At 36.4% G+C, this 69,035-nt stretch overlaps 1 protein-coding gene and 1 long non-coding RNA gene across 2 annotated transcripts; both read right to left on the bottom strand.

Annotated features, from left to right (window-relative positions):
• Positions 1-29,986: 29,986 nt before the first annotated feature.
• On the bottom strand, positions 29,987-32,447 carry LOC145640840 (uncharacterized). Its single transcript, XR_014114982.1, has 2 exons — positions 32,172-32,447; positions 29,987-30,231 (listed from the first exon to the last, which is right to left on the bottom strand). It is a non-coding gene; the product is annotated as an uncharacterized LOC145640840 (long non-coding RNA).
• A 3,559-nt stretch (positions 32,448-36,006) lies between these two features.
• Positions 36,007-38,346, bottom strand: LOC145639927 (uncharacterized). Its single transcript, XM_081691246.1, has 4 exons — positions 37,211-38,346; positions 36,754-37,053; positions 36,567-36,678; positions 36,007-36,483 (listed from the first exon to the last, which is right to left on the bottom strand). The coding sequence occupies exons 1-4, from the start codon at positions 38,344-38,346 to the stop codon at positions 36,007-36,009; spliced, it is 2,025 nt and encodes a 674-aa protein (XP_081547372.1).
• Between the last annotated feature and the right edge of the window lie 30,689 nt (positions 38,347-69,035).

A 69,035-nucleotide genomic window follows, 5' to 3' on the forward strand; every position in this document is an offset into this window, starting at 1 on the left:
ATCTTGATTAAAACTCTGAAGAGTCCTAATTGAATCAGGAATGATAAGAACCTTCTAGAATGTTCTAGAAGGCTAAAACCATTCCTAATTGCATTAGGAGTGATAAATCATATTAAGCCCTCCCCTAGATCATTGGGCCGTACATAAAGCTCAAACCGGGCCCAGTTTAGTAAATTGGCCATAACTTCCTCAATATTCATCGGAATTGGGCTTATAATATATCGTTGGAAAGGTCTTTGCAAGCCCCATCCAACTACACCACTATTGGACCCATATCATGGACCAACCAAACTGGATTGGCTGTTTTCTTAAAATAAAGTTTTCAAAAACATGGAGAAGAGAAAAGAAATAAAACTTTCCGCAACGCTAGACCTTTCCACACTTTCGTTTCATTCGATTATGATTCGACGTGAAAGGCACTCATCACCGGGTTTGGTTTTTGGGAGACACAAATGGGTGTCTACAGAAGCCCCCACTTTGACTGAGTTTGGAGAAACGCAAGTTTCGAAAACGAAAGTCAAAGTATCGATAGGAACGGAGAATGATTCAGAACGTTCTGCGTTCCTAAATCAATCTTGTAACGGCGATACCTGCAAAACTAGCATTAGTTAAATAGATAAAAGAATTAAGAAACGCGTATCTTGCACCGTCGAGCACACGTCTCTGAAAGTAACCGATTTGCCGCTTTACTGTTTTGATGACCCCCTGCAAGCTAGAGAATGCCATCCCGCTGTTTCGATGTTCACTCGTCCCTGAACAAAGAGTTTCTTTTTTATATGTTCACGCGTCTCTGAACAAAAGGGCTTTGAAAGGAAATGTCCACGCGTCTCTGAACAAAAGAGCTTTAAAGAAATGTCCACGCGTCTCTGAACAAAAGAGCTTGTAGGAAATGTCCACGCGTCTCTGAACAAAAGAGCTTGAAAGAAATGTCCACGCGTCTCTGAACAAAAAAGCTTTGAAAAGAAATGTCCACGCGTCTCTGGAGCAAAGAGCTTTGATGGAAATGTTCACGCGTCTCTGAACAAAAGAGCTTGAAAGAAATGTCCACGCGTCTCTGAACAAAAGAGCTTTTGAATGATATGCCCACGCGTCTCTGAGAAAAAGAGCTTCAATGAAATGTCCATGCGTCTTTGAACAATAGAGCTTCGGTGCTTGAATGTTTGTTGCGATAATGTTCTGAAGAAAAATTTCCGAAGACCAACGTTTGTCGATCTCTAAAGCTCGCCTGAACTTTGCTTTCGCTAAAACCAGTATGTCGGTGTCTCCGTGATTAGGCGCTTTAAGCTAAGTGAAACGATCTTTCATCAGGTCGATCACTTATTGTAATTGTAATCAAACTAACTACTTAATCATGTCAAATTTCTTATACGGGCTAACTGGCGTACCAAGGAACCAAAAATTGTTGTATGAAGTCGAAGTCACCTTTCTGAGAGGCTTCGAGCTCTGTTGTTGTTGAGATATTTTTAGCGCCAAGAATTGATTTTGTCGCTGAACACTATGATAGAGTCTTCCCTGTTCTGCTACACCTGTATTTATTTTTGACTATAGAACTTTGGCAATTTCTTTAATTATCTTAGGGTTGACCTAAGGCTTAGCATTGCTTGACTCATTTACTTGACACAACTCAAGGTATAAACTTGACTCGATGTGATTGACTGACTCAAGGTTGACTCGACTTAAAGTGAAATGACATGTGTGACTCATGACCCGTGTGTGCATTGTAATGTGATCGTGCGACTCGAAAATTCAAAAAGCAAAAATTTCCGTCATTTTTGTGGAGGGTACCGACTTTCTCCCGAAAAGGAAAGACGCGAAAAAGAATCGAAAGTTTGAAGATGCATGTTGAATGAGCTTAGTCAAATGTCATTCGATACTATCTCTCAAGGTGCAAGGATTAATCCATCCTATGCTATCTCAATGGTTGACTCCATGATGAAAGTATTTGGGTAACTTAGGCACGGGGGCTAAGCACTTCATACTTCGTGATGCAATGACAATTATGAGTGATTTTTATATGATAAGGTATGCTTCAGCGTTGTATTAAGATTTCATGACAAAGGGTTCCTAAGGGAAGTATATTTGGTCCTGTATCTGTGCAGTGTGTGATATTGACACTAAAGCTAGGCCGCAAAGGCTAAGTGTGTGAAAAAAATATATTATTGAAAAGAGTCAAATGGTGGTGACTCTTAGGCTAGGTAAGCTAAGGATGTAGGGATCAAGCCCCCAAGTCTAGCTCTAAATGAATAGGGATGAGCACAGGGGATCCCTTGATATGATCTTGGTGTAAGTGTGTGAATGTGAATATGAATGCATGTTTATTACGGCCGCACCTCGATGTGAGGTTGCCTACGTATCCGTTAGGAATCAGGCCGAACGTAGCTCTAGCCAAACATCGCACAAGTGTGTATACCTCAAAAAGGTCTTTTTAAGGGTTGTAACGTGGTTAGGCTAAAGGCTAAAGAAGAAGGTGATAAAGGCTCAAGACCCTAGATAAGCCCCCAAGGTGTGCAACCTCGCTTTTGAATATTTGTATTTTTATGCTTGAGGTTTTCTACTCTTTTTTTTTAGCTCTTTTTGCTTTAGCATTTATTTTATTTTTATAAGTGTGGGCAATCCCGATCATGCGGTCTATCACTCACTTGGCATTCATGTTTCTCAGGCACATTACCGAGCACTCGATAAGAGACGCAATCTGAGACGTGTTCTTATCGAAGATATTTTCATATCAAAGACATTGGAACACTTGCCCTTTTGTACACTTGTTTTCGTTTTTTTTATTATTGCTTATTTTTTGCTATTGCTTTCTTTTGAATTTGCTCAAGCTTTCTTTAGAATTGCATAAGTTGCACGCCATCCCATCCCAAGGTTAGGTAGATGTAGGTTGAAAAAAGAAGGGTCTATCGTTAGATGAGGCTCAAAGTGGTTTATGAAGAAAGGATTGCATAATTGAAGGGCGAAAGGAGATATGATGTGGCTACAAGGGGGTGCCTTAAATCATTGGTATACCTTGTGCTTAATTCGACATGGTTTTTTTTTTTTTTTTTTTTTTTTTTTTTTTTTTTTTTTTTTTTTTGCAATATAGTGAAATGATCGTATGCGAGGAAATAAATGCTCATTTTATTAAAAAGGGAAAAAGGAAAAATCTACAAGATTAATCTAAATGAAAAGAAAAGGTGCCTATGCTAGACTTATTGGGGAAAGAAAAAAATGAAAAAGAAATAGAAAAAGAGGTCATGAAATCCTGTCGTTGAAGCTCGCCTCTTGTCTTGTGTTGTTTCCTTTATCATCACTCGTTCTTCTTGTTAACTGGAGGTATGGGAAGCTTTTTATTATCAATCAAATGTTGGATAGCCTCCTTTACCTTCCAACAGCTCTCAGTAGTATGACCCCTACCTTGGTGGTACTTGCAGCGTTCGTCTGGATTCCAACTAGGCGATCTTTTCTTAAGTGGGGGATCTTTAGTAGGTCCTATGGGGGTAATGATTCCCTTGGCATGGAGTCGATTGAAAGCATCATCGTAGCTAGTTCCAATAGGGGTAAATTCCCTTTTCGGTTGCTTTCGATTACTCATGGCTAGGATCTCGCTAAGGTCGAAAGTACCAACACTATTACTGGAGTAGGTGTTTTCGGAAGAAGAAGGATAGTCGTTCTTCTTCCCTTTACAGCCACTGTTACCATTATTACTGATCTTGGCCTTCTTGTCGCGCGGAGGAACATGAAGGAGATTTGAATCAATGAGATCTTGAACTCGATCCTTTGAGGGCGAGGCACTTCTCAGTAGTGTGACCACGACCTCTATGGTATTGACAATAGGAATTTGGATCCCAATTAGGAGAACGTTTTTCAGATGGAGGGTCTTGACTGGGACCAATGGAATGAATGAGACCTTGATCGTGAAGACAGTCAAAAGCTTCATTGTAAGTCATTCCTATTGGTGTGTATTCTACAATGGTCCGTTTTTCCTGTGGCTTAGGAGCATTGAGTTCTTCATTAAACCCTTGGCGAGAATTTTGTTCAATGGCCATCACCCGATTTGCTAATCCTTCTACCACATTCAAGAGCATGGCAATGACATCTTGTAGTTTCCGAATGTCCTTTTTTAGACTTGACGAGTCTTCCTTGGTATTATCTAAGAAAAGACTTTCATTCTCCTCAATTATGGCCACTTCATCGAGAGAGGTCATATAAGCTGTCTCGATCATAGGTTCTCCTACAGGTGTGATAAGAAGTGACGGATCAAAGGATGCTTGGTCATCTTCGATGGCTAGAATCTCGGAAGTTTCATTGTTATCGATTAGATCTTGAATAGCTTCTTTGAGTTTCCAACATTCTTCAGTGTCGTGACCCTTTCCTTGATGATATTTGCAGTGCTTATTAGGGTCCCACTTAGGTGGCCTAGCTTCTGGAACCGGATATTTGATGGGCCCTATGGGCATGACTAGTCCTTTGTGATGTAGCTTCTCGAAAGCCGTTTCAAAATTTATATTAAGTGGAGTGAACACCCTTTTTGATCTTTGGATTCGTGGTTTAGAGGTGTTTGTAGCATGTACCTCATTAGAGGAAGAAGAAGGATGGTCGCTCTTCTTTCCTCTCACACTATTATCTTTCAGAAGGTTATCTTCAATGTCAATGCCTATATTATAACCAGCTTTGAAAGTATTCAAGTTGTGTTGGTACTTTAAATGTTTTGAATACTTCCCTTGGAGATTCTTGATAAACATCCTCACAGATTCTTTTTCGGTAGGAGCCTTGACCATATTAGCAGAAGTTTCTCTCCATTTATTGAAGAAAGAAGTGAACCCTTCGTTTTCCTTTTGTTTTAACATCTCAAGTTTTCTGTGGTCTGTCTCGTCTTGGATGTTGCACTTATATCTATCTATGAAAGCGTTTGTTATCGACTCCCAAGAAGAGGTTTTTTCTTTGTCAAGGGAGAAAAACCATTGTTGGCAAACGGTTTCAAGAGATAGTGGGAACAGAGAGGAAAAAACCTTCTTATCGATACCCTTAATGTTCATTATTGTTTCAAAAGCTCTTAGATGGAAGTAAGGGTTATCTGTTGCCTTGAATTTAGGGATGTCAGTGGCGTTGAACTTATGCGGAACAAGTTCTTTATCCAGCGAGACCCCTTGCGAGCTCATGCCCTGAAATTTATAGTCACTAGATAACTTGCTCAGACTCTCTTGCATGAGATTCACTTGTTGTTGCTTCACGGGGTCATCAACCTTGAGGGTGAGTAGCTTCAATGTTTCGGTCATGGTAACCAATTGGTTCCTAAGCTCATTGACTTCTTCTTGAGTTGCCATTATCTTCTTAGCCTTCCTTTTTTGACGAATCGGTTTATCAAAAAGCGAGACTTGAATAAAGAGGTTGTCCTTGATTAATCGCCCTTCTCTCCTCGACCAAGTACTGTGGGAAAGGAATTTAGGGATATTCATTATTAATTATTTAACTCAAACTCTATTCGACATGCAATGGAAGGAGGAAGTGAAGAAAGATGGAAGAATGTGGAGAAGAATGATGGAGGGATATGAGGAATTAGGAATAGAATGTACCCCCCAACTCAAATGACAGAAAAAAACCGACTCATGCATGAACCTAAGACATGGCCACGGCGATGTGTACTCAAATTGTGTGCTAAGACTAGTGAGTGTAGGTGACATGTTAAGACTCGTGTCATGACCATGTGGCTAAACTATGTGACCAAAACTTGATTAATGACTTGATAAGGTGTTATTGACAGCGAAAATTAACCGATTTAATTAGTAAACTGGCTAATTAGACATTAGGTGATGACTCGACAAATAATCCGAACTGTCGGCCAAGCGACAGGACTGGCGTCACAACATAGTGATTGGCGCCAGACTTTTTAGTAAATGTCTGGCGCTACACACCATACAGTGGCGCTACAGCTCAGACTTTGGCGCCAACATTGGAGCTTTGGTCTGGGACTGTTTTCGGTATTATTAGTCAACTAGGGTATGCCTAAAGTCGTACTAGGTCAATTCCGATTAAAATGAAACTTTATTGACTCAAATTAATTAATTAATTAATTAATTAATTAGGCAAAGTTCTTTAAGTCATTAATTTTAATCTCAACACAAATCAACAAACGATTAAGAGAAACATAGAATATATATGCACAACAAATAATGCACAATTAGTCAAGTAGGCACAATATGATACAATGAGTTCACAACCTAACCATGGCTCTAGTTCTCTAAAGTTCGGGATATGGTTTAGTCAAATAGGGTCCATGGTTAATTGTCCAGATGCACCGCGTAGAAGCCTAACCGTGAAGGGTTAACGCGTGTGGATAGGACACCGCGAGTTTTTAGAAAAAACTCACTTCCATGGTTTGGTGAATTCAACCTCTCAGATGTACCCTTTGTTGCCAGGAGCGTTCAATCGGGTATATAGAGCATGAATTCCCAGAGGGTTATGTCCATATGTAGAACACATATGGGTTTCAGAAATATGAGAAAAAATTCAATCAGGAAGTAGGATTGAGCAAACAATACGAAAAACCGGTCGAAATTAGAACGCATATTTCTGGCTCGGTATTGGGGGAAATTGGCGCCAGCAAATAGAGACTGGCGCCAATACTGGCGTCTGGTGCTACGGCTAAAAGTTTGGCGCCAAGCTCTGGCCCCTGACGTTACTTCCCACATGCCTCAGCAGCTTTCTGTGCTCAATAAAATCATCCAGTTTCGCGCGGTGTTATTTCAGTCCTAGTTGTGAAAGACATTTCTCAAATTTCCTACGTGTAAAATCCTATATTTTTTACTCATTACGGATGGTCTTTCCAATGAGAACCTTTTTATGCATATGACAATAATGTTAATCAAAATTACGCACATGAAATACTTAGAACTTTTCGAGTCTCATCCACTCATTCTAAATCATTGCCGAAACAAATTCAGGAATTAAAATATAAATCCTCCCTAGCGGAGTCGCCAAAAACTGTAGGGAATAATTTCAAGCCTTTAAAATCCCACTAGCTTGAACCCCACTGTGATCATACACTAAAGTACGGTGGCGTCCAAAAGGGAAGAAGATAGAGCAAAAGAGTCGCAAACAAGTTTTTAAGGAACTTGTAAATCGCTCACGAGGTGAAGGTTACACCCCTTAACGATCAAAGAGATCGTCAACTCCATAAGGTCATGAACCAAAATAGGGTTCGGGGATGATGGTACAAATCCAACCTAAAAGAGATTGAACCTGCCCTAATAATAGGCCTCTACTTTATTCTGCTCGTATCCATGTGCGCTTTCTGACTAACATGCAATCAATAGGATTAACCCTAAACCTGTTTAATCTATGTTGGTTGAATATTAATGCACAAACAAACTATTATTGGCGATCACTTGAATTATAATCAAAATTAACCCTAACAAGATTATTAATTATCTTATTAAGCGTGATTACAAATACAAATTCCCTTTAAACATGCAATAAAAGGTGATCAAGCAATAACAAATAAAATAATGTATCAAGCAACATAATAAATAATCAACATCATGAATAAAATAATCATCATGTTAAAGCATAATAAACATAGCGAGATCCTAGGCATGATACTAACAAGATTAATAACAAACCCTAGCATGTCACTAAGCAATAAAAATCAAATCTTTAGCCCTAACATGATACTAACAATCATAAATATTAGGAAGAACATAGGAAGCATCATAGCAATCATATTTAATATTAAAAATATCCTAGACATGATACTAGAAATCAAAATAACAATCTAAGCATGATTTCTACATCATAAAATCAATTTAAACCATTAAAGTACTCACTTGGATGCCTCGTACCTCTTTCTAATAAAAAAATACACACGTTAGTAACTTCAAGGAAAATAATAATCGAAGCAATTAAATTAAATAATTGAAAAAGAGATTTGGGACCAAACCCTCAGAAATTAAAACCTTTCACGTCTAGGGCGAAGGCAACTTCGAATATGGCTAGGTGTATCAAGATCTTGCGAATGCGGAATTTTGTATGAAAAAGTAAAAGTTTAGAAAAGAAAAGAATAATCAAGAAAATCTTGATGAGAGTTGGTGATTGATTAAGAGAGAATTAGAGAATTAATGATTGCGAAAGAAAACTGATTATTGATGAATGAAAACGGAGTTTTTGATACGATATTTATAGAGAAAATCATCCAAAAAAGATAATTTAACAAAACAGAGCCTGAAGATCGTAAAAACACATTGGCGCCAGCCCTGCCTAGTTGGCGCCAAGCACCAGTGGCTAGCGCCAGGCGCCAATGGCTAGCGCCTGGCGCCAATCCTGGTTCCAGGCGCCAAGGCCTGGGGTTGGACGCCAAACTGTTTTTCAACGCGTTTTCGAAAATCTGATAAATTTACCGTAATGGAAGATAAAATAATATAATTTCAGTCGAAAATGCTATTTGATCTTGATTAAAACTCTGAAGAGTCCTAATTGAATCAGGAATGATAAGAACCTTCTAGAATGTTCTAGAAGACTAAAACCATTCCTAATTGCATTAGGAGTGATAAATCATATTAAGCCCTCCCCTAGATCATTGGGCCGTACATAAAGCTCAAACCGGGCCTAGTTTAGTAAATTGGCCATAACTTCCTCAATATTCATCGGAATTGGGCTTATAATATATCGTTGGAAAGGTCTTTGCAAGCCCCATCCAACTACACCACTATTGGACCCAGATCATGGACCAACCAAACTGGATTGGCTGTTTTGTTAAAATATAGTTTTCAAAAACAGGGAGAAGAGAAAAGAAATAAAACTTTCCGCAACGCTAGACCTTTCCACACTTTCGTTTCATTCGATTATGATTCGACGTGAAAGGCACTCATCACCGGGTTTGGTTTTGGGGAGACACAAATGGGTGTCTACACGCGCGAAACTAGAAAATTTTATCGAGCACAGAAAGCTGCTGAGGCATGTGGGAAGTAGCGTCAGGGGCCAGAGCTTGGCGCCAGACGCCAGTATTTGCGCCAGGCGCTACAGTTAAAAACTGGCGCAGTCTCTGATTGTTGGCGCCAATTTCCCCCAATACCGAGCCAGAAATACGCGTTCTAATTTCGACCGGTTTTTCGTATTGTTTGCTCGATCCTACTTCCTGATTGAATTTTTTCTCATTTTTCTGAAACCCATATGTGTTCTACATATGGACATAACCCTCTGGGAATTCATGCTCTATCTACCCGATTGAACGCTCCTGGCAACAAAGGGTACATCTGAGAGGTTGAATTCACCAAACCATGGAAGTGAGTTTTTTCTAAAACTCGCGGTGTCCCATCCACTCGCGCCAACCCTTCACGGTTAGGCTTCCGCGCGGTGCATCCGGACAATTAACCATGGACCCTCTTTGACTAAACCATATCCCGAAATTCAAGGCAAAAGATAACCCTTACTTCCATTTAAGAGCTTTCGAAACCATAATGAGTATTAAGGGTATCGATAAGAAGGTTTTCCCCTCTCTGTTCTCACTATCTCTTGAAACCGTTTGCCAACAATGGTACTTCTCCCTTGACAAGGAGAAAACCTCTACATGGGAATCGATAGTAAACGCTTTCGTTGATAGGTTTAAGTGCAATATTCAAGTTGAAACCGACCATAGACAACTTGAGATGCTAAGACAAAAAGAGAATGAAGGCTTTACTTCTTTCTTTAATAAATGGAGGGAAACTTCCGCTAAGATGATTGAGGTGCCCACTGAAAAAGAATCTGTGAGGATGTTTATCAAGATTCTTCAAGAGAAGTATTTGAAGCATTTAAAATATCAACACAATTTGAATACTTTCAAGGCCATTTATGACATCGGAATTGAAATCGAAGATGACCTCGCAAAGCAAAAAGCTACTAACAATAGTAACCACGGTGGCTGGAAAGGAAAGAAGAACGACAATCCTTCTTCTTCCAAAAACGCCCACTCTAGTAACAATGTTAGTACCTTTGATCTCAGTGAAGTTTTAGCCATAGATAACCAAGGATCTAAGAAGCAACTAAGGAAAGACTTCACCCCCATTGGGATGAGCTACGATACTGCCTTCGATCGACTCCATGCCAAAGGACTCATTACTCCCATTGGACCTATTCAAGATCCCGCACCTGAAAAGAGATTGCCTAGTTGGAATCCAGACGAACACTGCAAGTACCATCAAGGTAGGGGTCATACTACTGAGAGCTGTTGGAAGCTAAAGGAGGCTATCCAACATTTGATTGATAATAAAAAGCTTCCCATGCCTCCAGTTAACAAGAAGAGCGAGTGATGATAAAGGAAACAACACAAGACAAGAGGCGAGCTTCAACGACAAGATTTCGTGACCTCTTTTTTCTATTTCTTCTTTATTTACTCCTTCCCCAATAAGTCTAGCATAGACACCTTTTCTTTTTCTCTTAGATTAATTTTGTAGATTCTTTATTTTCTTTTAATAAAATGAGCATTTACAATAAAAAAAAAAAAAAAAAAAAAAAAAAAAAAAAAAAAAAACATGTCGAAGTAAGCACAAGGTATACCAATGATTTAAGGCACCCCTTGTATCCACATCATATCCCCTTTCACCTTTCAAATATGCAATCTTTTCTTCATAAACCACTCTGAGCTTCGTCTAACGATAGACCTTTCTTTTTTCAACCTACATCCACCTAACCTTGGGATGGGATGGTGTGTAACTTATGCAATTTTAAAAAGGCTTGAGTAATTCAAAAGATAGCAAAAATAGCAAAAGAATAAATAAAAGTGTACAAAAAAGGGCAAGTGTTCCAATGTCTTTGATATGAAAATATCTTCGATAAGAACACGTCTCAGATTGCGTCTCTTATTGAGTGCTCGGTACCGTGCCTAAGAAACATGAATGCCAAGTGAGTGATAGACCGCATGATCGGGATTGCCCACACTTATAAAAATAAAATAGATGCTAAAGCAAAAAAAAAAGAGAGCTAAAAAAGAGTAGAAACTCAAGCATAAAAATACAAAGACTCAAAAGCAAGGTTGCACACCTTGGGGGCTTATCTAGGGTCTTGATCCTTTATCCCCTTCTTCTATAGCCTTTAGACTAACCACGTTACAACCCTTAAAAAGACCTTTTTGAGGTATACATACTTGTGCGAGGTTCGGCTAGAGCTACGTTCGACCTGATTCCTAACGGATACGTAGGCAACCTCACATCGAGGTGCGGCCGTAATAAACATGCATTCATATTTACATTCACAATTGATCATATCAGGGGATCTCCTATGCTCATCCCTATTACTTAGAGCTAGACTTGGGGGCTTGATCCCTACATCATTAGCTTACCTAGCCTAAGAGTCACTACCATTTGACTCTTTAAACAAATAATATTTTCCCACACACTTAGCTCTTGCGGCCTAACTTTAGTGTCACTTTCACACACTGCACAGATACATGACCAAATATACTTCCCTTAGGACCCTTTGTCATGAAATCTTAACATAACAATGAAGCATGCCTTGTCACATCACTCATCACTTATAATTGTCATTACATAGAAGTATGAAGTGTTTAGCCTCCGTGCCTAAGTTACCCAAATACTTTCATCATTGGGTCAACAGTTGAGATAGCCTAGAATGGATTAATACTTGCACCTTGAGAGATAGTATCAACGACATTTGACTAAGCTCATTCAACATGCATCTTCAAACTTCACTTCGATTCCTTTTCATGTCTTTCTTTTTCAGGAGAAAGTCGGTACCCTCCACAAAAATGACGGAAAATTTTTGCTTTTTTGCATTGCACGATCACATTACTATGCACACACGGGTCACGATTCACATGTGTCATTTTACTTTGAGTCGAGTCAACCTCGAGTCAGTCAATCACAGAGAGTCAAGTTTATACCTTGAGTCGTGTCAAGTCGATGAGTCAAGCAATGCTAAACCTTAGGTCAACCCTAAGATAATTAAAGAGATTGGCAAAGTTCTATAGTAAAAAATAAATACAGGTGCAGTAGAACAGGGAAGACCCTACTTCAATTCCTGGCGCCAGAGATATCTCAGCACCGACAGAGCTCGAAGCCTCTCAGAAAGGTGATTTCGACTTCATAACAGCAATTTCGGGTTCCTTGGTACGCCAGTTAGCCCTATAAGAAATTTGACATGATTGACTAGTCGATTTGATTACAGTCTAAGTGATTGACCTAACGAAAGATCGTCTCACTTAGCTTAAGCGCCTAAGTATTGGCTCATTAAAGCATCAGTTCAAAAGCAAGCACTTAAACGACAATATTTCCAAATATGGATTGTCGCGCATTCTTATTAAACGACAAAGTTTTCCAAAAATTGGATTGTCATCCCCAACTGACAATATTTCCAAAAAGGGATTGTCGTACATCTTCTTCAACGACAATTTTTCCAAGATCGGATTGTCATCTCTGGCAAGGTATCCAAGCATGGATTGTCGTGCTCCTTCTTTGTTTGGCAAGTTCGGATTGTCATACATTCATGCATCTTTGGCAAGTTTTCCGAGATTGGATTGTCATACACCCAGTTCCCTATGGAAAAATTTTCCAAAGGATTATCGTGGGTCTCTACTCATCATAAATTTTGGCAAAAGTTCCTCAATGTGGATTGTCTTCAGCAAGTGGCAAATTTTCCCGAAGTGGATTGTCGGTTGACTTTTTTTTGGCAAATTTCCAAGGCGGATTGCTTTCAAGAGTTATATTCCAAGAGGTGGATTGTCGATCGTAGCAAAGTTCTTATGAAAGATTGTTACGAAGCATTGGCAACTTTTCCAAAGATTGGATTTTTGGTAAATTTTCCGAGATACGGATTGTCGCTTCATCGTGGAAACATTTCCAAGGATGGATTGTTACAAAGCATTGACAACTTTCCCTAAATCGGATTGTCATTCATCACACAAGAGTTGTGTTGGCAACTATTCCCAAAGAAAAGAGGATTGTCATCACAACAAAAGCACTGACATACTGGTTCACAAGCAGCAAAGCGCTGACGTACTGGCATAGCAAACATTAAGAAGCAATGATCTTTTCGAAGACTATCACAGTAGAAATTGGAGTCATATCAAAAATAAGCTCTTTGTTCAGAACATCGAAACAACAAGGTGGCGTTCCCTAGATTGTGGAGAGTTGTCACAAACAACTGGAGATTGTTTCAAGAGAAGCAATCTTCGATAGTATTCCCTTGGACGTGGAATATTATCAATGCGGATGAGGATTGTTTCAAGAGAAGCAATCTTTGATAGTATTCCCTTGGACGTGGAATATTATCAACGCGGAGGAGGACCGTTTCAGGCGAAGCAATCTTCTAATTTGGAAGCAGTTACAGGCGTAGCGGTTTTCAAGCGGGATGGCATTCTCTAGCTTGCAGGAGGTCATCAAAACAATCGGTTACTTTCAGAGACGTGTGATCGACGGTGCAAGATACGCGTTTCTTAACTCTTTTATCTGTTTAACTAATGCTAGTTTTGCAGGTATCGGCGTTGCAAGATTGATTTAGGATCGCAGAACGTTCTGAATCATTCTCCGTCCCTATCGATACTTTGACTTTGGTTTTCGAAACTTGCGTTTCTCCAAACTCAGTCAAAGTGGGGGCTTCTGTAGACACCCATTTGTGTCTCCCCAAAACCAAACCCAGTGATGAGTACCTTTCACGTCGAATCATAATCAAATGAAACGAAAGTGTGGAAAGTCTAGTGTTGCGGAAAGTTTTAATTTCTTTTCTCTTCTTTCTGTTTTTGAAAACTTATTTTAAGAAAACAGCCAATCCAGTTTTGTTGGTCCATGATACGGGTCCAATAGTAGTGTAGTTGGATGAAGCTTGCAAAGACCTTTCCAACGATATATTATAAGCCCAATTCCGATGAATATTGAGGAAGTTATGGCCAATTTACTAAACTTGGCCCGGTTTGAGCTTTATGTACGGCCCAATGATCTAGGGGAGGGCCTAATATGATTTATCATTCCTAATGCAATTAGGAATGGTTTTAGTTTTCTAGAATCTTCTAGAAGGTTCTTTTCATTCCTAATTCAATTAGCATTGATAAATTGACTTTTGTTGACTTTTCAGAGTTTTAATCAAAATCAAATAGCATTTTCGAGGAAATTATATGATTTTATCCTCCAGTACGGTAAATTTATCGGATTTTCAAAAACGCGTTAAAATTAGGCTTGGCGCCTAACCCCAGGCCTTGGCGCCTGGAACCAGGCCTGGCGCCTAGCGCTAGCCATTGGCGCCTGGCGCTGGTGTTGGTGCCTGGCGCCAGCTAGCCAGGGTTGGCGCCAGCTCTGTTTTCTGTGCGTCTGACTCTGTTTTGTTTAATTTATCTTTTTGGCTGATTTTCTCTATAAATATCGTATTAAAAACTCCGTTTTTATTCACCAATTCTCCTCATTCGCAAGTTTTCATCTACAATCATTAATTCTTTAGCATTCTCTTAATCATTCAATTCTTTCTTCAAACTTTGTTTTTCATACAAAATTCCGCATTCACAAGATCTAGAAACACCTAGACATATTCGAAGTTGCCTTCGCCCTAGACGTGAAAGGTTTAATTTCTGAGGGTTTGGTCCCAAATCTCTCTTTCAATTATTTAATTTAATTGTTTTGTTTATTATTTTCCTTAAAGTTACTAACGTGTGTATTTTGTTATTAGAAAAAGATACGAGGCATCAAAGTAAGTACTTTAATTGATTTATTGATATTATGATGTAGAGATCATGTTTACATTGTTATTATGATATTCCTAGTATCATGTCTAGGGTATTTTTAATATTAAATATGATTTTTGTGATGCTTCCTATGTTCTTCCTAATATTTATGATTGTTAGTATCATGTTAGGGTTAAAGATTTGATTTTTATTGCTTAGTGACATGCTAGAGTTTGTTATTAATCTTGTTAGTATCATGCCTAGGATCTTGCTATTTTTATTATGCTTTAATGTTGATATGATTATTTTAATTATGATATTATGATTATTATTATTGTTTTAATTATAATTTATTTTTATGATTATAATTTTATGATTATGATTATTTATTATGTTGCTTGATATTTATTGTTATTGCTTGATCGCCTTTATGCATGTTTAAAGGGAATTGATATTTGTAATCGCGCTTAATAAGATATTAATAATCTTGTTAGGGTTAATGTGATTATAATTCAAGTGATCGCCAATAATAGATTTATTTGTGCATTATATTCAACCAACATAGATTAAACAGGTTTAGGGTTAATCTATTGATTGCATGTTAATCAGAAAGCGCACATGGATACAATCAGAATAAAGTAGAGGCCTATTATTAGGGCAGGTTCATTCTCTTTTAGGTTGGATTTGTACCTTCATCCCCGAACCCTTATTTGGTTCTAGACCTTATGGAGTTGACGATCTCTTGGATCGTTAAGGGGTGTAACCTTCATCCTATGAACGGTTTACAAGTTCCTAAAACTTGTTGGCGACTCTTTTGCTCTATCTTCTTCCCTTTTGGACGCCACCGTACTTTAGTGTATGATCACAGTGGGGTTCAAGCTAGTAGGGGTTAACGCTTGAAATTATTCCCCACAGGACTACAATCCAGAACCATCGCAATTCGAACCATAGCAATTTGAACCCCACTACCACCGGAACCATCTCCATTCAAACCCCAGCAATTCGAACCCCACCACCTTCAAACCATCACAAATACCAACTACAATTCGTGCTCCATCGCCAAACCCATGCACCTTTCAACCACCGCAATTCGAACCTCACCACCTTCAAACCATCGCAAATACCAACCACAATCCGTGCGACTCTGTATTTGTGGTGGTTCAAAGGGGGAAAAATCGAGTTTGTGTAGTGGCGGAGGTGGTTGCGGGGGTTGCTCGGTGAAGTGAGAAATTGTGGTTAGTTTTGATGGAGCTTAGAGGCCACTAGACGGAGCTGGGGTGGTTTTCGGAGACAGGGAAGGGGGTAAAGGTTGATTTTGCCGGTTTTGGTGGGGGTAGGGGGTGCCGGCGGCTTGTGTAAGGTAGTCGATGGCTGAAGCAGGTGGTGGAGTTGGCTGGTTAGGGTTTAAGGTTTTTTTTTTTAAACCAATAGGCTAATAAAACGTGTCTTTTGTGGGCTCCACTAACATATTCCATCCAAGGAATCGTTAAATGGTGGTAAAATCCAATTTTTGAATTTTTTTGTGGCGTTATAATAAAAGTTTGAATTTTTGTGGTGTTATAATCAAAATTTTAGTTATTTTTTAAAAAAAAAAAAAAAACTATTAAATTATGTCCTTTTAATTCATCACTTTCAACAACTTTAAATGCTTTAGAAAATTTTCTATCAAACATTGTAACAAACAACATAAACTTACAAAATGCCTTAGTTTTATCAACAATCACATAAATATCTAAATGACTCAGGATAAATCATACACAATATTAAAAACAAAAAATATCAAGCACCAAAAGAAATATGCCTTTATGATTAACACAGATCACAATGTATCTTTTAAAAAATATAGTTACTTTAATGTCACTTGCAAAAAAAAAACTATCTCTAGGGTAATTAATTATTAGCGTGAAAACACACTTTGCAAGCTTTATTAAAACTATCCTTACAACAATTTAAAGGGATCACTAGCCTTTCCGGGGATGACGGGTACCTCATTTTTTTATGACACGACTCCAAAGAAGCCGCATTTACTAAAACATGTTACACTTATTCTGCTCCAAAGAAGCTGCATTTACTAAAGGAAATTTTGCAAAAAAAAGAAAAGAAAAAAAAAACGCCACAAAATAATCAAAATAACATCACAAAATATAAAACTTTTATAACAATAACACCACCAAAAACCCCAAAAATTAGGTTTCACCACCGACTACTGCCGGCATCACCTCCCCACATGTAGACACCTGATTGTGTCTCCCCAAAAACCAAACCTAGTGATGAATATGTTTCACGTCATTGATTATCGAATAAGGTGAAATGTGAAAGAGTCTCGTAATGCACTTGTTTTTAATAAGAATACTTCTTTCTGTTTTCAAAAATCTTTCTTTTTGTACCCTGTTTATGAAAAACGTCCAATCCAGTTTAGTTTGGTGTAATATCCCGTATTATTAAAAAGTATTTTCTAATTAATTAATTAGTATTTTCTTAAAGGCTATTTTAGTAATTTATTTTACTATTTGAATTTTAGAGCCAAAATGATATTTAAATTTTAGCGCCAAAATTATTTTAAAAATCAATAAATATTTTTGGATTTTGGATAAGATTTATTATCAATTTATTTTATTTTAAAACCTAGATTATTTATATATATTTCGGATATTTTGACTAAGCAAAAATTATATTTTAATTATTTAATTAGGAGGTCCAAATTTCCTAAATAATAAGCTATGATTTTCGGATTTTCTAAGTGTAGAAAATCTGATGTTCTTAGTGAATTTATTTAGTGAATTTATTTAGTGAATAATTGATATTTTCTTAATTAATTATTTTATACAATATATATTATTTACATAATTATTTCCTTAAAACTTGTAAATTAATTCCCTAAATATCTAAAGGGAGGTAAAAAAATATTAGCTTAGGAAAGCTCAAATTTTCGGCCACCATGATGGATTTTTGGGTGTTTTATTTTGGTAAATTGTATTTTTAATTATCTCCTTAAAATATCTTATTTTCCTTAATTTTATTTTCCATCTCACAATGATTTGATCATCTTATTTTCATACTTTATTTCATCCTTGATTATTCCCAAGTAATCTCTTTTTCCATATTATTTTTCATGACAACACATCTTCCTTAATTCTATTATTTAGAATCACCTTAATATTTAACTTTCCATAATTCTTTAACTCTCTTCTCCAAGTAATTTCCTTAATACTTTTTACCATAATTATTCCTACATTCTCCACCATAATTCTTTGATTTGTAAGCCTATAAATATTCCCTCGTACCTCTCTTATTCTTCACACCATGCAAAACTCAATTTTCTTCTTCTCTCATATTCTTCTTCTTTTCCCTAAACCTTTTCATACTTTCTTCTCCTCTTTATGCAAAAATCAGCCCGTATACTTTTGAAGCCAGTTTTTGGGCACTTCTGGTCATTTTTTGGGTTATTGATGTTTCCCAAAATATTGTTCCTCTCAAAAAATCCTTGAGGTTAGGCTCAAGAATCACCCAATTCGGAGTTATATTGAAGGAGTTATGGTCTTTGCAAGTTCTTCCTATTCATTCCAACGAAAAATTCGATTTTCTTTAATTCTATTCCTTTATCTTCTTCATGGTTAGTTTTCTAAAATACAAATACCTATTTCAAAGTTATAATTTTATATTTAAGTATTATTTTAAAAGAGTTTTATAGTCCATGCACATTAGATTTGATTTTATGTTGTGATAATCTTATGGTTATGTTATTTGCAAGGTGTATTCGTGATTGAACTTTGAAATTGCGAAGTATTGATTGATATTTGGAATCAATGGTACGTTTAGGTGGCTAGATACTTTTGAAAGTGATTGGTTTGAATATCATGTTTCATATGATTTTATTAGTGAATGAATTGAATTGAATTGAGTTAAGATTTATGGAATAAAGTATGGTTGGAGGAATTTATTTTAATATTTGTTTTTAATAAAAGAATTTACTTTAAATATCATGTTTTGAATGGTTTGAAATTAATTATTATGTTCAAAGGAATTTGGATTATTAAATATATGTTGGATTTATTTAAAGAGTTTTTAAAAGGGTTTTTGAAAGCTTTATTGAATAAAATACAAAAGGAGTTTTGATTTAAACTATATTAAAGGTTGATTTTATTCAAAGAGGAATTTCATGCATGAGAATTATTGAATTATTATAAAATATTTACAAGCATAATTATTATATTAAATTAATACCACTATGCAGATTCATTGAAAACTATGGATTTTGTATGACCTATTCTTTCTCTAAGAATAGCCTTGAAATAGTAGGAGACTAGCATGGGGGGTGTGCACACTTAGAGAGAAAATTGGGTTTTTGAAAAGAAATGATTTTAATAATCACTATTATTGAACTATTGAGTTATTGGTATTATTTTTTAGTATCTTGATTTTTAAGAAATAGGTCTTATAAATCATTTCTATTGACTTATTGAGTTATTGGAATTGTTTTGAGATTATTGAGAATTGGTTTTGAATCACGAGTTTTGGAATTATTAAATTAATCATTGGAATTGGTTTTAAAAGCATGCTTGCAAATGAATTGAGTTTATATTATCTTGCACTTATTGTACTTAGCATATTTGCAAATCCGTCTTTCCTATTTGTTTTGGTTTGCCTTGTTTACCGTAATGGTAAGTAGTGTTAATTATTTTCAGGTGGAGTCATGAGTAAGCATATGGGAGTCTCGGGATTTGCTTCACCTAGTTTAGGATTGTTGGTCTCGTCTTTATTTGAGTACTCATAAAAATGTTACTATTTTTAAAAACTTTACTATTAAATAAAGAGTATTGATGTTTCCGCTGCAAAGTATTGGTTTTTATTTAGTAAGTTTTGAGTAGCCTTGCGTAATCACGCGGCGGAAATACGCCTGCTCTGCCCTGCTCTACCCTGCTCTTTTCTGCTCTGTTCTACTCTATTTTCAAATAATAATTAATAATAACAATAATAATTAATATTGTATTGATGATAATAATTTATTATTTTAAATAATTATAATAATTATTAATATGAATAATAATTAATATTAATCAATGATAATAATAATTATCAATAATAATCTAATATATGTATATATATATATAATGGTGAGTTATTTTTCCGAATTTTTAGAGAGCCATATAGGATTTCATTTTCTTAACGCACCACGTAGCATTATAAATTTTAATTGTAGTCAATAAAATAAGAGATTATTAATTTCTTTTAAAATAAAATAGTTCAAATGCCATGAAAGCAAAATTGTCAAATGAGATTTTTTATGTTTAAATTAATTAAAATAAAATATTATCTTTTTATATTAGGAATTTTATCTAATTATATAACAAATTTTAGCACATACATAAAAAAATATATATTTTTAAAAATTCAAATAAACTCTGCATCGCACGGGGTTCATCTAGTATTTAATAAATCAACCTATTAAGAATTAATATTTATTAATATTATTAATTAATAATTTCTAAAAATAATAACAATTTTTTCAAAAAAAATAAATAATAATAATAAAATTAATAACAATTTCTTTTTATAAACATTTGATATTAGAATCACAATGTATAGAAACATTTAATGTGGGCATTGATTGTTAGTTCATTGAGTTGAATTATTTTTTAATTCTTTCCATACAATTTATGAATTAAAAAAATGGTTATTTTCATATAGTACTTTGTATATTTTTTTATTTTGAGGGTTAAAAATATATGATTAAGACATATCTGTAAGTAAAATCATTATTACTCATTAAATCATATTATTTAAAATTTTTGTGAAATGAATATAAGTAAACTGTTGTCTTTATATTTCTAATATTAACATATGTTAAATATGGTACACATTTATTTATTTTTTCACTCACCTAAATCAATGGTATATGCACTTAATAGAGTAGTAGGAGTAGGAGTAGTAGTAGGAGTGCAGGAGTAGGAAAAGTAGGAGTAGGAGTAGTAGTAGTAGCAGTAGTAATAGTAGTAGCAGCAGCAGTAGTAGTAGCAGCAGCAGCAGCAGTAGCAGCAGCAGCAGTAGGAGCAGCAGTAGCAGAAGCAGTAGCAGTAGCAGCAGCAGTAGTAGAAGTAGTAGTAGTAGTAGTAGTAGCAGCAGCAACAGCAGTAGTAGTAGTAGTAGTAGTAATAAGAACAACAACAACAACAACATTAATAATAATAATAACATTAATAATAATATTAATAATAATGTTGAAATCCGCTCTACTCTGCTCGGCTCTGCTCTTCTGTCTTGAAATCTGTTTAGCTTAAATTTAATCTGCTCTGCTCTGCTGACCCTTGCTCTGCTCTGCCCAGAAGCTAAAATAACAGGGCCTAAGTCTATCTCTACAGTATAATTAAATGTATTATACTAGTATTTCCATAGAGGGAGATTTGGGGGTGTTACATTTAGTCCATAGTATGGGTCCAATAATTATATAGTTGGATGGGGCTTGAAAACACCTTTTCAATGATATATTATAAGCCCAATTCCGATGAATAATGAGGAAGTTATGGCCAAAATACTAAAATGAGCCCAAATCGGATTTTACCTACAACCTAATGATCATGTGGAGGGTTCAAAGCTTTAATCCCATTTATAAACTAATTAGGATTAATTAGAAGCTTCTATAAGTTTCTAAAAGATCTTAATTATCCTTTTTGAAAAGATAAGATCAAAAAGTTTGAAATTGAATAAAACTTTCCTTTTTTAAATCCTAATTCTATTCGAAATGAAAGACGTACGTTCAATGATGATCAGATATTATTTTCGTGCCTCATATTTTTTATCCAAATCTTATATGGTTGGATAGCTCTTGAAATCATCTTTCCAATGATATATTATAATATTAATAATTCTGAGCTATAACGGAAAAGATATGAAAGAAATACGAAATTCTATCCAAAACTGACACCCTTCCACTATTTCGGCCATATCTTTTACACGTAGGAAATTTGTGAAATATCTTTTACACATAGGAAATTTGGGAAATATGTTTTACAAATAGAATACCGAGCCAGAACTCTGCCTTCTTGCTTTGACCGACTCTACTACTGCTTGCTCGGTTTTACTTTCCGACTGAGTTTTTCTTTCTTTTTCTGAACCCATATGTGTTCTACATATGGCCCATAACCGTTTGGGAATTCACGCTCCATTAAACCAATCGAACGCTCATTGCAACAAAAGTACATCCATACGCGCCAACCCTTCCAAAGGTAAGGCTTCCGTACAATGCATCTGAATTCATAACCATGGAACCTCTTTAACTAACCATAATCTTTGAACATTAGAGAACTAGAGCCATGGTTAGGTTGCAAACTCATTGCATCATATTGTGGCTATTTGACTACTTCTGCATTATTTACTTGTGCATATTTATGTGTGATTAAACTAACCATTTGTTTTGACTTGTGATTATAAATATGCTTAAACAAACTAACCAATGACTAAAAGACTTTGCTTAATTAATTTGAACCAATAAATATGTCTAAAAATTGAGTCATAGTTCCATTGAGTCAACCCGGATTTTTATTCTCGTATACTGCACAAGCGTCAAATTATTTTGGTCATAGCCGGGGTTCCAGGAAGAGTTATGAGTCGTAAAACCTATGGATCTGTAGCACCGGGTTTTATCTTTCATTTAGCGTTAGTTACATGCAATTAAGAGTCACAAATCAAAATTTATGACTAAAATACTACAACATGTCCAGTTTAGTGCACATGCGTGGGGTCTTCACTTAGTCTTTGTTTGAGTCTAGTTACATAGTCTAGTCCCATGGTCATGACACGAGTCTTGAACATATCATTTACACTCACAAGTATTCACACACTTTGTACATACTCTTTTTACACCATGACCATATCTTAGGTTCATACATGAGTAGCTCTTTCCGTCATTTGAGTTGGGGGTCCACTCTATTCCTAATTTTTCCATACCTCTCCATCTACATCATTTTTTCCACTCTACATGCTTTTTCCATGCATACCACTCCTACATTCTTCCATGATGTCTTCCCATCTACGCACGTTGAATCAAGTTTGAGTCAAACAATTAACAATAAGTATCCATTACTTGCCTTTTTACAGCACTTGGTCAAGGAGAGAAGGGCGCTTAATCAAATACAATACCTTCGTTCAAGTACTACTCTTCGACAAACCCATCAGACACAGGAAAAAGTTCGTACTAATGGCTTCCCAACAAGAAGTTGATGAGTTGAAGCTAAACATGAATAACCTAACTAAGATGATAAAAGCCCTCGTTCTTCAAGTTAACGATCCTAGTAAGCAACAACAGCTTGAGCGCATGGAAGAAAGCCTTAAGAAAGTTTACAACAAACGATTATAAGTATCAAGGAATTAGCTCACAAGGAGTGTCGGTGGACAAAGAACTTCTTCCGAATAAATTCAATGCCAATGACATCCCTAAGTTTGAGCCAACAAATAACCCTTACTTCCATTTGAGAGCTTTCGAAACTATAATAAAGCTTTTCACTTGTTGTTTTCACTTTCTCTAGAAACTGTTTGTCAAAAATGGTTCTTCTCCCTTGACAAAGAGAATATCTATTCTTGGGATTCTATAACAAACGTTTTCATTGATAGATACAAGTGCAAAATCCAAGTTGAAACTGACCATAGGGAGCTTGAGATGTTAAAACAAAAAGGAAATGAAGGATTTACTTCCTTCTTCAACAAGTGGAGGGAAACTTCTGCTAGGATGGTAGAAGTTCCCACTAAAAAGGATTATGTGAGGATGTTCATCAAGTACCTCCAGGACAAGTACCAAAGGCACTTGAAATATCAATGCAATTTAAACACTTTCAAAGCTTTCTATGACATAGGTCTTGATATTGAAGACAATCTTGCAAAACAGAAAGCTACTAACCATAGTTACAACAGTGGCTGGAAAGGAAACAAGAATGATAATCCTTCTTCCAAAAACACCTACTCTAGTAATAATGTTAGTACCTTTGACCTTAACGAAGTCTTAGCCATGGATAACCGAAGACCTAAGAAGCAACTAAGGAAAAAGTTCACCCCTATTGGGATAAACTACGATACCGCTTTCAATCGAGCACCCGAAAAGAGATCACCCAATTGGGATTCTAACGCTCATTGCAAGTACCATCAAGGTAGGGGTCATACTACCGAGAGTTGTTGGAAGCTAAAAGAGGCCATCCAATATTTGATCGATATTAACAACCTTCCCATACCTCCAGTTGGCAAGAAGACTGAATGATGATAGAACACATCATGCAAGGCAAGCTTTAGCGATAAGATTTTGCGACCTCTTTTTCTACTTTTTTCCTCCTTTCCCCCATAAGTCTATCATAGGCATTCCTCATCTTCCTCATTAGATTTATTAAGATTTTGTTGTTTATCCTTTTCCACTTTAATAAAATGAGCATTTTTTCTTGCATATGATCATTGCATTGCACTACATTCATATATAAAAACAAATCCACGTCGAACTAAGAAAAAGGTATACTGATGATTTAAGGCACCCCTTGTAGCCATATCTTATCACCTTTACCCCTTTGGAATATACAGTTCTTTTCTGATAAAACACTTTGAGCCTCGTCTAACGATAAACCTTTCTTTTTTCAACCCACATCTACCTAACCTTAGGATGGGATAGTGTGCAACTTATGCAAGTTCTAAATACAAAAACTTAAGTAATTTTACCTGGATCTCAAAAATTCAAAAAATCAAAAAATAATAAAAGTGTGCAAAAAGGGAAAGTGTTCAATGTCATTAATATGAACATGTCTTTGATATGAACACATCTCAGATTGCATCTCTTATCGAGTGCTCGGTACCATGCCTGAGAAACATGAATTCCAAGTGAGTGATAGACCGCATGATCAGGATTGCCCACACTTATCAAAAAAAGATTCAAATAAAAAAATGCAAAAGCAAAAAGAAACAAGAGAGCAAAAATAATAAACAATAGAGTTAAAAAGTGAGGAAATCTCAAGCATACAAATACAAAGATTCAAAAGCAAGGTTACAAACCTTGGGGACTTATCTAGGGTCTTGAGCCTTTATCCCCTTTCTTCTTCAACCTTTAGCCTTACCACGTTACAACCTTTAAAAGACCTCCTTGAGGAATACACACACTTGTGCAAGGTTCGACTAGAGTTATGTTCGGCCTGATTCCTTACGGATACGTAGGCAACCTCTGTAATACCCCGTATTTTCACACGTATTTTCTAATTAATTAATTAGGAAGTATTTTATAAAAAGGGTATTTTACTAAATTTATTATTTGAAGAAAAAATAATATTTGAATTTTGGCGCCAAAAGCATTTTGAAAACTAATCATTATTTTGGGTAAGATTTATTATCCATTTATCCTGTTTAAAAATCGGATTATTTATATATTTTGGATATTTTATTTAAAGAAAAAACTATATTTAATTAATTAATTACTATGTCTGAAAATTCCTATTAATTATCTAGGAATTTCGGATTTCCAATGTGTAGGAAATCTGATTTTTCTTAGTTATTTTGTTGGTGAATAATTGGTATTTAGTTAATTAATTATTCAATATTATTTGCACTAATATTTTATTCCTTAAAAATCGAGCAAAATCTTCCTAAATATATTTATAGGAGTCCGAAAATTTGATCTATGGTAAGCTCAATAATTTCGGCCCTATTGAATTATTTTGGAGGAATTTAATTGGTAAAAATTATATTTTTAATTATCTCCCAAAATCTCTTATTTTTCCTTAATTCTAATTCTCAATCTTTTTTATATCTAATCATCATATTTTCTTGCCAATCATACTTTTTAATTATTCCCCAAGTAATTCTAATTTTCTTATTATTTTTCATGACACACATACCTTCCATATTCAAGTGTACACAATCAACTTAATATCCAAACCTTCCTTAATTCTTTTACTCACTTCTCCAAGTAATCCCATAAACCCTACTTCCCATAATTCTTCCCACATTCTCTTGCAATAATTCTTGCATGAGCTAGACTATTAATACCCCTTCATACCTCACACATTCTTCACACCAATTCTCTTCTTTTCTTCTCCTCAATTTTACATAAATCATCCCGTTTATCTTTGCAGACAAATTTTGGGCACTTATGTTCAGGTTTTAGGGTATTGACGTTTCTAAGATGATTGTTCCTCTCAAAAAATCCTTGAGGTTAGGCTCAAGAATTACCCAATTCGGAGTTATATCAAAGGAGGTATAACCTCTGCAAGTTCTGCCTATTCTTTCCAACGCAAATCCAATTCTTCTCATTTCCTTGGTTTCTTATATTTTATTATTCTCTTCTCTTATTCAATTATTATTATTATTATTATTATTATTATTATTATTATTATTATTATTATTATTATTATTATTATTATTATTATTATTATTATTATTATTATTATTATTATTATTATTATTATTATTATTATTATTATTATTATTATTATTATTATTATTATTATTATTATTATTATTATTATTATTATGGGGGATTTATAAATAATTATTATGAGTATTTTTAATTATATAAAATCAGATTTATAATAATGTTTATGTTGAACTAATTCAAAAGGTTCATGTACATTTAGTTGGGAGGTTTTAATTTAATTATTTGTGATTATTTGTTAACCTTTTATTAATTAAGATTTTAATTATTTGTAGGGTGTTTTTGATCAAGCTACTTGAGGGTTCTTTTGAAGTGTTTTTGGCTAAGCGAGGATCAAGGTACGTTAGGTGGCTAGATAAGTTGAAAGTGATTGGTTGAATAAGCATGTTTGAATGATTTTGTGATGTTTGATTAAATTGAATTGAATTATGATTTATGAAATAAAAGTATGTTTAAATGATTTGTTTAATTATAAATTTAGGCATTAATTTTTATCATGTTTTGAATGATTAAAATTATTATTCATGTTTTAAAAAGGTTTGATATTGAAAGCATGTTGAATTTAACAAAAGAGTATGAATTATTTGAAATTTATCTATGTTGTTAAGTGAATTAAATGCTTATATGATAAAACTTGTTTTAATTTTTCAAGGGTGATAATTAAACCCAGGAAGTATGTATCCAAGAATGAGGGATCAATTAAGGAGTAAGCGCACTGGTTCCAAAGTTTGAAAGGTTCTTAAGCAGTTAACCCATATTACTGAGAACATCACGAAAGTGGTGAACAGGGAACACCAAAATCCCGAGCTTGATTCCTACAGTGAAGTCTTTAAGAGGGTAGCTGCAGCTAAGTCACCTGCTTACTTGGGAAAGAAGGACCTAGCCAACCTTGAAAACTGGATTAGGGAGTTTGATAAGTTGTTTAATGCTATCAATTGCACAAGTGAGCTGAGGGTGAAAAATGGGGTTTACTACTTGAGGGATGAAGCTGACTTATAGTGGGCCCAAAGAAAAGATGAGTTTTTTAAGAGACCAAACTTTGGGTGGGATGAGTTTAAGGAAGCCTTGAGAGAGAAGTTTTACCCTTCCTTCCTTTGAAAGCAGATTTGCATGAAGTTTACCAACATGAGAATGGGGAACATGTCAATAAGTGAGTACTACAACCAGTTCATTGAGCTGATGAGGTTTGCCCCAGAAGTAGTCCCTACTGAAACCATCAAAGCTCAGAGATTTGAGCAAGGCCTTACCTTGACTCTCCAAGGGAAGCTTGGGGGAGTGACCTTTGAGACCCTGGATGAAGTTTATGGCCGTGCAGCCCACCTGTACGGAATTAAGGGGAGAGAGATGGAGAATATGGGAGAGAAAAGGAAGAACCCAGACTCTTTTCATGGGGGTGAAAAGAGGCCTCAGCTCAATGGGAATTACTAAGGGAATTTTGGAAATAGGAGGGACAACAAGGGAAACTTTGGGAAAGGGAATGGAGGCCAATCTTCCAACCATAAGTGAAATGGGAACCAAAGGGGTGAGAAACCCAAGAGGAAGTATTTCTGCAAGCGGTTTAAGAAAGACCACCCAGGGAAGGACTATGAGGGAAACCCGGTAACTTGTCGTTATTGTCAAAAGTTGGGACACCGTGAGTACGAGTATTTCAAGAAGGAAGGTGATGTTAATTTTGGGAAGGTGAAAGATTCTAGAGCACCTAGTAAACCACCTCAGTCTAGTGGACCTACAACCAAGGCTGGAACCAGTAGCGGTGCGGGAAGTGCCCTAAAAGGTCGTGAGTTCGTGATGAATAGCCGTCAGGCTGAGTCTGCTAATGATGTGGGAATTGGTGTTTTCTTTATAAGTTCTTCTCCTGTGAGAGTCTTGTTTGATTCAGGGGTCATATTCTTTTATTTCTAAGAAGGTAGTTGGGAGTGAGTCAGTTTCTCTAGATGTGTCTATTTCGTCTGGGGAAGTGAGGAGTTGTTCAAAATTGTTTTTTAGTGTGCCTATTTCCATCTCTGGGGTAGAATTTTTGGCGGATTTGATTGAGTTCAAATTGAATGACTTCGATGTGATTCTGGGTATGGATTGGTTGGGAAAGCATGAGGCAAAAGTTGATTGTGCGGCTGAAAAGGTCACTTTGACTAGCCCAAGTAAGACCAAAGTGGTATATAAATAGGAAGGGAAAAGCTCAGGGTTGAGTATTGTGTCTGCAATGCAACTACAGAATCTGGTTAAGAGGGGTTGTCCTTTGTTTTTTTGTAGTGTTCAAGAGGTTGGAAGTGAGGAAAGAAAGGTGATGAGATTAGTCTTGTGGTAGAAGAGTTTCCAGATGTATTTCCAGATGAGATTCTAGGTATGCCACCAGTAAGGGATGTTGAGTTCACTATTGACCTAGTGCTTGGAACTGGACCTAACTCTAAGGATCCATATAGGATGCCTCCAGCTCAGTTGAGGGAGTTGAAGACCCAGTTGGATGATTTTTTGGAGAAAGGTTATATTAGGCCTAGTTCATCACCCTGGGGAGCTCCAGTATTGTTCGTGAAGAAGAAGGATGGAAGTATGAGGTTGTGTATTGATTACCGAGAGCTAAACAAGGTGATAGTGAAGAATAAGTATCCACTACCAAGGATCGATGATTTGTTCGATTAGTTGAAAGAAGCAGGGATATTCTCAAAGATAGATTTGAGATCGGGTTATCACCAGTTGAGAATTTCGGAGCAAGATAATACAAAGAGTGCTTTCAGGAACCATTATGGTCACTATGAGTTCACAGTTATGCCATTTGGTTTGACCAATGCTCCTGCAGTGTTCATGGATTTGATGCATAGGATTTTCAGGCCATACTTGGACAAGTTTGTGGTAGTGTTTATTGAAGATATTTTGATCTATTCAAAGGATGAAGAAGAACATAAGGAGCATTTGAGACAAGTGTTATTATGTTTAAGGGAGCATCAGTTGTATGCTAAGTTTTCTAAGTGTGAGTTTTGGTTGAAGAAAGTAGCATTTTAGGCCATGTGATTTCCAAGGACGAAGTCCAGTGGACCCAAGCAAGATTCGAGCTGTGAGTGATTGGCCAACCCTAAAGAGTGTGTCGGATGTAAGGAGTTTCTTGGGTTTAGTTGGCTATTACAGAAGGTTTGTGAAAGATTTTACAAGGATTGCGAAGCCCATGACAAGTTTGATGAAAAAGGAGCATAAGTTCGCATGGACCCAAGAGTGTGAGGAGGCATTTAAGATCTTGAAAGAATGGTTAACCACAACACCTGTGCTGGCTTTGCCGAATGGGAGTGATCTATATGACGTGTATAGTGATGCATCGAAGTTGGGATTGGGATGTGTGTTGATGTAAAATCGAAGAGTGATTGCGTATGCCTCGAGGCAGTTAAAGGTTCACGAAGGGAATTACCCAACCCATGATTTGGAGTTAGCTGCAATAGTGTTTGCCTTAAAAATTTGGAGACATGAATTGTATGGGGTGACTTGTAGGATTTTCACGGACCATAACAATACAAAAAGCGTGTTTTTTGGACGCTTTTTAGGCCTTTTTTCGACGCTAAAAAGCATCGAAAAATTATTTCTCGACGCTGCAAAAAAGCGTCGCAAATCCGTGAGTCGAAAATTTTTCAGGGACACAAAAAAGCGCGTCGAGAATTACGTATTTCGCGCATTATCCCAAATGTATGTAGTTTTTTAGTGACGCTTTTTCCTGTCCACATAATCAAATTTAGCGACGCTTTTTGTTGTCTTGCGTTTATTCGTGTCAGCTTATGGTATGGCGGTAAAGTCTTTGAAATTTGAAAATGTGCAATTATGTAGACATTAAAAAGCGTCTAGATTTATTTTTTAAGCTTTTTTTTTTCTTTTATCAAATTATTATCATCATACATACATTATAATTATTTAAATTTATCATAAATTAAATTAATAACATTAAAATAAAAATAAACAAATATTCTATATAACTAGATTTAAAAAAACAATAATTAATCAACAATAAAAAGAGTACGTAGTTAATTACCAAATTTAGAAAAGAAAACATCAACGTACAATCATTAAAAAAAAAAAAAAAGGTCGCATATTATAGTATGTAGCTTGTCCCTAAATAAATACATCACTAATATAAGACTAAAAACCAAAATAGATAGATGATGGCCACATTGATCGATATAGTCGCTTGTTGATGCTCAAGTGTCCCGGCCTATTCTTTTGTTGCACCTACATTGCCTTTTCCAATCTTCAAAAAAAAATATACAAAGTATAAATTAGTACATTACACAATATAGGCTCAAGATTCAACATGTTGTATTTAAACATAGAATTGTGAGTTAAACATAAAAAATATAAATGAACAAAAAAAGCCAAAAGGTCTTTCATCAAGAGTTCTTATTGGACGTCTACTGTCTACTGTCTCACTGTTATTTCATCAAAAGGTCTCACTATTAATGAACAAAAAAACAAGGAATATACTGGATCATAAAGGAGGGACCAAAAGGCAAGGAAGATAATGTCAAGAAGATATCACAGACATCTAACCCACTCACACAAAATTACAAAGAGTAAACAATGCATAGACAAAAGCACTATAGCTATTGTATTCATTGAATCATACAGAAGAAACCCATAAAAATAAATTTTACTGTAAGTAGATTCAACCATGGACCATTGAAGAAAATGTATGGTCAACATAATGAAACACCCAACTTTTTAGACTTTTATTTCAATAGGGCAACTGGGCAAGCAAGAGTTGGAAGCAAGGTATAGGCTCGATAAGTAAGAACATTTACCACATGCTCTTCTTATTAATCACGTTTGCCTAACTATGTTGTTTGTCTTCTTATGGACAGTCTAGCCAATGTAACCAATCTCATCTTCCTTATGGTCATTTGTGGAATACGTGTCGGGTAAGGGCATCTTTCAACAACATTGAACCATATTTGTTTTGCTAGATTTAAAAATATTAAAGATTTTTATTTTATTTCTACCTTAAGTTTAAGGTGCATGGTCAGTGCCCTGGTAGCACAATCATACAAACACTTAGGTGAAATCATACAAACACTTAGGTGCTAGGTTTGCATAAACTTATTTAGTTATGGAGCTGACATCCATGCTGAAATCCTTGCAGATTGAAAATGCTCCATCAGAAAGCCATTTACAAAGCATTCTCAGCATGCTCCATCAGTTAGAGCCATTTACAAAGCATGCTCCATCAGTTAGAGTTCCTCACATTCTCACAATATAATACAGAACAAAGGCACCCACTATATTCAATGATCCCTATACTTTATCTATCCAATAAGTTAAGACTATATGTATAAAAGTCACAATCATAAAAACACTTAGGCAGTGGAGAAAGTAAAATCATCAGACCTCAGTTCATACTTCATATAGATATATGTACATCAGCTTTGTTTGAATTCATCTCACTTTCATTTTACTTGTTTTATTTATTCATCCATCTTTTATGAGAAATTTTGTATTTTTTTTTTGTAAAAATTAGAGCAAGTAAAATCATCAGACTTCAACAATCACATAACAAATTCAAAATGGGGGAGGTAACAACTCTAACAACAAAGACATTTTTATCCCCAAACTTCAGCCATAATAAAGCTCAAAGTCAAATTGATGATAGCTAAAAGCAAACTAACAAAAGCAAACAACAACAACACTTAAGAACAACAAACATCAATGCATCATAGTTGAAATAACAAGAAATAAATTTGATCAAAAAGACAAAATCTGATGACACACACACACACAAGCTCTGAAATATAATCACTCACACACAAGTTCTGATGTTCAGAGCTGCAATTCAGAACTGAATTCCAGAACTGATTTTCAGTTCTGAAGATCAGCTCTGCATTCAGTTCTGAGTTCAGCTCTTGAATTCAGCTCTGGATTCAGTTCTGAATTCAGTTCTGAAATTCAGATCTGAATTCGGTTCTGGATTTCAGTTCTGAAATTGTTGAGGGCTTTCCTCCAAAAAGTGGCTCTAAATGTTACTTAATTCAATCTTTACAGCAAGCAGTAGGGGAGCTTTACAGCAAGTAGCAGGGGACAAGGCAGACAAGTAGTATAAAAGCAGCAGGGGAGTAGAACAAGCAGTAGCAGGGGAGCAGGGAACACATACACACACACACATCACAAGCAAGCATTCACACAAGCTCTAAATGTTACCTGATGTTTTTCCTTTCCTAAGAATTCAGATGCTTTGTTTAGAAGACCCGGAGATGCATTCCCTTGACGAACTGCACCTACAATCTGAGAAAATTGTCCAACAAGCGCTTTAAGATGAAGATTGTTGTGTCCGACCTCGTCTTTCAGCTTTTCATTTTCTTGAGATAGTGTATCATTTTTTTTTTGTGCAAAACATTCACTTATACTTTAACACTATCCATCACAATAGTCCTCTTTTGAACTTTTCCATAGCCTTCCTTCCTTAACACACCACGTACTGCGAAAATGTCCCCCTTTTTAACCCCTAGTCCGTAACCCACAGGATGATCGGGAATCTCATTGCCATACATAGTTTGCTAAAATGCTTCATCTTCGAGCTCTTGTTCAAACATCTTAGGGTGCACCATCCTCAACTCTTCAACCTTAGCTTTAACATCATCCTATACCAACATTTAGGAGTAATGTAAGACCACAAATAACACATAATCACACCACAAAATCTACACAAAATGATACCAGAAATCTGTCACAAAACCATACCACAAAATCTTGAGTGACTGTGGCAGGAAGAAATTTTCCGTCTTTACCCGCATGGGTTTTAATCCACAGTTCTAACAAGCTCATTTTTTGTCCATGTTCATCTTCCTATAAATAATAAGGCAAAACAAGCATTAAATATGTGTACAATAGTATATAACGTATATAACTTGGCTTTGCTCTTACTAATATCCTAAGTAAATATAAAATAACATATATATTCCATACATAATCAGCTTGTTGGTTTGCAAAACTTTTAGAGCCAGATGTATGAATCTGATTTTGACAAGCTCGTGCCTTTTTACCGCATGCTGACATAGTCTGCAATCACATTTTCAGATTTTTTAGTTAGAGATTAAATAACGTTTAATAGAGTAAACAATAAGGTAAATATTGTCCTTACTTTCCCGTAATCCGAATCCCAATACTTTACCAACTTAACCCAGTTACTACTGGTAATTCCATGTGGCACATTATTACACATATCATCCAATTTCTTCTCTAGTGGCTTGTAATGAATCAGTTTCAGAGAATATTTGAACTGCCTCCAACATTTATTGGCACGCTTGAGAGCTTGGTTGTCATATTCCACACCAGGAGGAATCACAAAACGGTCCTTCAGTAAAAATAATTTGTTAAAAATATAAATCAGTAAGTAATCTATTAGAAGTAAGAGACCGTCTAAGTATGTGTGTTTAGGCAATGACAAGGGATGTCTTAGGGATGAATATACTAACTCTTATGTCTTTAATTATTTTCCCTTTAATATGCTTGTCGACTGCTTTCCAATCTTTTTCCCCAACTGGACAATGTGACTCCATCTTCGTAATCATACTAATGAATTTAACCAAAATATGTCCACCCTTCCTAATTGGCTGGCATAAATCATTGAATTCGACATAGTACTGGACGTCGTTATTACTCCATACGTCAATTGGCAGAATAATACCACTTAATAATGTAGTATTACCCTTGGCATCTAAATAAAATAACAAAATTACGTTAAATGAAATAATCAGTTAACTGAACAATATGTTCTAACAGAGAAGAACATTAAAAAAATTTTAAGAAAAAATCTACAAAATAACCCAACACTGTAGCCAATGAATTTTGCAAATACACACACACAAGCTGCAATTCAGTTCTGATGTTTAGACCTGAATTCAAAACTGAATTCCAAAACTGAATTCAAATTTGAATTTCAGTTCTGATTTCAGTTCTAGAATTCATTTCTGATGTTCAAAGCTGAAATCAAAACTGAAATCCAGAACTGAATTCAGTTCTAGAATTCATTTCTGATGTTCAGAGCTGAAATCAAAGCTGAATTCCAGAACTGAAATCAGTTTTGGATTTCAGTTCTGATTTCAGTTCTAGAATTCATTTCTGATGTTCAGAGCTAAAATCAAAACTGAAATCCAAAACTGATTTCAGATTTGAATTTCAGTTCTGATTTCAGTTATAGAATTAGCATGTACTGGACAAAAAGAAAGCATGCTACACATATCATATGTGTGTCTCAAAATCTGATCTCATGATGCAGTAAGGAAAAATAAAAAAAATAAAAAAAATAAAAAATAAAAACAAAACAAACATGACATTAGCACAGAACACATATCATAGAGACTCAATTCAAATGTCAATTAGCATGTACCTCGACATAACAAGCATAATTTACTTGAAAAATTAATTATGCAGCTCAATACAAGTTTCAAGATATAAACATGTCCATATATCCAAATTTAGAACAAGTTTGAATATGCATGTGTAACACGTATAACACAAGCTAGCCTCCACCCCCTCCCCCCACCCCCTCCCCCCACCATAAAAAGTAGCAGCAACATGGCAGGATCACACCACAACAACAACAAGCATCAGCAGACAACTTTAATAGAAAACATTTACCTATGGTTAGAACCTCCTCCTTGTCGTCAAAATCAATGTCTACAGGCCAATCCGGAAGTGCTTTTGGTCGTAAGGACTTAGATTTTTTCGGGATCTCTTCTGATTCGTTTCCATTTTTTTGTCTTTCATGATTATCCTGTGGAGCTGTAGCTGAAGTTTTCACAGCACCTGTTTCACGGTTCCGGATTCCTCGTGTAGCAGGTTTTGGGCGCTCGGGAGGTTTGTGAGAAGTAGAAGGGGAGTTCAATGAGTTTGGTGCAATTGAATGTGGAATATTAGGTGGGACTTTTGCTGGGTAATTATTCTGATAACTTGATGTAGCTGCCTCTTTGACTGAACTCGATGTTGAACCAGGAGGGTTTTTCCAAATGGATCCTAAACTATTAGGTGGTTGTTGGTCAGATGTTGTAGTGGTAATGGGTGGAGAAAAAGGTCCCCATTTGTCATCCTTAAGTAACTCATTCAGTGGTGACTTAGTAGCTTGTTTTTTGGTTGGTTGTGAAACAACTTCAGTAGCATTTGACTTAGCTGTGGCAGCAAGTATTTCCCTTGCTCTCTTGCTTCGATAAGTCATCTTTTACCTGATACAACCATAAGACAAGCTACATTAGTTTGTCAAAACTGATATAAAGACAAGACATAAAATGAAATACAAACTATACTTCTAAACTGAAATACAAAATAAACTGATATAAAGATCTAAACTATGTATCTAAACTATATAGTTCTGAACTATAATCACAATATCACAATTACAGTGGGTTCATTAGAAACAGCAACAACACTTAGTTCAATTACATTTCTGAACTGATGTAATCACAATATCAGTGGAAAGTAAAGACACTATATATAGACAAAACTGATATAAAGACAAGACAATATATGTACAGCTAAACTAAACATCTAAACTTAAATACAAATTAAGAACAACAATAATCAATGCATCAGAGTTGAAATAACAGGAAATAAATGTGACCAAAAGGAAAAAATCTGATGTTCAGAGCTACAATTCAGAACTGAATTATTCCAGAAATGAATTCCAGAACTGATTATTCCAGAAATGAATTATTCCAGAAATGAATTACTGATTATTCAAGAAATGAATTATTCCATAAATGAATTCCAGAACTGAATTATTCCAGAAATGAATTTCAGAACTGAATTTAGTTTTTAAATTCAGCTCTGAATTCAGTTTGGAATTCAGTTTTAGAATTCAGTTGTTATTTGACCAATAAGAAACCGAGACGATAATACTACTTAGTACCATAAAAACAGAAATTAAGTTAAAAAAATGCAAACTTTGATGAATTAGAATAACTAAATGAAATATAAAAATACACACCCATCCAAATTTATGAACTCAAATCTATAATAAATTATAAAAGTTTTAAACAAATTATTCAGGTATATAAAACAAGTCCATAGGCTTAGTTTTCACAACATGACACCACCCTTTTTGTATCTCATCCTCAATATAAAAAACTTGTTTTGCTTGAGATGAGAAAACAAATGGATCATCACGCAAAAATCGACCAGTGTGCATCAACTTTGAGAAATTGATATGAACACTTCCATTTGGATTTGTTTTGATACCCCTACGAATATCGACCCAATCACAACGAAACAATACAACCTTATAAGAACCATAATAATCTAATTCCAAAATTTCTTTGAGTTTTCCATAATATTCGTGACCCTCTGCTTCCACCATGATTCCTGAATTCTGAGTTATTCGAAATCGCTTACGATCCACAATATCAAATTTGTAACCATTGATAATAACACTTTTCATCCTTTTCCCGCGGTTACTCAAGCCACCGGCTAAGGCTTTTATTAACTTTCCTTCTACCGTGCTATCATCTAAATTATGGACCTATAATTCGAGAATAATAAAGTTAGAACTAGAAAGTTGTATAATATGAAAATAAAAAGACCCTAAATGTAAAAGCATATGACCTGGCTTTGCAACCAATCTGCAAATTCATCAATTATCCACTGATTTTCAATAGATTCATCTGCTTGACTTCCTCCAACATCATTCTCTTGCCTCTTTAATTTTAAGAACTCACTATCGAGATTGTAAATTTTATGTTAGTAACAAGTATATATTGGACGCTTTAACTAAACTCATAATGCTACTTACTTGAGCACCGGGGTTAGTTCATCAGAATGAAGTAAAACATAGCGATGAGCTTGCTTTAAACTTCTAACATCCAAACGGACATTTTCTTTCTTTCCAACAACACGACCACCAGAGTTATACAAATAGTTGTCAATGTTTGATACACCATCCTCATTCCTTCTAGGTCTATTGAACATAGTCTCAACACTTTCTAAATATCTCGAACAAAATGCAATTGTCTCCCACAAAAGGTAACCTTCCACTATAGATCCTTCCGGTTGCGCTTTATTGCTTACATGAGATTTCAAAAAGGCCAAGTACCTTGAATTATAGTAACGATTTTATATGTGAATGTGAAAGAATAAGGAAAATTATTATTTAAAAATCAAATAATACAAATAAATAGAATAATAATAATAATAATAATAATAATAATAATAATAATAATAATAATAATAATAATAATAATAATAAGTACCTTTCAACAGGATACATCCATCTATAATGAACCGGTCCGCCTAGTCTGACCTCTTCCACTAAATGAATTAGTAGATGAACCATGATTGTAAAAACTGTTGGTAAAAATTCTTTTTCAAACTTGCAAAGAGTCAACACGAGCTTTGATTGAATGGTATCTAATTCTCTTGTATCTATAGCAGTTGAACATATCTTTTTAAAAAAGTCAGACAACTCCTCAAGCAAGTCAATAACTCTTAAGGAATTCGACGCCCTTAAAGCAACCGGGAGGATATCTTGCATGAGAATATGATGGTCGTGACTTTTCATATTAATAAGTTTCCGTTGCTTTAGATTCACACATCTTTGCAAATTAGATCCATATCCATCAGGAACTTTCATATTTTTCAAGACTTTCAAAAATCGTTCTTTCTCCTCGTTAGACATGGTGTATGCAGCCGGCGGGATGTAACCTTGAGGGTTGATCCATAGATGAGGTTTTATATTCAAATTCTTTAGGGCTTCTCTGCCACTCTCATCATCCCTACTATTATCCATATCTAAAAGAGTTCCTAATAAAATATCGGACACATTCTTTTCAATGTGCATAACATCTAAATTATGTCTAAGAGGATTATGCTCCCAATACTCTAATTCAAAAAATGTACTTCTCTTTTTCCAAAGAACATCATCACCATCGGGATCGCAATCATCATCAAGTTCATTGGCAGCTTTTCTCCCTCTTTTTTTAGGAACTTTTTTTGTCTTCCCAAATACATACTTTACCCCTTCTTGTTGCTTCAAAACTTCGGTCCCGCTGGTACGAATCGGAGCAATACCATATTCTTCTTTCCCATCAAACAAATTAGCTTGTGAACGATATGGGTGATCAATAGACAACCATTTTCGATACCCAGGGTAGATAACTTTGCCACCAAATCTATCTGAATTAGTAGAATGAGTGCAAGAAGGACAAGCTTTGTAGCCTTTCGTACTCCAACCTGACAGCATAGCATAAGCCGGAAAGTCATTAATAGTAGAGTGTAGGGCTGCTCGCAGTTTGAAGTTGCTTCCACTATAAGAATCAAAAGCATCAACACCTTCCCACAATAATTTCAATTCATGGATTAGTGGTTGCAAGTACACATCAATATCCATACCGGGACCAAATTTACCAGGAATAATTATAGAAAGAATAAAGGATGGTGGTTTCATGCAAAGCCATGGTGGTAAATTATAAGGAATGAGGACCACCGGCCATATACTATAATTTGTGTTCATAAAACGATATGGATTAAAACCATCACTCGCTAGGCCTAATCTAACACTGTGAGTATCAGCGGCAAACTCTGTATATTTTTCATCAAATTTTTTCCAGGCCTCGCCACCAGCAGGGTGTCATAGAATCTTATCATCCTTACGATTAAAGTGTCCTCTCATGTCCTCTGCAGTTTTAGATGACATGTAAAGCCTCTTTAATTTAGGGATAAGGGGAAAGTACCGCATTACTTTAGCTGCCTCGCCTTTCTTACATACTTCTTTTCCTTTTTCATTTACATCACCCTCCTTTCCCTTCACATTTTCCACCTTGATGTATGGCATATATGACACTCACTTTTATCTGCGAATTCGCCCCAATATAACATGTAGTCATTTGGACATGCATGGATTTTCTCATATCCTAACCCTAAATCCTTTATTATCTTCATGCCTTCATAATAGGACGATGGAAACTCCTTAATATTGGGAAATGCGTCAATTAGAAGTTCAAGTAATTTATTAAATGACTCTGCAGACCAATGGAACATACACTTTAGGTGAAACAAATGCAATAGAAATGAAAGTTTCGAAAAAGTAGTACACCCCTCGTACAGGCCTTTTTCAAAAGCTTCCATGAGATTTTTATACTTTGCCTGTTCTTCATTTGAGAAAGTTGATTGATACTCATCATCTACCTCGCGATAAATCGTAAACCCCTCATCCATGTCATATGAATTGTCATCTTCAATACTTTGTTCATTAAATGATGGATCTTGAGTTTTGTCGGTTTGTCGCGTATTAACTCTAAAAGCTGCTCTTAGTAACCTGTCTATATCATCTCAACCTACTGCATTTACTTGATCATCACTTAGATCATAGGTCTTACTCCCTTCATCTTTACAATGAAATATCCAATTTCTATAGTTTTTATAAAAACCATAAAATAAAATATGGCCTCCAACTTCTTCTACAGAATTCGTTGTATTTAACTTGCACTTATTACATGGGCATTTAGTTTCACGTGTATTTGGTAAAAGAGTCTCTTTATCAAGTTTCAAGAAGTTCATGCAACCTTTAAAATAACCGGGATCACCTCTTGGTAAATCAATCCAACTAGTATCCATGTCTACAAAGAAGTATATAATTAATTGCTAATTAAAAACAATGACATTAAAAAAATAAATAAAAAATAAATCATGTTACAAGGATCCTTAAACCAATATATAATAGGGACATCACTCTCACTAAGTAAATAGACATCCATCAAAGTTATAATATCAAGAAGTTTATCCACTTAAAAATAATGTAAGTAATTCAAGCCTACAAACTTGTTGAGGGGTGAAAGAAGAAAATTAGTAAGAAACATACAACAACAAAAATAAGTCTTGCAAGTTCAATGAATTTCTTATTCAACAAACCACACTGGAAATCTGCAAAACATGACTCCAAGGCAATAGGCACACGTTTTTCAAGTAATTAAAAGATAGTGTCACATGAAACATCCAATTAGGGAAATCTAATAAAGCCTACACAATTGAAATAAGTATATGACATACACGTACTAATCAAGCAACAATCTTTAAAAATGTATTCTAGTTTGAGCTAATGTCTAAGGTAGAGTGTACCTTCTTTTGCCGCAAAAGTAATTGTGCGTTAAAAGCTACTGAACAAGGCTGAAAACAAAAAAGGTAGTGTTAGTAGGCTTTAACATAAGATTTTGCTTTGGTGGATAAAAAGAAACAACAAGATCTGGAATTATCACCTCTGTCCAATCTGTAATTCTAACAGTCTGGTGAGCATTTGAGCAATTTAATAAAGAATCAAAACTATCACCAATCTGGAAAACTAAAACAACAAGATCAGAAGGTCTAAGATAAATGGATACATGTAGATTAAGATTGGAGAGATAAACTTTACAATCACAAAAAAATGCTGCAATCTAGAGATGATAACAATTTTTATTTTTTTTTGGGTGAGCAAACTATATACAGAGAAATTCACAAATTGGCTTCGATCTTCTTTAGCTATGCCATGAATTTTCACACCTTGAGCTCTTTTAAGTGTCGAGATGAAGTGGACTTGCTTTTTTGAAGAACCTGGTCTAATTTTTTGGGTGAAAAAACAAATTATGCTGCCAATATTCCCAAGTTCATATTGTTCTATTAATGCACTGCAGCTTTAATGTGTAATGGCTAATTTATTTAGCTCTGACCAGAAAAATTAAAGCCTATAAATTTCATATCAAAAACCATAAAATTCAAAGCCTATAAAATTCATATAAAAAACCCATAAAATTCCAAACTAAAACCCTAAAAAACGACATAAAAATCATAACAAAAACCAAAAAAACTACTTACAAAAAAAAAAAAAAAAAAAAAAAACATGGAAACCATGGATATGAAATCAGAATTCACGAAAAAAACAACATAAAAAGAAATTAAATTATCTAATTAAGGGCAACAAATTACCTCGCAATAAAAGATCGATTCATGTTCTACCCCAACTCAAAATCGAAGACATGCAAAGAAGAATTCCCAATATTAACGAAATTTAGAGATATTGTGAGATATTAGGGTACCAAAAATGATAGATATATACCTAGCAACAATATTGTATAGCAAATTGTAAGTTGATACCTGAAATTATTGAAAGTGACGAGCAAAAAACCCCCAAATTCCTTGAAGATTAGCAAACAAAATTGCGAAAAATTGTCGTTGATGAAGGAGTCGTGGGTTTAGAGGAGATGAGCAGCGCAATTGAGCAGTAGTCGTGGGCGGTTTAATTGGGAAATTTTGGGAACCCGCTAATATTTTCATTAAAAGTTTCAAAATTGCGAAAAAAATAACTCACGTGCATAGCATGTGAGTTTCCCGACGCTTTTATGTGTCGATACAATTTTCGACTCTATAAATCGTCGAGAAAAGGCGGTACCAAAATTCGTACACTGACGCCATATCAAAGGCGTCGCAGCAAAAGCGTCAAAAAGTACGCTTTTTGTAGTAGTGTAAGAGTTTGAAGTACATTTTCACCCAGACGCACTTGAGTGGGAGGCAGAGACGATGGTTAGAATATATGAGTGATTATACATTGGATATTCAATATCACAAGGGAAAGGCTAATGTGGTGGCAGATGCTTTGAGCAGAAAGTCAGAACATACGGTGAATGTGATGGTAGTACCGGATCAGTTGTGTGTTGAATTTCAGAAGTTGAACTTGGAAGTAATAGAGAATGGTGACATGGCTAGGATGTTGAATACCTTGGTGGTTCAACCATCCATTTATGATAAGATAAGCGTGTTTCGTATTCAACCAATAGTTCCTCGACCTCTGGAGAAGATGCTTGAATACGAAACACGCTATACACCACTCGAAAAATTGTGCCTCGCTTTGGTGTGGGCCACAACTAAGTTGAGACATTACATGTTGGTGCATACCGTTTTCGTAGTATCTCGATTAGATCCACTCAAATACTTGTTCAAGAAATCAACACTCAATGGACGTATTTCAAGATGGATAGTCAACTTAGCCCAGTTCGATGTGCGGTTTATGCCACAAAAAGCTATTAAAGGATCCGTGGTGTCAGACTTTCTGGCAGATTTTCCAATAGAAGACTCGACACCAATACAGGACAACGAATTTCCAGATGAAGATTTGATGGTCACCGAAGATGATACTTGGACCTTGTATTTCGACGAATCCTCAAACCAAAAGGGATGTGGTGTCGGAGTGCTACTAGTATCACCCAAAGAAGAACACGTCCCAATCTCAATAAAGCTTGATTTCAACGTTACCAACAATGCTGCTGAATATGAAGCATGTGTGGTAGGCCTTGAAACAGCCCTGGCATTGGGAGTAAAGAAGTTAAGGATATTCGGAGATTCCTCTCTAATCATCAATCAAATATCTAAAAGGTGGAAAGTAAGGAGTGAAAGCCTAGCCCCTTACCAAACCTATCTGGAAACTCTTACCGATCAGTTAGAGAAGGTGGAATACACATATCTACCTAGAGAAGAAAATCAATTTGCTGATGCCTTGGCAAGATTAGCCTCAATGGTTAGGATTCCCACGGATATTGAGCAAATGCCTCTAACTATCGAAAAAAGGCACAAATCGGCGTATATACAGGCTATAGAAGACGACGACCCAGTCCAAGACGAAGATGAAGAACAAGAAGAAGAACCATGGTATACAGACATTCTCAACTATGTCACCAAGGGAGAATACCCTCCTCATGTTGACAAAAGAGCAAAACGAGCCTTGAGACTTTTGGCTTCTCAATATGTACTCATAGACAACGAGCTACATAAAAGGGTACCTAAAGGTCGAGCTCTCCTATGTGTAGGGAAAGTGGATGCACAAAGAATAATGAGAATGGTCCACGAAGGAATCTGTGGAACTCATATAAATGGCAAAATGTTAGTCCAGATAATAATGCGAGAAGGGTATTATTGGACTACCATGAATAGGGACTGCCATCAATATGTAAAAAGATGCCCTAAGTGTCAAATTTATGCCAACTTACAACACGTTCCTCCATCTTTGCTCTACACCTACACATCACCATGGCCATTTTCTACGTGGGAATTGACATAATTGGCAAGATCGCTCCTCCAGGGACAGGAGGCCATGAATTTATTCTAGTAGCAATTGATTACTTTACGAAGTGGGTCGAAGCACAATCATATGCTAAACTCACCGCAAAACATGTAGCACTCTTTATCGAAAGGAATATCATTTGTCGATATGGAGTCCCACATGAAATGATAAGTGACAATGGAACTCACTTTCAAGCCGAATGTGAAGAATTTCTACATAAATATGGTATCCAACATCATCATTCGTCCCCTTATAGACCTCAAGCAAACGGAGCAGTCGAGGCAGCTAATAAGAATTTAAAGACTATCATCGAGAAAATGACAGAAAATTATAAGGATTGGTCTGACAAGCTTCACTTTGCATTGTGGGGTTATCGCACGTCAATCCGTACGTCAACAGGAAATACACCATTTTCCTTGGTATATGGAATGGATGCCGTACAACCCGTCGAACTAGAAATACCATCTCTACGTATTGCGCTAGAGAGTAAACTCGATGAAGTCGAATGGACTAGGGCACGATATGAAGAATTGATCCTACTCGACGAAAAACGACTAGAAGCTCTACACCACACTCAGTGCTATCAAACTCGTATGGCTAGACATTTTAATAAGAAGGTCAATACAAGAAATATCAAAATAGGAGATTTGGTATTAAAAGCGCTAAGGAAAAATGTTTTAGACCCAAGGGGAAAGTTTAGACCTAATTGGTCTGGCCCCTACATTGTCAAAACAATCCTGTCAGGTGGTGCAGCAAAATTAACTGACATGGATGGCAATGAATTCTCAAACATGACCAATCTTGACCAACTTTAAAAAATACTACCCATAATTACTTGAGTAGGACACTCAAGAGAGCTACGTTCGGCCTAATTCCTTAGGAAAGGATACGTAGGCAACCCATTACGGGTGCGGCCACTTTATTTTTCGACATCTCCGCGTTCCAGAATCAACAAAAAGTCAACAAAAGTCGGAAAAGCAACTGGCGTCACAAAACAGAGCCTGGCGCCAGCCAAAAGCCATTAGCGCCGGACGACGGTATTGGCGCCTGGCGCCAGACCTCAATAGTTGGCGCCAATCTGCAATTACTGACGCCAATTCAGTAATAAAATCTGGGCGAATTTCGGTGTTTTTTCGGAAAATTTTCGACTTCCGTACTCGAAGAATTTCTGGAAAATCAATTTTTTCGGTTTTTCATTGCTTTAATAAAATAAATTTAAAGTAACAATTTAATTGAAAGCTAAAATTTCATAAAATTGCATTGTTAATGGAATTTAAATAAAGCTGAAATAAATTAACTTTAAATAAAAAAAAATTTAATAAATCTAAAGCTAAGCAATGTTCTAGTCTTTCTTCTCCTTCTTTGCTCTTTTCCAATTCTTTTCCGTTTCCTCCTCTTCATCCATTACATTAGCTAGTAGGCATCCTTTAGAGGACCTGCATTCAATCTTAGAATAGATTGTTTCTCCTTCAGCTAGCACCCCATGTTTCTTTTCCACCCAAACCTTCTTGTCTATAGCTTTCCTTTTCCCTTTGTCTTTAGTAGTATTCTTCTTCTTAGGCATTGTAGGTGTTTTGAACTCAATTCTTGCACCTAAGCGTTCCTTGGCCGGTGTCACCCTATCACCTAGACGATTCTTCACATCGGTTCTACCCTGATCAATTGAAGACTTCTTCAACAACCACTTCTTTACATCATTAGGTAAAGAAGGGGGAACCTTTTGGGTAATCACTTCCCATAAAGGTCTAGCGCTCCAATAAGTGTCAAATTTATCTACTTCTTGAGATATGGGATACTCATAGGGAGGACGAAGATCCCCGGAAGGAATATTTTGAAGCAAGCCATATTGTCTCCTTACTCTGCAGGGGTAATAATATGTCATGCGAGATAAGCTTGGAAGACGGCAGAAAGGTTGCTTGTTAACACCAACCATCCTTTTTATTTTCCACCATGGGACGACCCACTTGATAGCGAAATCACGTGATTCAAAGACTTTCTTCCACCCATGGCGCCCAATTTTAGGGATGCGCTTCTTTCTCCTCACAAAGCAAGTGGGCGTATAATTTTCAATATCATCTGGAGGACTAATTAATCCTAACCTTTCCATTAGCCACATCTGTAAAAAATTTCCAATGCAAATAAATTAATATTACAATACAAAAATATATTTTTTGATTTCTGTAATTAAAAATATTATTTTTCTACCTGGAATAAAATTGGAGAACCGTGAAGAGGTGCTTTTGGGTCCCTTTTCAACTCATCTAGACTAATCATAGTCTCTCCAACTATCAAAAGCATTGGATTTCTCCCTGATTCAATTTGTTCTAGCACAGTGGTTATAATTGATTGACCCTCGTTAATTTTACCACTACTAAGACAATATTGATTAAGCATGCAAAATAAAAACGCCCTTCTTCTATATATGTGAAAAGATTCAGAAAGCGGTTTATCAAAATAATAGCGTGCGAATTCTTTTAAGTTCACTGCATTGCCATCTACTATTTTTGATAAATCCCTTTCCTTCAAGTTAAAGAAGCGCTCGAAATCCTTATAGTAATATGCATCTACCCTAGGGATTACTATCAGGTCTATTGCAGGGAAGCCTAAAATAGCACCAAATTCCTCTGGCAAAGGGCTAATTTCATCATACCCTAGTCTAAAACAATGTGTATCAATGCTCCAATCTTCTAAAGCGGTATGTATGAAGTCTATGTCTAGATCTACCCCTTTAATGCCATATATTCCCCCCAAGTGAAATAAATCCAATTCTTTTCTTTCTCTAGCATTAAGAGATCGACACCATTCATGACAATATTGGTTGAAGGTTTTAGTGGCTAAAGACATGATAATTATTTTTTCTAAAGAGAAGAATAAAATTTTTTTTCGCTGGAATTATGTGAATAATCGGCTGAGCAGGGGGCTATTTATGCACGAATTGCGAGGAATTTCAATCTGACTGGAATACGGAGTCAGCGTCAATTGGCGTCACACACCCGAAATTGGCGTCACCCATCAGTTATTGGCGCCACACGCTATGTGTAGCGTCTGGCGCCACGTACCACAGGCTGGCGCCAGCTGGCGCTAAGTCAGCAGGACGGCCGCGCGTGCTCAACTTGCGTTTTGATATTAAAACTGGAGTCGGTTTAATGACTTTATGGCCTCGTTTTTTTTTTCTAAATATTTCTCTATCCTTTTTTTAATTAATTAAATATAACAATTATTTTTAGTTAATTTTTATTTTCTTTTGAGTTTATATTAATTCTCAAAAATCAGCTTTTTTCTCCGTTTTATTTTCTCCTTTTTTTTTCTTTTTTTTTCTTTTTGGGGGAGAGAGTCGGATAATACCCTCCATCAATAATAAAAATGACGGAATTTTTGCGCATAATTGTCATCACATTTACACACACTAACATACACTAACATAATAGTAGATAAATTCGCAATAACAGAATGTACAGAGTGTCTAAATAACAAGTCAAAGGCAAAGTTCTATAAAAAGTCAAAATAAAATGCATATACAGAAGCAAACTACGGCACCGGAGGACGTAGGCCCATCATGCCATAAAACTGCGCCGTCCGAGGAGTCACTTCTCCACCAGCTCCGGCTTCAGCACCAGCTCCAGTCTCCGTAGGAGGAGGGAAGCTCAAAACAGGACCGCTCCAGCCAAGGTCAACCTGAGGCTGAGACCGCGGAGGCTGCTGCGATGACGAGCCAACCTCGTACATCCCACCACCTCTGAAAGCCGAGGTAGCCTCTCCTACCGGTGCAGCAGGAGCACCCTCAGAAGAAGACCCGGAGCCCTCAGCAACATCGGCTCGAGCAGCCTCAGAACGACCACCTCTACCTCCTGACGAAGTGCGACGACGTCTCGAGCTAGACCTCGCCGGCTCTCTCCGCCCCTCAGGCCTCGTACGGGTGTGAGAAGCAATCGGATGACCCTGCAAAAAGGATTAAATCAAAAACAAGGCAAAAACAAGCCATAATGCAGATATAATGAGTAAAGAAAAGTTACCTCTCGGACAGCATCGTCTCGACGACAGGTAGCCGCATTCCTCATCCGAACGAGTTGGCTCCGGAAGGCATCTATGCATCATGCCATAGCCGAAACCACTTCGCGTGAGAACTGTCAAGGAAAGTTAAGTCAGTAAAAATGCATGATAACTGAATGCAAAACTCTGAATTAGAACTAGACTTACCCTGGTCTGGTGACGAGGAATCGACCGCTCCACGAAGCGCTCACCCTCAGGAGCCGGAGAAATCATCTCCTCGATCGGCCCGTACATCCCCTGGTAGTGGATGGACATACGTGGTGGCACAAACTCAGTGGGACCATCCTGATGAAATAGAAAGAAATCAGCAAAGCATTACTTGGGGGCTACTTAGCGAAAAACAAGAAGTTAAGAATCTTACCCTCACATCCTCGGCCGGCACGGGGGCTGGAGCTAACAAAGGAAGTAGCTCCTCAGCATAACTCCGCCCAAGGATCACATGGGACCGCCAGAGGGAACCAGACTCCTCAGCCATGCTCGACAACTCTCTCTCGTCGAACATGTGACGTGGTGGAGGAGCAGGAACAACAAAAATATCGGAAGAGTGCTGTCTAGCAACTCTCTCTCCTAAGTACACAACCGCTCCGTAGGTCCCCAAAAAGTAGCGACGCTCAGCAGAGTACTGCGCGGCTAATCCAGGGACTATCCAACCACCCCATGGTCAGTATACTACCTCAGGTCCCTACAAAAGCACCAATCACATAAGAACATGTCTAAAACGTTGCAGAAGAGCAAGATAAACACTAAAGTCGTACCGAGATGATCCGACTCCGGACACGTGCAGTAGACAGGTCCACATGGTGGCCGCCCCAAGAGACGCTCACCGGATATCCATTCGGCGATGGTCTCGCCGGCGCAATGGAAGGAAAGTACTCATAGAACCAGATCTACAAAAGGCTAAAGTATGAGTAAATGCTGCCTAACATATAGGGCTAGACTTTATAGGGAATAATGTTTACCTCTACGACTTTCCAGAAAGCAGACAGAGCAACATTTGTCCTAAAGGACCGGTGGCGACACGAGTCCCTCAGCGCGCGAACGAAGTCAGTATAGGCCAAGCTGGCCCAGTCAAAAGTCCCGATCCGCCGGAGATCGCGAACAGCAGGGAGGTAATAAAGCAACGCCCTACTACCCCTGTCAGGGGAGAATGTCCCTGACAACAACATCAGCACAAAGATGCGCACCCGCTGCTCTCGGGTGGTCGCATCGTCATCAAGAGTCGCTGCCAGCGTCGAGCGGCGAATCCCCCTAGCACTGAACTGAGTCGTCTCGACCTTAGCTCGGGCCCGAACAGCAATCGGCCCCAATAGTTCCTCGACCTCTGGAGAAAATACGAAACACGCTATACACCACTCGAAACACGCTATACACCACTCGAAAAATTGTTCCTCGACCTCTGGAGAAGATGCTTGAATACGAAACACGCTATACACCAAGGTGTATTCAACCGTGTTTCGTATTCAATTAGAAGATGAGAAGTTAAAGGCAATTAGGAAGAAGATTGATGAAGGAGAAGTGTTGGATTTCACCATTAGTGATGAGGGGAGTATTCGATTTAAGGGAAGATGGTGTGTACCACATAATTGTGGAAATCTGAAACAAATATTGATGGAAGAAGCCCATAATTCTCCTTATTCAATGCATCCTGGAGGGGATAAGTTGTAGAAAGACATGAAGAAGACTTTTTGGTGGCCCAATACGAAGAGAGAAGTGGCTGAATTTGTGGCTAAGTGTTTGACATGTTAGAAGGTGAAGATTAAGCATCGCAGACCTTAAGGAAAGGTCCAATCCTTGGAGGTGCCCAAGTGGAAATGGGATTTGATTTCTATGGATTTTGTGGGAGCTTTGCCAAAGACTAAGGCAGGGAATGACACTATTTGGGTAATAGTGGACAGGTTGACGGAGTCAGCAGCATTCATACCCATGAGAAGTACTTGGACCATGGATTAGTTGGGAAGAGCATACGTGAAGTTTGTGGAAAAGTACCATGAGGTACCCACGGATATCATTTCGAATAGAGATTCATGATTTTTGTGTAAATTTTGGCAAAGTTTGCAAAAGGCGAGGGGATCTAAGTTGTTGATGAGCACATCATTTCACCCAGCGACAGATGGTCAGACAGAAAGAACAATTTAGACATTGGAGGACGTGTTAAGAGCTTTTTTTATGGAGTATCAAGGGTCTTCAGAAGAGCACTTGGACTTGTTAGAGTTCTCTTACAGCAATAGTTACCATGCAAGCATTAGAATGGCACCGTTTGAAGCTTTGTATGGTCGGAAGTGTAGAAGCCCAGTTTGTTGGAATGATACAAGTGAGACTATGGTTCTTGGACCAGAGATGATTGAGGATATGGTGAAGCAGGTCAAGTTGATCTAATAAAATATTAAAGCAGCTCGAGATGGACAAAAAAGTTATGTTGATTTGAAAAGGAGGGAAGAGGAATATGAAGTAGGAGTGAAAGTTTTGTTGAAACTTTCACCCATGAAAGGTGTGATGAGGTTCGGGAAGAAAGGGAAACTAATCCAAAAGTACATAGGGCCTTATGAGATCTTCTAAAAAGTGGGGAAAGTGCTTATAAGTTGGATTTGTCTAACGAGCTTGAAAGGTTTCACAATGTGTTCCATGTGAGCCAAATCCGAAAGTATATCCCTGATGTGACACATGTATTACAACCAAAAACCATTGAGATGGATGAAAATTTGACTTAATTATAAGGAAAGACCAGTAAAGATTCTTGACTCTAAGGTCAAAAGCACAAGGAACAAGGATGTGAGCATTGTGAAAGTGTTGTGGTAGAATCAGAAAATGGAAGAGGCTACATGGGAAGCTGAGGCTGATATGAGGAAACATTACCCAAAGTTGTTTGCCTTAAGTTAGTGGTCGAGTTACGGGGGCGTAACTCCTTTTAAGGGGGGTAAAGGGTGATAGAAATTCGTGCGTCTACTTTTCGAGTCATTTTTGAGTGATTTGGAGTCTTACTTGAGTTTGGTAGGAGTCTTGAGTCAAGTTAGGATTGTGCATGAACCAATAATTTCAAAATGATTTTCGTTTCTTTTGGCTAAGTTCCGGGTCAAAACTTATTTTAAGGGGGGTATACTGTAATACCCCGTATTTTCATACGCATTTTCTAATTAATTAATTAAGAAGTATTTTATAAAAAGGGTATTTTAGTAAATTTGTTATTTGGAGCCAAAATAATATTTGAGTTTCGGCGCCAAAAGCATTTTGAAAACTAATAATTATTTTGGATAAGATTTATTATCCATTTATCCTATTTAAAAATTGGATTATTTATATATTTCGGTTATTTTATTTAAGCCAAAAAATATAATTAATTAATTAATTAATATGTCTGAAAATTCCCATTAATTAGCTAGGAATTTTGGATTTCCTATGTGTAGGAAATCTGATTTTTCTTAGTTATTTTGTTGGTGAATAATTGGTATTTAGTTAATTAATTATTTTATATTATTTACACAATTATTTTATTCCTTAAAAACATAGCAAATTCTACCTAAATATATTTATAGGAGTCCGAAAATTTGAGCTATGATAAGCTCAATATTTCCGGCACTATTGAATTATTTTGGGGGAATTTAATTGGTAAAATTATATATTTTTAATTATCTCCCAAATCTCTTATTTTTCCTTAATTAATTCTCCATCTTTTTAATATAAAATCATCATATTTTCTCGCCAATCATAATTCTTAATTATTCCGCAAGAAATTCTAATTTCCTTATTATTTTTCATGACATACATACCTTCCATATTCAAGTATACACAATCACCTTAGTATCCAAACTTTCCTTAATTCTTTTACTCACTTCTCCAAGTAATCCCATAAATCACACTTGCCATAATTCTTCGCACATTCTCTTGCCATAATTCTTGCATGAGCTAGCATATAAATACCCCTTCATACCTCTCACATTCTTCACACCAATTCTCTTCTTTTCTTCTCCTCAATTTTACACAAATCATCGCGTTTATCTTTGAAGCCAATTTTCGGGCACTTCTGGTCAGTTTTTGGGGGAATTGACGTTTCATAGAAGATTGTTCCTCTTGAAAAATCCTTGAGTTTAGACTCAAGAATCACCAAATTAGGAGTTGTATAAAAGAGTTATAGCCTCTGCAAGTTCTGCCTATTCTCACTACAACAAAATAAAGCAAAGGTAACAGTGAAAAACCATTGCCTATTATTAAAAAAGTGTTACCTTGTACCTAAGGCAACAAATGTGAGGCGTAGTTTATGTCCCCGATGTCTATTCCTAAGGAAACACATTTTAGTACAAAGACAACAGTTTTAAAAGTCAAGGTAAAATGATACCTAAGGCAACAATTTTACAAAGGCAACAAAAGAAAATTGTTGCCATCTTAGGAGACAATTTAAAATTATCACCTTATGTTTTGATATGCAACAATATGTTCACTTGTTGTATTTGCTAGTAATAATATAAAAGCGTTGCCAAATATTTTAAAGAAAACGTTTAGAAAACTGTTATATAATGAATACTAAAATGAATGGGCAATTTTTTTTTTCTATTATAATATTTACTACATTATGTTGAAAGAATGGAAATGCATCATATTCTTGTGAATTAGTTATATTAGAAAAATGTTGAACATTAAAACATGTAATAATCATTTAATTAGGAAATCCTAAACTTATAAAATTAATCAGTAAAAAAATAGTTAAAGGAATATCCAAATGTTTACAACATCATATCCTATCTAAATAAACTACTGTTTCATAATATTACTCTAGCTAATAAATAAAAGAAAATAATTGTGTCAGGGCAAGAAATAACATTAAAAAGTTTAGAGCAACTTCAAATTGAACTATGACGTCTGATATGTCCAATTTATATAGTGTTTTACCCCCGTCCTATGGTCATAATTAGTAGTGTTTTTGGCTCTTTAGAGCCACTTTTATTACTAATTTGTGTTTTCTAGTGCTTTTGTAGTTTTGCTTGAGTTTTATAGGAAATTGCACACTTGGAGCGTTTTCTTGGTTTTTCACGAAGCAACTACGAGCATTAGGAGGACATGACCGTTTTTGAAGCCCATGATCGGTGAGAGCTGGTGATTAAGGGCTCGATATGTGATACCGGGGCATATGGATCGAGTATTCAAGACCCAAAGAGGAAATCCGGATTGGGCCAAAGAATCGAGCCCAATCAAAGTCCAAGCCTCGAAGAAGAAGTCGGGCCCGATCGGGCAAGCTTGCGACCGATCGGGTGGGCGCGCACAAAGATGCAGCAAGAAGAAACGCGCGCCCGATCGGGTGAGCATAGGCTCGATCGGGCGTGACTGTTTGGAAGAATACGCAGAGAAAAAGGCGGGCCCGATCGGGCGCGTGTTTTTTAGGTGACCTGATTAGTTTTCGTTTAGGATTTGTTTTAGGGGACTTTTAGTATGACTTTTGTACGTAATTTTTTATTACCTTCTCTTTTAGATTTTCTCTCTCTACTTAGCTTTTAGATTAGTTTCTCTCTCTAATACTTTGTTCTTAACTTTATTCTTAATTCCAGATTTCTTTGGTAACAATTTCTCTTCTCTTAATCTTAGTTATTTATTTATATTCCTTTGATCATGTCTTGTTTTATTACTTTGATTAGTTTAGTTTTAATTATGTATGAGTAGTTCTATTTCGAGGGTTTGTGGGGATCCATAAATAATATGAAGGGGTAATTTATTGTTGTTAATTGTCAATGCTAGATTAATTTCCTATTGATTGATTTAATGCTCTATGACTAGATTTGCGCAGATCTTTTATGCATGATTTTAACAATATTGATTCGAGATTCGACATATGAGAATTAATGTTTAGGTCTAGTTTCAATAGGCAGGTTAATTTATAAATGGTTAAGTCGAGATTCGAGGGATGAGATTTAATACCGGTAAATTAATTGTGTGATTGTAATACGTAGCGAAAGCCCTTTATAATCTGATTAATTTATGCATTGATGATTGGTTATTATGTTTTACCCTGGAATATTATTTTTTGGTGAACCACCTATGCCCTAGGCCTTTTATTCATTGTTTTATCCTTAGTCTTAATCTTCGTAGTTTAGTTTCCTTCGATTATAATATTTTGATTACTTAATAATCTAGATTATATTAATTAATTAGAAATAGAAAGACTAGTTTCTCTGTGGATTCGACCCTACTTCCCTATCTACATTAGTTAGAGGATTTAGCTAGGAATTACTTTTGATCAGGTGATACGACTTTAGCCTGTCAAAATTTGGCGTCGTTGCCGGGGAAACAGTTTTATTTTTATTTCTAATTATTATTAGAGTTTAGATTATTTTGTCTTTATTTTTATTTTTTTGATGATTTGAAAATATCCATGCGTACGCCACTACAAGAATTATATGATTTTTATGCAACACCTGAATACTGTTGTTGTCAATATCGGCTTTGTCATGAAAATCCTGAATGCCCTTATAGTGAGTTTTTTGTGCGTGCTCCAGATGATTTTAGAGTCTTTCCATATACATATGATCATATTCGAAAACGATTAGTTGCTAATGAAAGTTATTGGAAGGATCTTGATGAAAATGTCTATGGACACTATAATAATAAGAGTCCTATTAAGGATGAAGAACCTATTATAGAATTTGTGGTTGAAAAATCATTAGTTGACGAATCAGTGATTAAAAAATCATTAGTTGTAGAAATGGTGGTTGAAAATTCATTTGTTGATGATGAGGTTATTCGTAAGGGTGAAGTTTTCAAGTCATTATTGGATGATAAAGACAATGACTACTTCCATGTTCGTTCTATTAATTCTAAATTTTTAATGGAGAAAGTAGAAGGTCTTGGTGTATTTTCATCTCTTTCTTTTGATTTTTCCTTATACCTTGAGTTCTCTTTATGTGCTCCTAACCTTTTCTTTGTAGGGATTAATGTGCTTGCTATTAAGCCCTATATAGTGTTTAATGAAATGTTTACAGGAGCGTTTGACAAGTTACTCAAGGCTTTGAATTCTTCCGATTAAGAGAAAGAGTATGGTCGAGCAGGATCTTGATAAACTAGCGCCCATGCTTTATTTTGCTTTTTAGTTTTTTTTTTTTTTGTGTGTGTGTGTGTGTGTGTGTGTGTGTGTGTGTGTTAGTTATTTTATTTTATTTTATTTTTAGCGAGGTAAGAAGAGTGTAACTTATGCTTGTGGGGGTTTGTTTTTGTGCAGATTTTTAGCTAGAGAAGGCTCCAATCACGCTGGAACTGCACTCGTATTCGATCGGCCAGATCACGCCCGATCGGGCGCGCGTACGCGTCAGCAAAGTTGGTCAACTTCGAAAGGACGTAACTTTTGTATTTCTTATCGGATTTTGGCGTGTGACCTATCATTGGAAATATCTTCAAGTCTAGTTTTCAACGCAATTGAAATAACTGTATTATCAATTTTATATCAAAAGTTATGATCAGAATAGTTTACCTGACTCAAATTTGGACTTTTTCCCACCAACACTTTGTTTCTTTCTTGCCCAAATTTGTTCCAAATAGATGCATTGCAATCCTCGAGGCTTTGGTGACATTATTGTGGTGATGTTGAGAAGTATTCACCTTGACTACTAGCTTCCCTTTAAGATAATGAAGACATTGTCTGATTTAGCTTGGGGGGAGGTTCTTGTGTTCGTATGGTATATCTTTCACTCTCTCTTTTTATTTCTTTATTTATTTTTCTTGGTGTGCTTAGTATAGATTTTATTGCTTTTATAGGTTAGTTTTTATTGCTTTAAAAACTACAAAAATACGTTCCAATGAATTTTAAATCATGCTTCCATGTGCCCCTTGATGAAAATTTTTCGAAATTGTTTTGATTCTTGGTTTTTTTTTTTTTTTTTTGACAACAGCAAAACCCTAAATTAATTATAAACTAAAGTACACATTAGAATATTAGGGGTAGAACCATATAACAACTTTCTATTCGGAAGCCATACAATTTCGGTGGGATAAGACGCTTTCCTTTTTGAGCCACTCATCCTGCAAAACAAAGGGTTAGTAAAAACAGAGGAAGATAAACTTCTTAGAGAATGACTTTGCCTTCTAGCTCTGGAACGACAAGAAGAAACCAATAACTTCAAATTTTGAGAAGAGGAATTATTGGGGCTTGCAGCAGACTTCACCGGGGAGTAGACTGGAGCATCTGGAAGGGGCACCGACGTACTTTCACACGATGATGACACTTGATCAACCATACCTATGGTCGAATCTTCTTGTGCCAAATTTGGAGTTGCTTCACACCTATCATGCCCTTTCACAGGGGGGTGACTAACCTCCATTGGTGTAAAAACTTCTTGAGTTTCAACACAATCCATCTTTTTTGGATGATCGAGTACTCGGATGCTAATAAAATCCTTCTTGGAAGAGCAATAGTAGTGTAGAGTTCGTCCCTTAGAAATCGCTCCATACATTGTTGGAGTGAGATGCAAATAGGAATCAACACGTTTTCGGTTACAAAATCGATAACTTGTCCCTGTATGATTTGGGTTTTTTGTTTCTGAAGTTGACTTCATATCAGAATTGTTATTAATAATGTTGGGTCTTCAATCTTGATCGATAGGGTTAGCTTTACCCTCCTCCGAATTCAAAGTTTGCCAGCAACATCCTTTTCCTTTTTGGTGACTTCTTTTACACCAATACACCTACGAACACAACCATCTCCACTACCATCTCTTTGCTTTCTTTTCCCTTTTTTCCCTAACTTCCTCTTTTCTTCTTCTTTCCCAATTTTAGCATAATCTCTAAACATTTTATCCTCTCTTGTAACTGCAAGTGCCTCATTAACAAAATCCAGAGACCAACCCAATAAAGAGGTTACCTCATTGAGTTTTTGTTGAAACTCTCTGTTGGTGGGATCAATCCTAATTGCTTGTGTGAGATCCATAAAAGCTAAGTCGGGCTTATTGAGCTCTAAAGCTGCCACTGCCCTTCTAAAGTAAGCTTTTACATTAGATGTATCATAACACAAAACTGCAGAACACAACTGACCCACCTTGTCAAAGTTTTTCTCTTTGACATAACAAGCACCCAAGTTCAGATTAAGAGCCACTGCTAGGCTTGAAAAAACAGATTTATCTTCATCATTACAGACTGTAACAAAGGATAAAATCTTGAGTGCAAGAGAGTATTTTGCAAGTGCTAATCCCATATTACTCTTTTTGTAGAAATTGTTACCTTCATCTTTCAAACCCTTAACAAAATCCAGAATACCAAAAGGATTCTCTAACTTTCCAACTAAAAGCTCTAATTTATGGGAAGAGATATCATCCTCTTCAACATGAGAAATACACAAAATCCCCCTAAGTTCTTCAAAATTATCCATAAAAACGTTAAACAAAGACAAACTAGAAATACCAAGCAACTAGAAACTAAGGTTCAAATTGGTAACCAAATAGAAAACAAGCTTCTCCATAACTGAAACAAGGCATACTAGAAAATCCAATACGAAGAACACTCTAGCAAAGGAATGAAGGAAGACCCCGGCCGACAGATGCGTTGCTACCCTTACACCACTGAGAAAGAAACTTGATACACAGCCAATTGCGGATCCTTCGAACAGGGAAAAGTCTCCGAGTATAAGACCCAAAAATCCCCCAAATTCGAAAAACAAACCCTAACCCTAACTTTGCTTCAGTAAAATTGGGATGTTTGGATTGAAATTGCCAGGAGAAACGCGCCTAATTGGGCCCGAGGTCGTCAAGAAATGCTCGCCGACAACCTTAGATGAGCAACAGTGCTCTGGCCGCCGCCGGCAACAGGGGAGCCTTGAGGGAGTTGAAGTTTCTGTTTTAGAGAGAAGGGAGAGCGTTTACTAGAAAACTTGTTTTGTATACTTCGGATCTTAGGAACTCAAATGTTCTTTTGATTGATATATATTGTGGATTAGTTGATCATGATTTAATGTTTGATTGCCTTGGAACCTTAACATGAGTCAATTTTGCCCAACTACTTGTGAATATAGTGCTTGACTAGTTGATTTGGTGAGGAATGTGTGTTAGTTCCTGGTATGTCAATGACTTTGAGTATTGGTTTTTAACTTTGAGTAATGTTTATATGACTCATTATTCTGTACATTAAGGAGGACGAAGGCGTTTATTCTATTAGGTGGCCTTCAGACGATATTATATACATTTGTTCCCTTCTTGTTACTCATGTTGTTGCTTGTGCCCTTTTATTGTTTATTTAGCCACATTACAAGCCTATATGAGCCCCATTGGTTACTAGTCCCAAGCTTGGCTTGGGGGAGCTTTTAGTTGGTGAGGTGAGAGAGTTATGGTGTGCATATTATTTGCACAATGTGGGAATAAAAGAAGAATGTTTGTTCTTTGATATTTTGATTGGAAAATATTGATGTTTTGTGTTTCAAAGTTGAAAATTTCCAATATGAGGTAAAAAGAAAAAAAAAGAGCAAAGGAAAAAAAAAAGTTGTTTGATATGTTCAAATGTTCTATTTGAAAGTTGCTCAAGAAAAAAAAAAGAAAAAACATTCAAAAGAAAAAAAAAAGGGTTCAAGTTGGAAAAAAAAGAAAGAAAAACAACAAATAAGTAGTTTAAAGTTTGTTTTAATTCACTCTATTTCCTATTATCATACTTTGTCAGTGAATATGTAAGTGTTAGGATTGTGTTGTGTATATGTGTAGGAAATAATTTCAAGCTTTAATCCCACTAGCTTGAACCCCACTATGATCATACACTAAAGTGCGGTGGCGTCCAAAAGGGAAGAAGATAGAGCAAAAGAGTCGCCAACAAGTTATAGGAACTTGTAAACCGTTCATAGGATGAAGGTTACACCCCTTAACGATCCAAGAGATCGTCAACTCCATAAGGTCTAGAACCAAATAAGGGTTCGGGGATGAAGGTACAAATCCAACCTAAAAGAGATTGAACCTGCCCTAATAATAGGCCTCTACTTTATTCTGATCGTATTCATGTGCGCTTTTTAATTAACATACAATCAATAGATTTACCCTAAACCTGTTTTATCTACGTTGGTTGAATTTAATGCACAAATAAACTATTATTGGCGATCACTTGAAATTAATATCACATTAACCCTAACAAGATTATCAATTATCTTATTAAGCGTGATTACAAGTACAAATTCCCCTTAAACATGCATAAAAAGGTGTGATCAAGCAATAACAATAAATATCAAGCAACATAATAATAAATAATAATCATCATATTAATAATAATTGAAATAATTATCATAAATAAAATAATCATAAAAAATTATAACAATTATAATCATGTTAATATTAAAGCATAATAATAGCAAGATCCTAGGCATGATACTAACAAGATTAATAACAAACCCTAGCATGTCACTAAGCAATAAAAATCAAATCTTTAGCCCTAACATGATACTAACAATCATAAATATTAGGAAGAACATAGGAAGCATCGTAACAATCATATTTAATATTAAAATTACCCTAGACATGATACTAGGAATCATAATAACAATATAGACATGATTTCTATATCATAATATCAATTAATCAATTAAAGTACTTACTTTGATGTCTCGTACCTCTTTCTGATAACAAAATACACACGTTAGTAACTTCAAGGAAAATAATAAACAAAACAATTAAATTACATAATTGAAAGAGAGATTTGGGACCAAACCCTCAGAAATTAAACCTTTCACGTCTAGGGCGAAGGCAACTTCGAATAGGGCTAGGTGTTTCTTAGTCTTGCGAATGCGGAATTTTGTATGAAAAAGCAAAGTTTAGAGAAAGAGAGAGAGAATTACAGAATTAGAAAACTGATTGTTGATGATAATTCGTGAGAATTGGTGAGAATTGGTGAATGAAAACGGAGTTTTCAATACGCTATTTATAGAGAAAATCAGCCATAAAGATAAAATAAACAAAACAGAGCCTGACGCACAAAAACCAGAGTTGGCGCAAACCCTGGCTCACTGGCGCCAGGCACCAACACTAGCTCTAGGCGCCTATGGCTAGCGCCAGGCCTGGTTCAAGGCGCCAAAGCCTGGGGTCAGGCGCCAAGCCTCATTTTAACGCGTTTTCTAAAGTCAGATAAGTTTGACGAACTAGAAGATAAAATCATATAATTTCCTCAAAAACGCTATTTGATTTTGATTAAAACTTTGAAAAGTCAAAAAGTCAATTTATCAATGCTAATTGAATTAGGAATGAAAAGAACGTTCTAGAAGAATCTAGAAGACTAAAACCATTCCTAATTGCATTAGGAATGATAAATCATATTAGGCCCTCCCCTAGATCATTGGGCCGTACATAAAGCTCAAACCGGGCCCAGTTTGGTAAATTGGCCATAACTTCCTCAATATTCATCGGAATTGGGCTTATAATATATCGTTGGAAAGGTCTTTGCAAGCCCCATCCAACTACACTACTATTGGACCCTTATAATGGACCATCCAAACTGGATTGGCTGTTTTATTAAAATAAGTTTTCAAAAATAGAGAGAAGAGAAAAGAAATTAAAACTATCCGCAACACTAGACTTTCCACACTTTCACTTCATTCGATTATGATTCGAAGCGAAAGGTACTCATCACTGGGTTTGGTTTTGGGGAGACACAAATGGGTGTCTACAGAAGCCCCCACTTTGACTGAGTTTGGAGAAACGCAAGTTTCGAAAACAAAAGTCAAAGTAGCGATAGGGACGGAGAATGATTCAGATCGTTCTGCGATCCTAAATCACTCTTGTAACGCCGATACCTGCAAAACTAGCGTTAGTTAAACAGATAAAAGAGTTAAGAAACGCGTATCTTGCACCATTGAGCACACGTCTCTGAAAGTAACCGATTGCTGTTGTATCCTTGTTTTGATGACCTCCTACAAGCTAGAGAATGCCATCCCGCTTGAAAACCGCTACGCCTGTAACTGCTTCCAATATAGAAGATTGCTTCGCCTAAAACGATCCTCCTCCGCTTTGATAATATTCCACATCCAAGGGAACACTATCGAAGATTGCCTCTCTTGAAACAATCCTCATCCGCATTGATAATATTCCGCGTCCAAGGGAATACTATCGAAGATTATTTCTCTTGAAATCACCTTCAGTTGCTTTTTGACAACTTTCCACAATCTATGGAACGCCATCTTGCCGCTTGTTTTGACGATCTTCCGCAATCTAGGGAACGTCGTCGATCAATGTTGCTACATCTTGAGCCTTTTCTTGAGTCATAGTGACAACCTTTCCAATCATGGCAAAAGTTGTCGAAGACCGCCTCATCATGAACCGCTCTTCTCATATCTTGGTGACAACCTCCACAATCCTAGCGAACGCCGTCGAAGACCTCCCATCTCATGCTATCTTCTCAAATCTTGGGTGACAACCTCCACAATCTTAGCGAATGCCGTCGAAGATCGCCCATCTCGTGCTATCTTCTCAAATCTTTAGTGACAAATTCCACAATCTTAGCGAACGCTGTCGAAGACCGCGCATCTCGTGCTATCTTCTCAAATCTTTAGTGACAACCTCCACAATCTTAGTGAACGCTGTCGAAAATAACTTTACTTGAAGTCATCCTCAGTTGTTGCGATAATATTCCGAAGAAAATTACCGATGACCAACACTTGTCGATATTTAAAGCTCGCTCGAACTTTGCTTCCGCTATGCCTGTACGTCGGCGCTTTCGTTGCTTTAAACCTATACGTCGGTGCCTTTTCTGCTTTTGAGCCAATGCTTAGGCGCTTTAAGCTAAGTGAGACGATCTTTCATCAGGTCGATCACTTATTTGCTATTGTAATCAAACCGACTACTTAATCATGTCAAATTGCTTATAGGGGCTAACTGGCGTACCAAAGAACCCGAAATCGCTGTTCTGTCGCTGCTGAGATATCTCTGGGCCAGGAATTGGAGTAGGGTCTTCACCTGTATTTATTTTTTTTTACTATAGAACTTTGCCAATCTCTTCAATTATCTTAGGGTTGACCTAAGGTTTAATGTTGCTTGACTCATCGACTTGACACGACTCAAGGTATAAACTTGACTCGCTAATTGACTGACTCGAGGTTGACTCGACTCAAAGTAAAATGACACGTGTAACTCGTGACCCGTGTGTGCATTGTATTAACTGTGCGACTCTAAAAAGCAAAAAAGCAAAAATTTTCCATCATTTTTGCGGAGGGTACCGACTTTCTCCCGAAAAAGAAAGACGCGAAAAAAGAATCGAAATTTTCGAATGCAAGTTGAATGATCTTAGTCAGATGTTGTTTGATACCGTCTCTCAAGGTGCAAGGATTAATCCATCCTAGGCTATCTCAATGGTTGACTCAATGATGAAAGTATTTGGGTAACTTAGGCACGGAGGCTAAGCACTTCATACTTCGTGATGCAATGACAATTATGATTGATGAGTGATGTTGATATGACAAGGCATGCTTCAACGTTGTGTTAAGATTCCATGACAAAGGGTTCCTAAGGGAAGGTACATTTGGTCATGTATATGTGCAGTGTGTGAAAGTGACACTAAAGTTAGGTTGCAAAGGCTAAGTGTGTGGAGAAAATATTATTTTTAGAAGAGTCAAATGGTAGTGACTCTTAGGCTAGGTAAGCTAATGATGTAAGGATCAAGCCCCCAAGTCTAGCTCTAAATGAATAGGGATGATCATAGGGAATCCCTTGATATGATCATGGTGTGAGTGTGTGAATGTGAATGTAAATGCATGTTTATTACGGCCGCACCTCGATGTGAGGTTGCCTACGTATCCGTTAGGAATCAGGCCGAACGTAGCTCTAGCCAAACCTCGCACAAGTGTGTGTGTACCTCAAAAAGGTCTTTTAAGGGTTGTAACGTGGTTAGGCTAAAGGTTATAGAAAAAAGGGATAACGGCTCAAGACCCTAGATAAGCCCCCAAGGTGTGCAACCTTGCTTTTGAATCTTTGTATTTTTATGCTTGAGTTCTTACTATTTTTTTAGCTCTTTCTTTTGCTTTAGCATTTATTTTATTTTAATAAGTGTGGGCAATCCCGATCATGCGGTCTATCACTCACTTGGCATTCATGTTTCTTAGGCACGGTACCGAGCACTCGATAGAGACGCAATCTGAGACGTGTTCTTATCGAAGACATTTTCATATCAAAGACATTGGAACACTTGCCCTTTTGTACACTTTTATTTATTTTTTGCTTATTTCAAGTCACTCAAGCTCTTTTAGAATTTCATAAGTTGCACACCATCCCATCCCAAGGTTAGGTAGATGTAGGTTGAAAAAAGAAAGGTCTATCGTTAGACGAGGCTCAAAGTGGTTTATGAAAAAAGGATTGTATATTTGAATGGTGAAAGGAGATATGATGTGGCTACAAGGGGTGCCCCAAATCATTGGTATACCTTGTGCTTAATTCGACATGAATTTTTTTTAGTTTTTTTTTTTTTAATGCAATATTAATGAAATGATCATATGCAAGAAAATAAATGCTCATTTTATTAAAAGAAAATATATAATGTTCGTCTTAGCATCTCAAGTTGTCTATGGTCGGTTTCGACTTGAATATTGCACTTGTACCTATCAACGAAAGCGTTTACTATCGATTCCCAGGTAGAGGTTTTCTCCTTGTCAAGGGAGAAGTACCATTGTTGGCAAACAGTTTCAAGAGATAGAGAGAACAGAGAGGGGAAAACCTTCTTATCGATACTCTTAATGTTCATTATAGTTTCAAAAGCTCTTAGATGAAAGTAAGGGTTATCTGTTGCCTTGAATTTAGGGATGTCAGTGGCGTTGAACTTATGTGGAAGAAGTTCCTTGTCCAGCGAGACCCCTTGTGAACTCATGCCCTGAAATTTATAGTCGCTAGATAGCTTGCTTAGACTCTCTTCCATGAGGTTCATTTGTTGTTGCTTCACGGGATCATCGATCTTGAGTGTGAGTAGCTGCAGTGTCTCAGTCACGTTAGTCAATTGACTCCTAAGTTCATTAACTTCCTCTTGAGTTGCCATTATCTTCTTAGCCTTCCTCTTTTGACGAATCGATTTATCAAAAAGTGAGACTTGAACAAAGAGATTGTCCTTGATTAATCACCCTTCTCTCCTCGACCAAGTACTGTGGAAAAGGAAATTTGGGGATATTTATTGTTAATTATTTGACTCAAGCTTTATTCGACATGCAATGGATGGAGGAAGTGAAGAAAGATAGAAGAATGTGAAAAAAAATGATGGAGATGGAGGGATATGAAGAATTAGGAATAAAATGTACCCCCAACTTAAACGACGGAAAAGACCGACTCACGCATGAACCTAAGACATGGCCATGGTGACATATAAAAAGTGTGTGCTATGACTAGTGAGTGTAGGTGATATGTTAAGACTCGTGTAATGACCATGCGGCTAGACTATGAGACTAGACTCGATTAATGACTCGACAAGGTGTTATTGACAGCGAAAATTAACCGAATTAATTAGCAAACTGGTTAATTAGACACTAGGTGATGACTCGACCAATAATCCAAACTGTTGGCCAAACGACAGGACTGACGTCACACTGTGTAGCTTGGCGCCAGACGACAGAGCTGTCATCAGGCGCTACACTTCATAGTGTGGCGCTACAGCTCAGATTTTGGCGCCAATATTGGAGCTTTGATCTGGGACTGTTTTCGGTGTTATTAGTCAATTGGGGTATGCCTAAAGTCGTACTAGGTCAATTCTGATTAAAATATTAGACTTTATTGACTCAAATTAATTAATTAATTAATTAATTAGGCAAAGTTCTTTAACTCATTAATTTATTTAATCTCAACACAAGTCAAACAAACGGTTAAGAGAAATCATATAGAGTATGCACAACAAATAATGCACAATTAGTCAAGTAGGCACAATATGATGCAATGAGTTTGCAACCTAACCATGGCTCTAGTTCTCTAAAGTTCGGGATATGGTTTAGTCAATAGAGTGTCCATGGTTAATTGTCCGGATGCACCGCGCAGAAGCCTAACCGTGAAGGGTTGGCGCGAGTGGATGGGTCACCGCGAGTTTTAGAAAAAACTCGCTTCCATGGTTTGGTGAATTCAACATCTCGGATGTACCCTTTGTTGCACGGAACGTTCAATCGGGTAGATGGAGCACGAATTCCCAGAGGGTTATGTCCATATGTAGAACACATATGGGTTTCAGAAAAGTGAGAAAAAATTCAATGAGGAGGTAGGATCGAGCAAACAATACGAAAAACCGGTCGAAATTAGAGCGCATATTTCTGGCTTGGTATTGGGGGAAATTGGCGCCAGCAATCAGAGACTGGCGCCAGCTTTTACCTGTAGCGCCTGGCGCCAATGCTGGCGTCTGGCGCTACGGTTAAAATATTGGCGCCAATGCTCTGGCCCCTAACGCTACTTCCAACATGCCTCAGCAGCTTTCTATGCTCGATAAAATTTTCCAGTTTCACGCGGTGTTATTTCGGTCCTAGTTGTGAAAGATATTTCTCCAATTTCCTACGTGTAAAATCCTATGTTTTTAACTCATTACGGATGGTCTTTCCAATGAGATCTTTTTTATGCATATGAAAATAATGTTAATCAAAATTACGTACAGGAAATACTTAAAACTTTTCGAGTCTCATCCACTCATTCTAAATCATTGCCGAAACAAATTCAGGAATTAAAATAGAAATCCTCCCCAGTGGAGTCGCCAAAAACTGTAGGGAATAAATTTCAAGCTTTAATCCCACTAGCTTGAACCCCACTATGATCATACAATAAAGTACGGTGGCGTCCAAAAGGGAAGAAGATAGAGCAAAAGAGTCGCCAACAAGTTATAGGAACTTGTAAACCGTTCATAGGATGAAGGTTACACCCCTTAACGATCCAAGAGATCGTCAACTCCATAAGGTCTAGAACCAAATAAGGGTTCGGGGATGAGGGTACAAATCCAACCTAAAAGAGATTGAACCTGCCCTAATAATAGGCCTCTACTTTAGTCTGATCGTATTCATGTGCGCTTTTTAATTAACATACAATCAATAGATTAACCCTAAACCTGTTTTATCTACGTTGGTTGAATTTAATGCACAAATAAACTATTATTGGCGATCACTTGAAATTATAATCACATTAACCCTAACAAGATTATCAGTTATCTTATTAAGCGTGATTACAAGTACAAATTCCCCTTAAACATGCATAAAAAGGTGTGATCAAGCAATAACAATAAATATCAAGCAACATAATAATAAATAATAATCATCATATTAATAATAATTGAAATAATTATCATAAATAAAATAATCATAAAAAATTATAACAATTATAATCATGTTAATATTAAAGCATAATAATAGCAAGATCCTAGGCATGATAGTAACAAGATTAATAACAAACCCTAGCATGTCACTAAGCAATAAAAATCAAATCTTTAGCCCTAACATGATACTAACAATCATAAATATTAGGAAGAACATAGGAAGCATCGTAACAATCATATTTAATATTAAAATTACCCTAGACATGATACTAGGAATCATAATAACAATATAAACATGATTTCTACATCATAATATCAATTAATCAATTAAAGTACTTACTTTGATGCCTCGTACCTCTTTCTAATAACAAAATACACACGTTAGTAACTTCAAGGAAAATAATAAACAAAACAATTAAATTAAATAATTGAAAGAGAGATTTGGGACCAAACCCTCAGAAATTAAACCTTTCACGTCTAGGGCGAAGGCAACTTCGAATAGGGCTAGGTGTTTCTTAGTCTTGCGAATGCGGAATTTTGTATGAAAAAGCAAAGTTTAGAGAAAGAGAGAGAGAATTACAGAATTAGAAAACTGATTGTTGATGATAATTCGTGAGAATTGGTGAGATTTGGTGAATGAAAACGGAGTTTTCAATATGTTATTTATAGAGAAAATCAGCCAAAAAGATAAAATAAACAAAACAGAGCCTGACGCACAAAAAACAGAGTTGGCGCAAACCCTGGCTAACTGGCGTCAGGCACCAACACTAGCTCTAGGCGCCTATGGCTAGCGCCAGGCCTGGTTCAAGGCGCCAAAGCCTGGGGTCAGGCGCCAAGCCTGATTTTAACGCGTTTTCGAAAGTCAGATAAGTTTGACGCACTAGAGGATAAAATCATATAATTTCCTCGAAAATGCTATTTGATTTTGATTAAAACTCTGAAAAGTCAAAAAGTCAATTTATCAATGCTAATTGAATTAGGAATGAAAAGAACCTTCTAGAAGAATCTAGAAGACTAAACCCATTTCTAATTGCATTAGGAATGATATATCATATTAGGCCCTCCCCTAGATCATTGGGCCGTACATAAAGCTCAAACCGGGCCCAGTTTGGTAAATTGGCCATAACTTCCTCAATATTCATCGGAATTGGGCTTATAATATATCGTTGGAAAGGTCTTTGCAAGCCCCATCCAACTACACTACTATTTGACCCGTATCATGGACCATCCAAACTGGATTAGCTGTTTTCTTAAAATATGTTTTCAAAAACAGAGAGAAGAGAAAAGAAATTAAAACTATCTGCAACACTAGACTTTCCACACTTTCACTTCATTCGATTATTATTCGACGTGAAAGGTAATCATCACTGGGTTTGGTTTTGGGGAGAAACAAATGGGTGTCTACAATATGATTGTTTGGTGAACTTTTGTGGATTTGAGTTGTGATTGGAGATTCTTTGGTCATCACTTATTGTGACCTTGGGTTTTATTAGGATATGGCTCCCTTAAGCATGGCTTTACTCTCACATTTTCCTAAATTATCTTACCCTTTACCCTAGCCTTACATTACAAGCTTTAAAGACCTTCCGACCTTTGTGCATAAGAGTTGTATGAATGTGAAAGTGTTGTTTATCAATGCAAGTTTTGATTTGACATATTTCGAGTCGACTAGTAGGTAGAGCGTTCACTGTTTTAAACACACGAGAGTGTGAGTTGGTAGGGCATTGTTCACAAATAAAGGGGTTGGTTGGAGAGCGATCGAGTACATCTTTTACTCGCCAAATAAATGAGAGTTGAGTGTGTGAGCACTAGTCTTGAATTCTATATGCTCATGTGGTTTTCTCTACTTGACAATTGTTAGGGAGGAAGGATGATTAGATGAATGAGATTGATTGACATTGAAGCATGTTCATTAGATTTGCCTTGAATCGTTTGTGCTTGATTTGTTTATTTGGGATGAAGCATGTTTTATATGTTCATTGATGAGCTCTTTGCTTAGGGACAAGCAAAGGTTAAGCTTGGGGGAGTTTGATATGTCCAATTTATATAGTGTTTTACCCCCGTCCCATGGTCATAATTAGTAGTGTTTTTGGCTCTTTAGAGCCACTTTTATTACTAATTTGGGTGTTCTAGTGTTTTTGTAGTTTTGCTTCAGTTTTATAGGAAATTGCACACTTGGAGCGTTTTCTGGGTTTTTCACGAAGCAACTACGAGCATTAGGAAGACACGACCGTTTTTGAAGCCCAAGACCGGTGAGAGCCGGTGATTAAGGACTCGGTATGTGATACCGGGGCATATGGATCGAGTATTCAAGACCCAAAGAGGAAATCCGGATTGGGCCGAAGAATCGAGCCCAATTGAAGTCCAAGCCTCGAAGAAGAAGCCGGGCCCGATCGGGCAAGCTTTCGCCCGATCGGGCGAGTGCGCACAAAGATGCAGCAAGAAGAAACGCGCGCCCGATCGGGTGAACGTAGGCTCGATCGGGTGCGGTTGTTTAGAAGAGTACGCAGAGAAAAAGGCGGGCCCGATCGGGCGCGTGTTTTTTTAGAGACCTGATTAGTTTTCGTTTAGGATTTGTTTTAGGGGATGTTTAAGTACGATTTTTGTACGTAATTTTTTATTACCTTCTCTTTTAGATTTTTTTCTCTCTACTTAGCTTTTAGATTAGTTTATGTCTCTAATACTTTGTTCTTGACTTTATTCTTAATTCTAGATTTCTTTGGTAACAATTTCTCTTTTCTTAATCTTAGTTATTTATTTATATTCCTTTGATCATGTCTTGTTTTATTACTTTGATTAGTTTAGTTTAATTATGTGTGAGTAGTTCTATTTCGAAGGTTTGTGGGGATCCATAAATAATATGGAGGGGTAATTTATTATTGTTAATTGTCAATGTTAGATTAATTTTCTATTGATTGATTTAATGCTGTGTGACTAGATTTACGCAGATCTTTTATGCATGAGTTTAACAATATTGATTCGAGATTCGACACATGAGAATTAATGTTTAGGTCTAGTTTCAATAGGCAGGTTAATTTATAAATGGTTAAGTCGAGATTCGAGAGATGAGATTTAATACCGGTAAATTAATTGTGTCATTGTAATACGTAGCGAAAGCCCTTTATAATCTGATTAATTTATGCATTGATGATTGGTTATTATGTTTTACCCTGGAATATTATTTATTGGTGAACCTATTCCCTAGGCCTTTTATTCATTGTTTTCTCCTTATTCTTAATCTTCGTAGTTTAGTTTCCTTCGATTATAATATTTTGATTACCTAATAATCTAGATTATATTAATTAACTAGAAATAGAAAGACTCGTTTCTCTGTGGATTCGACCCTACTTACCTATCTACATTAGTTTGAGGATTTAGGAATTACTTTTGATTAGGTGATACGACTTTAGCCTGTCAACATCACATTCTTCTTCTTCTTCTTACTCTTTGCCTTCTTCATCTTCTTCTTGTTCATCCTCCATACTATTCACTCCCTATAAAAACAAATTTTTTTTTTTAAAAAAAAAAAAACAAAACAAAACAAAAGCCTTGTAAAATTTTCTAAATTAATAATATTGCACAAATGCAACAAAAAAAATGAAAACCTTAGCCACTTATCTACCTCTACTTGCGTAGTACAGAAATTAAAAGGTTTTTACCTTGGATGTAGAAGTCGAAGAATGAAGTTGAAGCATTTCTGCAATATTATCATCCTTATCAAATTGACTATCAAGAAATAAAGAGGCAAACATGCTTAGATC

This window comes from Chenopodium album, chromosome 7 (assembly GCF_948465745.1).
Source record: "Chenopodium album chromosome 7, dcCheAlbu1.1, whole genome shotgun sequence".
NCBI lineage: Eukaryota > Viridiplantae > Streptophyta > Magnoliopsida > Caryophyllales > Amaranthaceae > Chenopodium > Chenopodium album.

Coding starts and splice junctions, on each gene's coding strand:
- LOC145639927 (XM_081691246.1), bottom strand. CDS start 38,346: ATGGATATTGATGTGTACTTGCAACCACTAATCCATGAATTGAAATTA. Junction 37,054..37,210: donor TGGATGTATCCTGTTGAAAG/GTACTTATTATT, acceptor CTATAATTCAAG/GTACTTGGCCTTTTTGAAAT. Junction 36,484..36,566: donor CAGATTGGTTGCAAAGCCAG/GTCATATGCTTT, acceptor CTCGAATTATAG/GTCCATAATTTAGATGATAG.